Source organism: Chenopodium quinoa, unplaced genomic scaffold (genome assembly GCF_001683475.1).
Source record: "Chenopodium quinoa cultivar QQ74 unplaced genomic scaffold, ASM168347v1, whole genome shotgun sequence".
NCBI classification, from domain to species: Eukaryota; Viridiplantae; Streptophyta; class Magnoliopsida; order Caryophyllales; family Amaranthaceae; genus Chenopodium; species Chenopodium quinoa.
Window position 1 is genome coordinate 2,551,347 of NW_018743920.1, and position 61,960 is coordinate 2,613,306.

Sequence of the window (61,960 nt, forward strand, 5' to 3'; positions counted from 1 at the left end):
TATATATTTTATTAATATTCACTTTTTACAATTTTACAATGTCAAAAATTAAAGACATTATTAATTGTAAAATAATGTATTAACAAGCATGATAAAAGAAAGTTCAATAAAAACAAGGTAGTAATTTTTTTTGCCCAAATAAGGGACTCATGCATAATGAAAAGTCGTTGACTAAAACCCTTCATTACAAATTTGCTATGGGATTAACATTTTTTTATACTTTTATCAACTCGAAAAGCTTGTACAGTAGTCAGTGGCGGATCCAGAATTTCCGAGATAGTGTGTCACCATCAATTATTGATCATTTGTGAAAGTACAGTTTTTTTTTTCCATGTCTTGTTCATAATTAATTTCAATCCAGAAATTATATATATATATATATATATATATATATATTTCACCAAATTGATTTCAATCCAAAAATAGGACACAAAAATTCATACCACAACCAAATACAGTACTTAAGAATTCAATTTTACAAGTCGAAAATACTACAAATAACATGTTATAAACAAATGGTACAATAAAATTATTATATTGAATTAACTTTATGATTTTTTAGTTAATTGATAAGCTTTATGGGGAAATATTAAAATTGGTTGTACAAATATAAGATATAAAAAGGGAAAAAAATTATATAAAAAAAGTGAGATAACTTAAGAGACCAGTTATTAAATATAACTGGTCTCTTTAATGAAAAAAGAAAGTAGCGCAAAAAAATTGCGAAATGCAATAGCAGCATCAAAGAGACCTATCTTAATAAGTGGTCTCTTTGATATTGTTTGTTGTTACCAATAGCAGCATCAAAGAGACCACCTATCTATAATAAGGGGTCTCTTTGATATTTTTTTTTAAAAAAAAATACTGTGTCACCGGACCCACTATGACTAAAGGTGGGTCCGCCCCTGACAGTAGTCCGGTTTTTACACCCAATTGTAGTTTAGGAGTTTGATGTGCATGTGCTAGTGCTTTGAGTTCAACTGAGTTGTGAAGTTGACAGGTTAAAAAGACTAAACTCTGAAATATCTGAGCTTTGTTTGTGGCACCATCATTTAATTCCCCCCCAAATTTACACAACTCTATAACCAGAAATTATATTTTCCTGTTCAAAAATGCAATTCTCCTGCTAAACACTTCTTTCTCTCTCTAACTTAAGGTACTACATCTCCCCCTTATTTTCTTTCATCTTTGTAGTTTTTTTTTTTCTTATTTAATTTGGTTAATTTCTGTTTGAATTGTGCTTTTTTTTTTTTTTTTTTTTTTTATATATGTTTTTTGCTTATCTGTTATTAATGTTTTAGTTGTAAACCATTTCAAAAAAAAAAAAAAAAAAAAAATTCTGCTCACAATTTGACTAGAAGGGTGAGAATGTGAGATACATGATTCTAGGAGTGTGAGAGTTGAAAGAAAAGAGAAAATTTTGGACGGTTTTTTTTTTTTTTTTTTGGAGTAAAATTCTTGTTAATAACTTTTCCATCTTCAGGGAAATTCTGTTGCATTTTTTTTTTCTGAACCAAACACTGTTTTAAGGGTTCTGGCCTTCGTTTTAGTTCTGAAAACTCTGTAATTTGATCCTTTTTATTTTTAATTTATAAACTTGCATTTTGGGTATGTTAGTAGAATGAACTATGTTTGTAGGAATTGTAGGTTCTTTTGATTCTTAATTATAAATTTGATGGTTTTATAAATTTACTCGACCGATTCATGGTTTGGGTGCATTAGATCCTAGTTTGTAAACTTCTACTCTCCTTTCTTCAATTGTATCTATGCATATATGTTATTATGGCTTGTATATTTAAGTATGAGACGAAACAAGAAATTATTTATTGAGGGTGCTATGTTATTTTAATGACCATTGAATGTGTCCTTATTGAGTTATGTTGGGTATATTATGAAAATATGTAGGGTGACTTGAAATTGTATCGACGATTATAGAGGGGTAGATGATTTTGGGTGCACTTGAGTCTTTATAATGTAGATGGTTGAGGTATATGGGTAGTTTTTTCACAACTTATTTGAATATTATATATGCTTGCCTAACCACATCCGTTTAAGAATGATTAAGATATAGATTTCGATGCTCATGCCATTTATTGAAATTATAGTTATTTTTGTTGGTTTTATGATTTCAGTATTCTCATTTTTCTCTAGGAGTTGAGGGTTCAATTTGAAAATGTGATCCCGACAGTTTACTGTTGGGGTTGGGAAGCTTAGTTTAATTTTGGATGTTATTTCGACTTAGTTGTTAGTCTTATTCAGATTAGTCAGATGTAAGGACCTAACCGATGCAATAGCCAATAAGCATGCCTAGAACATTATGCCACTCTTTGAATGTACTAATTTTCAATTGCTTCTGGTCATGGCATTGTTCATATGCTGGAATTAAACCTTTTGCCATATTCTCCATGCATTTATAACATTGGCTACTTTTAGTTTTTGCTTTTGCCAAGTGACAACTTAAAGGCTTAAAGCCATTTCTCATGCTTTAGAATGTCAAAGGTCACAGAACAGGAAAAAAATCTTACCTTGTCATGCTGAAAATAACTGTAGTAATTGTATCTTTAATCTTAATGTGATTACCATGCACTTTATTGGATAGTATCTGAAGAATATTATCTGCAATATAAAATTTCTGAGATTGGCCTTTCTTCTTTTTCATAACCTTTCTACATAGATGTAATCATCTTCAATAAAGTTATATTGCTGATTGACAGCATATTTACATATTATTACTTGCTAATGGGCGACAATGTCTTTTCCAGTTAGGTCTTTGCAAATGTGCCAAATGGCTCGAGAGGTTGAGTCTTGTGATGAGTGCTTCATGAACTGTTTGCTGATCCATCAAGGACGGAATGATCGTTCTCCAATGATTCCCTCGTTTTTTTAAAGTCATGTATGGCAAGAAGTTTTCTGAAGAAATGGTGTGTTTTCAGAGACCCATATTGCCCTACTTCTGATTGAATTTTTTTCTGTAGCAAAATCGAAACTATTCCCCATGGATTTCAGTTGTTTAATGAGCTATTGTATAGACAACTGCTCTTTTTAATAGTCTATTTGTTTTGCAGTTTGTACCTCCCAAATTTAGCAGAATTATTTTTTCATCAGTAGGAAAAAAGGCATGTCTCGAGGATTTAACTGGCCAGAAATGGGAAGTGGTCCTGTCTGATGTACAAGGTTCTGTTGCCTTCCAAGAGGGATGGCGTAAGTTTTCTCTGGATCATGGCCTTGTTCTAGGTGATTTTGTGGTATTTCGTTATGTCCCACAGGATCACATTTTATCGTTGAAATTTATGGCAAAAGTGGATACGAAAAATCATTTCCTAGTGTAAAGAGCTATCAGAACAAGAGACCAAAAACTACCGGGGATTCTCCTTCTGATCCATCGTATAAGGAACGAGAACCATCACAAAAAAATAACTGTTTCAATACCTATGCTGTTCCTCGATCAAACACTTACATGGATGACATCAGTTGGAGTCAGGATGATGTGAATAATCTAAATGATTCTCCTGTGATGGAAGAAAATGTTCAAAGACAGGTAAATGTCATTGAAAAGCCCCAGCTGGTTCCAGATGTAGATATTTTAGTGGAGCCATGCTTCTTGAATGACAGAGAAACAAATACTGCTAAAGAGGCTAATAGAGAACATCTATTTGATCTGTCTGCCTTCGAGTCGCCCGGCATGAATCCAAGTTCTTCTAGGAAAGGTGATGATGACAATCGTTTTGATCTGTCCATCTCCAACATGACCAGTAAGAAATTAGACGCCAGAGAAGACCTTGGAGAACATCTATCTGATCAGCCTCCTTTCCAGTCATTTAACATAGAACCTAGTTTCTCCATGAATGGTAATAGAGACGATATATCTAACCCGTCTACCTCCAAGATGATAGACAAAAAAGTAGATGATCATAAGGGTAACCTTCAAGGGAACACGTGTTCTCAAGTGTCAGGTGCGTTTGATGAAGCTCGAACCCGGAGTACCTCAATTGATACGAAGAAGTTCCCTTTAACTCAAGGAAAGACTGCGGTACCTTCAAGTGAGTGACCTTGGACTTTATTTGGCGATTTGCATTTCTGAATTTTCCTCAATTTGTTTCTTTTGTCTCTGTCAGATAATGATGAAGCAAACTTGTCAAGTTCTAAACACAGTCCAGTTCCCAGTGTTTCTCCAATTCTGCCTTCAAATTTGATGCCACCCCCAAACTTATTTGGTAAAAAACAGACTTGTGAGCCTTCAACCACATCTGGTTTTAGTCAGTCACCAGGTTCTAATTCTGTTTGTGGCAGGGAAGGTAAATGTAGGCTATGTGGCCATGTTGTGTTACCCTGGTGTGACATGTATTTAACATTGAACATCTTTTGAAATACTAGTTAATTGACTTTTTTTTTTCCTGATCAGGAGGGACGGTGAGAGTAGTTAAGCAAGAACCAAGAGAGTTTAAGCAAGACCTTTCTGCTAATTTGTTGGCAGGTACCTCATTTGTTGCTAGCTTGTCTTTCAATAGGGAGGCCAAGAGTAACTTTAGTGGTCTTGGTGTGAACAATCCAATGGAAGATGATGTTGAGGTTTGTAAAGATGTGAAGGCAGAACCGGTTGATTTCTGCGATTCTCTATCCGTACCTGCCGGCAGGATTATATGCTCCGTACCACCAGACAATGAATCTTTCCTTGTATGTTGGATATTCTGATAACCTTTGTCTCAATTACCATTGCTTCAGATTATGGATGTTATTTGAACTATTGTTATTGCTGCTATCTTACATTGTCACTATTGATCCTTTGAGAGAGGATTAGCCAAACACTAGTGGCAGCCTTATACGGTTACACCTTAAGATTGTTTGCACCTTGCTTTGAATAGGGCATTACCATAATATGATAAAAACATGAATTTTGGACAATAGTTTATTTTAGACTAATCAGCTCTAGATTATAAGATGAGTTGTAGACTATAGTATTAGATTAGGACGCAGAGCTAAGTAACATTTTCAAATGGCTGCATTTTGGAATTGTGATGTTCCTCAAACCTTTTAGAGTGACTGCTGTAGTCTAGACTGAGTTAGTCCTGAATAACTGTTGCACAGCCCAGCTTGACAGGCCTGTTTTGGACAGCTGCTACTGGCATGTCACTTTTGTCTTAGCCCTGATCATCTCGGGTTTTATCAAACTTTTCTAGCTCTAAATTTTTCCTGAGCTGGTGATCCAGGCTGAAATGAGCAGGCTATATTTTATACCATGGTGGTCAGTCTATGTTAAGCACTATTCTGATTAAATTCTTTTTTGTGCAAGTTCTTGTTATTTTAGCTTCGGATGGAACTTTTGTTATTGGCGCCCCTCTACATTTGGTAATAATTTCTTTCAGCAAAGCAAACTTTGGTGTAGTCTTACATGTCCAATTAGAAGAATGCAAGTGCTGATTCTTCCTTTATTTTTTTCATTTGTCCTGACCAATTTCACCTCTGGTATCCCCTGCAATGCAGTACACTGAGCCGTTCTTATTGTTCTGTTGCAGGAGTTGCCTGAGGCATTACCTATAAAGTGGAGGCAAAGATTAGATAAGAAACACAAGCTGATTTCTCTTAAAGATCCTGCTGGCAGAGATTGGCCTGTGTTATACCATAAGAGAAACAACCTCTTTGTTCTGGCTAGTGGATGGAAGGAATTCAGAAAGGCCAACAAGATTTGTACCGGTGATGAGTGTGCTTTTGTAGCTGAAAAGATCGACAAAGGTGCATTCCAACTCCTAATTCTCAATCGCATTCGCTGTCCATAGGAGCATCAGTTACCCAAGAATTAAACTCTGAACCTGATTTGTCGGTTTATTCAGATTACAAGGTACTCTTGCTGTTGTATATGGTTTTTGTAGAAAGCTACTGGTTTTCTTTTTGAGCTAATGGTGTTTCCCGGCTAAATGCTAGTACATCGCTGTAGTTGAAAATCTGGGTTTACTTTTGTGAATGAAATAGTGTTTATATTCATCACCTTATTTGTGTATCGAATATTAAAGGTATTCGCGGATCTGGAAATGAACTGCAAATAGCAATCAGCATCGGTCTATTATAAGTAAGGAAAAGACTGTTAAATGACATATTCGCTTACTGCTGATTGATTCTGGGATAGATTCGTTTGTGGTCAGATTCTTCTTCAGCGTAAGCATGTGTGTAGGTTCATCAAAGATTTAACAAAAACCTATAAACCATTCTACACGAGCTCGGAGCTCTGATTGGACTTGTTAGTGCAAAAACATCTCACTTCATTTATAACTTAAACAAGAGTACAAATGCAGTTCAAACAAAATTAAGGACGAGTACAAACTATGGATTGCAAAGTTAAAAGATTTGTTAAGGGATTTCACTCGTATTATCAGCTCCAATTGCATCACTTTCAATTTCTTTCTTCTTTCTGGGCTTCAGGACTGATTTAACCAACCAAGCAATCCATTCATGAAAGTGAAGAACAACATAAACTCCCAATCCTCCAATTATACCATTGGGTATAGAATTAGTAAATGGCATGAGAATTATTGTTATAAAAGCCGGTATTGCCTCTTTAAAGTTGCCCCATTCTATGTCTTTTGCCACCCTCATCATGATCACCCCAATCATAACCAAAGAAGGGCCTATTGCCCATGGAGGCACATTAATTAACAATGGCGCGAAAAATAAGGCCAAGAAGAAAAATATACCTATGATCACCGCTGTTAGCCCTGTGCGTCCACCTTCCTTCATACCCGTCGATGACTCTGTGTATGTTGCCACTGGAGGGACACCAAGAGCAGAGCCCACGACTGTCACTGATGCATCGATCAAGTAAGCTATGTATTCGTTCTCGAACGATCCTTTATCGTTTATGAACCCTCCTATTTCAGCTAAGGTGTACAATGTCCCAGTGGTTGCAAGAATGTCAATGTATAGCAAAGTGAAAAGTGACACCCAAGTTGTTCCTTTGGAAAAATCAGTTAAACTGATTTTACCAGCTATTTTTTTGATTTTGTGGAAATCTACCACTTTTTTGAAATATTTGTATCTTGCTTCACCATCAACTGTTTTAGGGAAGTATGTAACTGAGGTGCCCCTAAACCATGAGATTGTAGTCACAAATAAAATTCCATATATCATACTGCCTTTAATCTCATGGGCTTGTCCATAGCTCATAATCAAAAAGCCCACTATGCCCAACCACAAAGTTAGGCTTTTTAGCGAGAGTAGTCGAACGATTGAACTTGGGTCAGGCCCAATAAGGCCCACACCTTGTTGGGATTGTAGCCCAATAAAAGCCATGAACAACCCCATCCCAACGGCACAAGCAAGGCCGACCGAAGGTGGGATTAGTCTACCTAGCTTGGCCCGAAGCCCGGTTGCTGATATCGCGATGAAGAATAAGGCCTCCACTATCCACAAGCCCAATGCATTTGAATATGACATGGGCCCACTTCCATGGATACCCACCAAGTTGTAGGCCATGTACATGGTTTGACCGGTTCCCGGGGCTAGCCCAAAGGGAAGGTTGGCTAAAAGGCCCATAGCAAAGCAGCCCATCATTCCAGCCAATGAAATGGCTACAATCAAATCACTCTTGACCACTGAAATGCAGTTGTCATACTCCATGTTGGGCTCCTCTGGGCTTGGGCTCGGGCTCGGTGTTGGGCACGTACCACCGGTGTCGCTAAGGAGGGTGGAGACGACGGTGATAACGTAAGCCATGGCAAGGAAAGTGGTGGTAGCAGCCCTAAACTCCCTTGTGAAACAACTCTTCTTCTCATCTAATTTGAAGTATTTGCCCACTCTACTACTTGAGATGTTGTCATTCAAGCCCTTTTCAATGTTGTTCCATGCTTTTGATGATCTAACACAAAGTTCTATAACCATCTCCATATATACTAAATAATCTATTGTTAAATTTTGGTGATGGAACTTTATAATGTTTAAGGACTTTTAATTTGAATGGAAATGAGCATTTTTATTTTTGATGATGAATGAGTTGGAGCATCTAAGCTATCTTATCAAAGATAGCCTCTAGTGAGTTAATTATAAGTTAGAGATGATTTGTTACCATAATAAGAATAACGTATTTGGTTTTATATCTTAATGCATGAGAAAGAAATTAATAGGATTATGGGTAGATTTTTTTTTTTGTGAAACTATCTTGCATTATAATACAGCTTGCGCATTGAGAAACTGGCAGAAAACATCACCTTTTTTCCTTTCAAAGAGGAAGCACTTTTGGACTATTCTAGCTGTGAACTTTCTTACAAAGTGTAACTAAGATTACATTGATAATTAATCAATATAATCACGACAAAATTGAGTCCTCTGAATCTGAATTAGCCCAATGCAAAAGATGAACCAGTTAGAAACACCAAAAAAAAAAAAAAAAAAATCAATCTAGGATTTATAGCTTAACTATATAAAATACATTTTTTTTGGTCCTGTGTACTACTTTTTTCATGTCACTAAAATGATATAAAAATTCGTCCTTAACAGACTTACACATGTTTTGGTTGTTTGGAGGAATGAAGAGTAATGGAGTAATTCTAAATTGTATATTCACATTGGATTTTTGCGTTTTTAGTAAAAGATGGCCTATGATGAGTTTTATTTGTCAAATTGTACATCTAAGAAATTCATTTGTTTATTTATGCAACATAATTTTAGTGCGGTCTATTATGTGCATTTGAATACGTGATTTTTTTAGTTTCATATTTAAAATAAATATATGATTATATCCGTTCAAATGTGATTAATAATATAAGATTCCACAAAAGAATGAGCAAGTGTTATTTGTATGTATTAGCACAAAATTCAAATCCAAAATCACAAGCTTTATTTTGCACATGAAGAATCAAGGGATGACGATTTTACCATATCAATATTATACTTGTATTTACCATATCCAACACAATTGTTCTTAATTAATGTATATTGTTCCTCTACATTTTCCTTGGCATTATTCACAATATACTCTTACCCAAATCATAAAGTTAAATTTTTAGATAAAGATAGAATGAAACAAAAAATCAAAATTATGCAATTTATTTCTTACCAATTCAAAGTTGATGCTTTACACGAAAGAAATTTGGAGCATTAGTGTAAAATGTTAATGTCACCAAGAAGAGTTGCTTTATGAATCGTGATGGATGAGTTAACTTATACGAGCAACTTATCATATTAAGTAAGTTCTCAACTAACAATCAAATTAAAAATCCAACTTCCTGTCAAAGTGTGAAGCTGCCATAATTTTGGCCGTTTTTTCATTCTTTAAGGGTGCGAACTTATGGTGAATTTATGACATCGCATGTGTGCACAAATGTATATATGTTGGTGTAAGCTCTTAAATTGCTAAAATACATTATGTACACATTACGTATAGATTATTACACCTTGTCTACACAAATTATATGCACTAAATGATCGTATTGTCTTATTTTTCTACGCTTTCATGTACTCAATTACATGAGTTCAGGTGTATGGTATAATATATTGCAATTGGTATATGAATTAATTGTGTTTAACAAAAGCTTGAAGAAGTGAGAACTTTGGAGTTTGGACTCAAATTGTGTTTCTAATTTGACTTGTATTTATTAAAAACGTTGCATTTCAATTTCTCAAGAATTGTTGTATTTTCTTTTTTTCTTAATAAATAGGTACCTATGCGCCTGACTTATTTTATCCTATCTCAAAATGATCATTATTTCAATTTATCAATAGTTCTTACGAACCTTAGTCAGTTACTCCCCTTCTCAAATATAATACAATATTACAATTGAACTTGGGTGGTGGCTTGTGAGCATAGGAGGCAGAACTCCTTATCAATATTTATTTTGTGCACTAATAATTTTATTATTGTACATTGTCCAACTTTAGGTCTAGTAGGTTTGATGTGATCCCCATAAAATTATGAATTGATCCCTTTTTTTTTTCTTAAATAGAAATTATGAAATGATCTTCTTAATCAAGTGGAAAAAATGTGTAAAACCACAATCCAAATAAATGGCCAAACTTAGATTTTATATTTATATCCATAATGCATGCACAAGAACCCTTGAAAGATTACAAAACCTATATATGTCTGATATTTTACTCACTACATGGATGTGAAGCTCTCATTGAACCTTGTGCATACATGTACTACATTCTCACTAATTAAGCTAATTTAATACACTACAAATTAACCTTCTAAACATGCTTATAACTTCAACATCAAACTTCATTATCAGGCACAGCAACCGCGATTACTTGATTTTCTTCCCTAATCACGGTCCTTCTCATCTTAATCAACCACTTGATCATCGTTACACCATAATCATACAAACTTAGCGCGACATAAAATCCAATTCCTCCAATTATCCCATTGGATATGGAGTAAGTTAAGGGCATAAGTATTATGGTAATAAAGGCTGGCATTGCTTCTTTCATGTTACTCCAATCAATCTCTTTTACCACTTTCATCATCAAAACTCCAACTACTATTAGTCCTGGCCCTATAGCCCATGGTGGTACACTAGTCATTAGTGGGGTAAAAAACAATGACAATAGAAAGTAAAGTCCAATTATTACCGCAGTTAATCCTGTTCGGCCTCCTTCTTGGATCCCGGCTGTTGATTCGATGAACGTGGCGATAGGGGAAACGCCTAGGGCAGACCCTACTATGGTGGAACTTGCATCAACCATGTACGCGGCATATTCACCTTCAAAACTACCTTTATCGTCTATAAAATTACCAACTTCGGCCATAGTGTATAATGTACCTGTTGTAGCTAACACATCTACGTATAATAATGTTATCAAAGCTACCCAAACATGACTAGTATTAAAATGCGCAAAACTAATTGCACCTGCTGTGGATTTTATCATATGAAAATCCACCACTTTTTTGAAATAACCATAGCTTTCATCACCAATTGTTGTGTACGGAAAATATGTAACGCTTGTACCTCTAAACCATGATATAAATGTAACAAAAAGTATACCATATATCATGCTACCTTTGATGTTCTTCATAAGCCCATATGATATTATCAAGAGGCCCACTATGCCCAACCATAAAGTTGGGCTTTGCATCGTCCCTTCAACACACTGGCCCGTAGTTGGGTCGGTGATCCGACAACCCGTGAGGGTCAGTAATGTGGACGAATCAGGGCCCACTAGGCCCAATCCAAGATGAGATTGTAGCCCAGTGAATGCAATAAAAAGCCCAATCCCTCCAGCACAAGCGAGCCGGACCGGTGTAGGAATCAACCGAGCTAACTTGGCCCGAAGCCCGAGCATGGCGATAAGAAGGAAAGCGGCTCCTTCAACAAGCACCACAGCAAGGGCAGTCTCGTACGACATGGGCCCACTCCCATGAAAGCCCACCAAGTTGTAAGCCAAGTAAGCATTGGACCCCATCCCAGGGGCCAACCCAAACGGGAGATTAGCAAACAAGCCCATAGCAACGGACCCCACAAAGGATGATAACGCGGTACCCACAACAAGGTCTTTCTTGAGCTGAGCTAAACAGTTCTCGTACCCCGGGTTAGGCTTTAGGACACATTCAGCCCCACCCGAGGGCGAGCAATCAGCGGCCGAACATCGGCCGCCAGAATCAGCAATAACACTAGCATTTATAGTAATAATGTACAACATGGTTAAGAAAGTGGTAGTGGCAGCACGTAACTCCTTTGTAAAACTACTTTTTCTAGCATCTAACTTGAAAAACCTACCAATTACACTGTTTAAAACAGCTTCATTGATAAATTTCTCAAACTCCTCCCATTTTTTGTTTAATTTTGCACAAAACCCATGTCCTACGCATAAATCTCTCCCCATTTTTTTTTTGCTTAAATTGATTTTCTACACATAAAATTGAACACTTTATGTAGTGTTTGTTACATGAAATGTGTGAAGGAAGGACGTTAAAGTTGGACGTGCTAATTTATAGAACAATGAAGGTTGAGTAGAAAAGGAGGGAGGATAGTGGGGGGCAAGTTTGTCCACTTTTGGGTTGTGGAATTGTGGAAAGGGTGGGAGATTATATTAATAGCGTATTAGGTTCATGTTTAAATAAAATGCTTAATAAATTGGTGTTTAAAAAGAATAACATACTACTCCGTATAATATAAAATAAAGTGTTTTGGTTTGTACTTTGTTATTGAGCCTAACAACAACGATTTAAATAAAAGTACATATTTCAAAATAATATTCTCTACATCCGTATTTAGTTGACACACTTTGCGTAATTGATGATGAATTGATGATTTTTATTTTAGTATGTATTCCCTTCATTCCTACTTGTTTGCCCTATTCTATTTTCGAAGTCAAATTTTAGAAACTTTGGCTATAAATTCGAAATTCTTATTAGTCTATAAGAAATAATAGTTACGTGGAATCTTGTTAAATTTATTTCATTATTTCAATGTCTACATTAAGAATATTTAGTTTTTATAATTTTTACGTGTATATGATGTGCTTTAAAAGCTGTGAAAAGTCAAATAGGACAAACAGACAAGGACAAAGGGGGTAATGCATAACTTTTTTGTAATTATGTATAGTCGATAGTGTGCCCAGATGAAAGAAATAATAAGATTTTTTTTTAAAAAAAATAGAGACGATTTCATAAGAAAATTATGTTTACTAAATAAGATGAGACGAAATGTTAAGTTGAAAATTCATGTCATGTCAAAGTATGTGTCATTCATGAGACTATGAGAGTGTTTCCACTCAGTTTACTATCTCAAACAACATCCAACACTATTTAACGCTCATTAAGAAGACCTCGTTCTATTTATTTGGAGAGGTGAACACTTTAGTTGACATCATCCATGATGGTAGTATGGTAGCTAACAAATCATCAACATTAAAAAAAAAAAAAAAATCCATGATCAAATCAAGATCTCCATAAATTCCGTTTATATAATTATAATCCATCATCAATATCTGATTCCCTTCTTCAAAAATCCCAAAAAAAATTGATCCAACTAAATAATTTGGATATTCTCTGGTGAACTAGTTTAAAGTTAGGGATTTGTTACAATAATTAATAATATAAAAAATTCTAGTGGAGGTTTTTAAAAACTTTAATCCCCCGTTTTAAGGGGTAGGGATAGGTAAACACTTACAAATGCATGATGTATTTAAGATGAATTTTAATTTGTGAAAGTCAAGTTAGAAAAATTATAGTTAAGCTAATTTTAGCTAAATTTATTTTTTTTTATTTATTTTTATCAAGTTGCATTTAGCTAAATTTAATGCTAGACATGCATGATTGATAATGTATAAAAAGAAAATCATAATGATTTGTTTTTGTTGGTCAATATTTAATGCAATATATATTTATTTAAAAAAAAAAAATTGCCTCCAATATATAAGGAACTTTGATAATGGAGTATAATAAATTAAACAATATTTCTTGAACATATTTGAATTATAACTTTGAGATATTGGTATGGTTCTCTTAGTACAAACAATCCAAAAAGAATAGGAGAACAATATCGATAGACAAACTAAAATAATTAAATGATGTTTATTAGGCTTTCAAGATATTTATCAAAAATGTAAAATAAAAAATGTTGAACTCTTTAATTCAATAACTCATGTAAACATAGCAATGTGATATTGAAAGTAACAACCCGCCTACTTAGTTTTAAATTATATGGAATACTACGTTTTTGTCTATATATAATATATTGACAAACTTTTAAAAAAATGTTGATTTGCCTAACTCTTTCAATGGAATAATTATTAATCAGTAAAATAGCCATTAAAAAAAATTTAATTTTTTTTTGATTGACTATATATAATAATATGGACGGAGTACTACGTACTATAATAGCTCCCTACCACCGATATATTGGTCTACCACTTAAACTCTACTCTATGGTCGTAATCATGCAAGGTTTTATGCTTAATTCTTCATCCATACCGGAATAAACTATTAATCATCAAATAATGGAATAACGTAATACATTTGTACACAAAAAGGTAAGAAAAAATAACAATATTCATATTGTCCCAATCACCTTAACATTACATATACTTCGGAATACAAACATTTTCATTCAAAGACTTTTTATTATAGTCAAATTTTTTTTACTCTCCTAGTCGTGAAATCGTTCTCATATCAATGCTGAGTATTATTTCAAAGATTTGTTGATTTTAATTTCTAAGAAGATTATACTTCGTAAATTTTATGTAACTACTTTCATTTATTTGATCTAAGAGGAAGCGATAGAAAGACTTGTGAGATATTTTGATGACAGATGAGTTTAAAATTATTTTGTTGGTGTAAAAACAAAGTACGATATTAAAGACAAACTTTTATCATAGCCTCATAAGTTTAGATATCATCACAAGAATTATTTAATACCTATAGATGTTGTAAATTGTGATTATAGAATAACAATGTATATTAAGAGGGCAATGATGGGTCTTACACAAATAAACGCTCCAACATCATACATGTTATTGTTAGGGGATAATTATTGGATCTTCTTGCATATCTAAATTGGGGGCCGGAAAATTATTCCATTTTGATGAAAGACAATGGAATTTTCAATTTCAGTGTCATTATTAGATTTTCCTTCAATATAAATATGGATTAGAATCTTTCGAAATACAAGTTGATTACATTAGCCTACCATTTTAAATTGAATACTCCATATAATATTAGTACTAATGTACTATGATAATGCAATTATAATTACTTCCTTTGTTTATTAGTGCTTGTTTGATTGCAAGGAGAGAGACGTGAAACTTTAATTTCTAGGAATTGAATATTAGTGATTCTAAAAATTGAATATTAGAGATGTTCGGTTGACATGAAATATATGAAAAGAGGAAAGTGGAATTTCTTTGAAAAGTTGTAATCTCTTAGGATATGGAAAATTGCTTATCCACCCTTCCATTTATATTACGATTCCTACCTATAAGTAATTTTCTCACTCCAATAGTAAGCTAACTGCTTAATTAAAAATAAAAATAAAAAAAAAAATCCAACATATTTCTTGTTCTTTTTATTGATTTATGTAACATGTATACTTACTAAGAACAGTTTTTATAATAACACGAGAAGTATAGATTGGGAGTTGACCAATAAGAACTTAAATCAGCCGGTAACAGAGTTGTTCTTGCTTAACCAAGAGCATAACAACATTTGTTGGAAAACTATTTCCTCAAGTTGAACCCCAATTGAATCAAGAACTTTTATTAGTTCTCGTTCTTATCAAGATTCCACTTTCAAATTCTGGCCATCTTGTTATTTTTTAGTTCCAACTTCCAAGTAACGCATGCATTTGCCTGATACTAGACTTGTAAAGGGCTGCGCTCTATTTTTTTACTTGATCAACTTCAACCCCTTTAATCCTTTTTAGCATTACTTTAAATATTTCTGTACTCAGCTTTCTTTTATATTCTTCTATACTTAGGTTATTTTATACATATATTCTTCTAAACTTAGCTTATTTTTATGCAAATAGTGGACTACTCTTATAATTCAGATAAAAGCAAGCAGCTCTAATCATCATCTAAATTAATGTGGCATGCGCAAGACAAGGAAAAGTTTATTGGTTGCTTAAAAAGTTTAGAGTATATCCTTTTAAGGAATTTTTAGATGAGAAAGTTGATTAAAGAAATTTAGAGCAAAACTCTAACAGCTAATCAGATATAACTTTCAACTGAAAAAGATGGTTTAGAGCAGAAGTTTGGCCTTGGAATATTGTGTTATAGAGAATCTAAGGGCTCATCTTTTGAGTTTTAGAATTTGGTTTTGGGTTTTGGCATCATTACACCATTCCTTCCTATACTATGTTATTAATTTGTTAGGGCATGGCTAATTTATCGGAGCTTAATAAAATCATATAGATAAAGGGTGTGTTCAAATTAATAGTTTTAACTAGTCAAAAGATTCAACAACGTTGTTAAAGTTTGAAAGAAGTGTTGGATAAAGTAGCGGTTGACAATAATTATGTTATACTACTATTATCATTAAAAACAATTTGTAGAATAAGAGCTTGTTTTGCGCCGTTGAATTATTAATAAAACTACATTGACGAGTGACAACCAACTTGTTACAAAATTCAGCTACTAAATGTGAAAAAAAAAAAAAGAACATTAAAGGACAAAAATGTGTTAGATTGGCTTAACATGTACTCCATAGAATATTCAACATGTAAAACTTAGATCAAATCCAAACTTTATTTGAAATTAGGTAAGTTAGAATTCGATTTGACCTAACTATTCATCATAAGTTAATAGGCTAAAGATTTAAAATAACCTGATCCAATTAGAATATGCACTCTAATGGCATAATCGGTGAAATCGGCACTTGATTTAGATGTGTCAAACACGTCATTTGGTTCGAGTTAATTCGTGCTTTTTCCTTGTAAATGATAATTATAACCATTTAATCATATTTTGCACATTATAATATACTTAATTTTCACATGAACTTTTTTTCACTATGCAGTATGCAGGATCAAATTAGATCCATCTAATTATGCATGTTTTGAAACATGTTTATGTCGGTATTAAACTATTAACTAATCCAAATAAACTAGATCTTCAAACTTTTTCTAGTAGAAGCATATATGCTCAAATTAGACTTTCATCACAAAATCATTACCATTTTGTAAAGGTAGTGGGCTCTTTATGTTACTTAATTATGGGGACAAAAGTTGAAAAATTTATCAAAAAGAAACATTGTAACAAATAGTCCACTAATTTTGAGCCAACTTTTTTGTATTTCAAAGTTCCAAAAAAACATTCATCTTGTCTTAGTAGATTTCAAAGAAAAACATCATTAAAACAAAGTAAACTTAGTGATGTGTCTAGATTCAGTTCCACCTGATGTCTAAATATGTTGAACTTGAGGGGAGAAATTTATAAAATTTATGACGACCACATGTATTTAATGGGGGAAGTAATCATATTATATTATCATGTCATGTTGATTCAGATTTTGTGTCTGAACCAGAATTAGTGGTAGTTTACCAAACAAAAAACACAAGAAAAGGATGCCTCTTTTTCTCTCATGAATAATGGGGTTGTGAAGCTACAGGGTATAGATGTCCCCCACACAGAACACTCGGGATCGAACCTCGGGTGCTAAGGGGTGGCCATAGCCTGCGACCGCGAAGGGGAAGGGTTGGACAGGCTAATGTGTGAGGTCATGCTGACTTGTGTAAGTAAAACCAAATAGTATCAAGGATTTGTACAAATGAGTTGAATTTGGCAATGTCTGTTATCATATAGCTTGTACGATCATGAATTGAATGCAAGACTTAAAACTGCTGACACCCGCCATTCTCAGGCCAAGACTACAAGGTTTGCTCAGAAAAACACAGATCACCTTGTGTAAAATAACACAGATCACATTTAAGTGGATTAAATATACCAAAAAAAATACAATGTTTGCATGATTACATATGTATATGTGACCAAGAATGAAGGAATTCACTAGCTAGTAGATCCTAAGATACAAACCTTGGTTCTGATCATAATGACACACTAAAGCGGTAAATGATTTAGAGTGATTTTTAACATGGACAAACCAAGTAAAAGGGATGAGTCAAAAATTTGCTTCAGGACAACTCAGCTGAGAGAGAAACTTAATCCTGCTCGCATAATTCATTACTTCTTAGCCCAAAAGAGGTGCAACACCAAGCATTATCTTTGTGAGGAAGATTGCTTGTTTTTCTTGTTGCCTCCTCTTTTAGAACTTAATGCAGCCGCTTCCTGCTCTTCTGCCTTTTGTTCCTCCTCTAACACAGCCAGCTACAGAAAGCAAATAAAGTGATTATTACGGCAATACAAAGGTTGAGTATATGAGTATTTTGTCAGCTCTAGAATAAATAAGAGCAACATAAGTCTAAAGTACCTCATCCAAAAGTGGTTTGAGCTCTCTATATCGAGCTTCAGCAAAATCAAAACCATCTTTCCTTAGCTCCTGAAAGACGAACAAAGGACCAAGTTATGTCAGATAAATCCCGTGCATTTTACAACAAATGGACTAAGTCAGATGATTTAGAGTCGTAGACTTGTTTGATTTGGACTAGGCAGAAATGATTTTTTAACGCTTGCATGTTACAAAATCATAATAGATCCTGAAGTAATAATATGGCACTTGCAATAGGTGCAGCCATCCATTAGCCAACACAAGGCATTTGGTGATGGGACAAGGAGAAGGAGATCATGATCACTTGATTCCAAATATAATGTCACTTTAGGCTTGAGGCATGAATTATACGAGTAGAAAACACATAATTTGTTTTAACATTGTGGAATAGCAAGAGAAGAGATTATTTGGCAAAGCGGAGAGATAGTTAAGGGCAGTAAGTATAAATCCCAAATCTAGGAGAAAGATTGACAATTTTCATGAGTAGAAGCTGAATGATAGGAGATAAGAAGACCAGATGCTAAGAAGGCACTGGCAGCACCCTTAAGGCCTTAACTCAAGAAAAATTAAATATAGGCTTCCAGTTCAGTTGTTCAATATGTGATCCATTCGGTTCATAGGTGTCTACAATATCCGAGGTCAATCTTTGACTGTAAATTTGCCTATAAGTATACTGATACAACCAAAAACATATTTTAGCAGATGAACTTCTAATAATAAATTTAACGTATAAGATTTATACATATTCATATTATTTTGAGCAGAAAAAAAAAAGAAATAAATAGATAAAATAAAATAAAATCAGAGACTCAAGGTTCAACGTCGAAAATACTAGTTGGGTGTCTTCTATAACAAAATGGAGTAGCATCTAAATTACTTAATTAGAAAGGTAATATTTATGCAATTCTGTAGGGGACCCCTTACATGAAACATCCAAGTGTCCAAAATATTGCAAATCCCTTTTATTTACTCCCTTAATTTCCCATCAGACATTAAAAATCAAATCCCAATAAAGCAATACTTTGTATAACTTTTCAGTTCTAAATCCAATTACTTACCATTAACTTCATAATGTGTGCAAAATTTGACAAGTCAACTATTTTTGACTTGAGGGAGAACTAAGTTGTATAATTCTTTACCTCATATGATTACCAATCATTTTCAAGATTTCCTTTAGGTAAAATAATTCTGGGAAAATAATAAACCCTTTTATTACCATTTTAATATTTTATTAAGGCCCCATTCTCTTCACCTTATTCAAAAAATATTCAGAACATAACTTAAGTTCATCAAATATAATTTATGTTTAGTTAAAAAAAATTAAGTTCGGCAATAATTATATAATTTCAGTTTACCAAAATTGAGTTGAAGAGAATATATGAACATTTTGGCAAATCTTAAATATCGAAGCATAAAAGAAGCAAGTAAAAACTAGCACCATAGACACTGATAGAAGACAATAATGAACCACAAATTAGAGGGAAGTCATAGCTTAAGAAAAAGGCAAAAGAATGAGGGGAAAAAGAAAGTAGCTCACCTTGCCAGTGTGTTGAGTGTGTTCATATGCTGCCATTTGCCAGTACATATTTGTGCGCTTATAAAAGTCCTTCAATGATTCACCAGGCTTCACAAAAGATAAAGAAAGGTAAATGAGTGCAAGAAAGAATATATCAAAAATCAAGCCAGCCAAACAACAGAAACTACAGCAGTATAGCTTATAAATCAAGGTCTAACAAGATTTTCAATAGGACTAATGCCAGCATGTAGGTGAGATTTGCATGCCATTTTCACAGAAAGTAACATGGTATAATTGTAATAATTTATTATAAGTTAGTGAAGGGTGCAAAAAACTGTAAGTACCACAGGTGTCCTCATTGAATCAGAAAGGCCAAGACTAGCTCTGATTTGCTCTATTCTTGCTCGTTTTTCCTTCCTCCGGAGACTCTTTCCAGCCCCTTTTATTAGAGCAACTGCCTCTCCTACTTGACTTGATTTTCCATCAGCATTCGCAGCCTTCAAAAAAAAAAAAACAGTGAACTTTTTTGCTTTGTCCACAAGGCCCACAAGCCCCCACGCCTTAGGCATGGTGGCAGGGGTGTTAAATGTCGGAGTGTTAGCTGCACAATTGCAAGTTTGCAACACAAGCCATACCCTTAAAATTGCAAAGAAGCTATTATGTTTTAAGATCCTTGCTTGAAAAGGTGGACATTTGATAGAGCCATTTCACAGCAGAGAATAACCAGACAGCTACTCATGCGCCTAACTCTAGTGGTAGATTGTGGTACATGAACTACCATATTTTCCAACAATACCAGAACCAGATTTAATTAAACTGGAAAAGATTTACTTATTTCCAAGCTAATTTTGACATACATATCCCTCCAAGGAAAAAAAATCAAAAGAAAGAGGTCAGAACTATCTATCAATTGTGGTGGATCTAAAGGCATTTTTATCTCAATATAGTACAGAAGCATTAAAATATCAATATCCACAACCTTTTCTCATAAATAATTCAACTCAAACACCAGAATATGAGAATAGTACCAACATAGAACATGAGCTAACTACAGAGAGATAGAGAAGGGACAATTAATCAGCTTTCAGCTCAACCTAGAACACGTGAATAACAAACACAAGCAATAACAAAAAAGCAGAAACAAGGGAGCCAGTAAATAAGATTATGTTCAAATGTAAACAAGAGTAGAGAAGCACCTCCATTTCTACATCATCATCGTCATCATCATCAGTGTCTTCATAACTGCTTTCACCATCTTCACTATCATCATCTCCATCATCATCATCTTCTTCATCTTCATCCTCTGAAGCTTCAACCCATTCAGATTCAGAAGCCTGATATCCAATAAAATGAACAAAATTAAATTATTGCCAGTAGTATACGCAGACATATTTTCATGGAGTCAAAACTTCTCAATAGTGACTGTAATGCATAAATCCTATTTCTCACGAAACCAATAACATTCATGATATTAGTAATTACAAGTAAAAGTAGAATAGGTCAGGAAACTGAGGGTCATTAAAAGAAATCTACATTTAAAGATGCAGCGACTTTTCAAGGCACAACTCACAAGCTGAACAAGATCACGTGACTTTTACTATGCAAACTGCCAAGGTGAGCATTATATATTCTGAAAAAAAAGAAAGGCCAAAACTTACAGGTATTATGCACTTCCATTCATCTAGTTTGCTTAGATTAAGTGTGTATAGGTCATCAAGTGTAATTTCACGATCTTTGATCTCCATCATGCCTCCATACAAGTATAAAGTATCTCTTCCAACAGCCATGCACGCATTGATGCGTCCACAAGGCTTGACAATCTGTAGATGTGTACCACATTACAACACAGAACTACAAAAACAACCATAAGGCTTAATAGCCAAGCATTTTGAATTACAAACCTCTGGTAAGGCAATATTTAGTGATTCCTTGCTGGAGCCAGGTTCACAAGACCCTCGATCATCTTTTGAACCCAGTTTACTGCTGCTGCCAATATTGTCCGTCTCAAGAGACATATCACCAATGCTCTCCTCCAAATCATTTCCTACTTTTTGGTCATCCATAACTGTATCAACTCCATTTTCTTCACCAAGATCTTTATCTGATGAATTAACCTTATTTTCTGGTAAAACTTTATTATTTTTTTCATCAGTAATCTTTTTCAACTGCAAAACCATATAAAAAGAAGCTGCAATCAGAGACGACATCAGTAGAATTGGCTCCCACCAGCCCAAGAGAATATACTAGCGTTCCCACTAACAACAAGAAAGAATTCAAGGAAAAAAAGCTAGCAGAATCACAGACAGTTATTCCTCCACCTTATGCAGATACACCGGGGGTATTTGGCAAAGGGCTACTGAAGAGCTCGTAAGTTGTGGGGTAAGCAGTTTGACCAATCTAAAAAGCTCTCAATAGGTATCTGGTAAAAAGCTATTTGGAGAAGCTAAAATTATGATTGGTTCAATAAGCTCTTTTACAAGAAGCTCAAATTTGAGGCTTATTGAAACAAATTGATAGTAGCCAGCTAAAAGAGATCAATATAGTCAATTGACCTAACCTACTTTTAAAATTTCGAACAGCTATCAACTTATAGCATACAGCTGACTTTACCAAACAACTACCAATGAATCAACTATTTTCTATTGCAATATAGTCAAACCAGATACTAAAATAAACTCTTAAAATCAAGTTCAACTGTTAGCTCTTTGCCAAAAACAGCATCCGAATATTCTACCTTAGCCAGAATCCTATGCAGAAGAGCCAAAATAATGTCAATTGGGACGTTTAAGTTCGCTGTTCTTACACTTTTCTAATCACGGGTCTAGAGAAATAACTTCACTGCAATTGCAGGTTAAGGCCATGACCTAACCAACCCTTAATGTTTCCTTCATTTGTCATATTATTCAAGAAAATGAAGAAAAGATTTTCACTCCCCTAACTATCAAATTATTGGAAGATCAAACACATCTAAATGCCCAAATCAAGGCTTTAGAAGTAAATACCTTTTCTTTGCTGGACTTCTCCTTCCGGAGCTCCAGTGGGTACCTAATAGAAAGAGGAGATGGGTTAGTTCCAGCAAGTAGAACTTGTCAAAACATTCTTTAGCTCTTGAAGAGAATAGATCAGCTGATCAGTACCACAGCAATGTTTAGTAACTTAGTTTACCTAATCTGATTTGTTCTTATCTGACAAAACTTTGACCTTATATGTACACTAATCCTTAAAGGGTGGGGGGTGGGCAATATCAATGAGATGTTAGATTATGAAGTTTTCATAACATTTTTATTTAAATATAATCAAAGATGTTTAGCAACAAACAAACACAAAAAAGAAGGTATGGTATAATATGATCATTTCTAAAATAAGAAAACATTTGCTTAAATAAGTTGAACTCACAATACAATCAATGGACTTTTCATATTTCGAACTCCATCTTATACATTGTTTTATAAGTTCTAGTCATAAACTTCCCAATCAAATTCGTCATAACATTCATAATGATCAACTTTACGAAGGTCCCATTGTATTCCGGAAGCTCGTAGCATAGGGCCCGATAAACCCCAATTTTTCGCGTTCCTGAAGGCACCCCTCTCTTTCAAGAGGATTCGCGGCTTTCCGATACCTCCCAAGGAAAATCCCGAATTGTATCATCCCAAATTGACGGGTTAGTGTGCCCCCCAAGTGAGGGCATTTCTGCTTCACTCTGCTCTAAGGGTATAGCAGCCGGCATTCGAAACAAGTTTCTCACAAGTCGTATCTTATCCTACTGATAAAACAAGTTATGATCTGATAGTCCTCAAGGGAATAAGGGATCTTTGTGCTTAGCTTTAAGGTCCTATTGAATCACCATGGGACATGGGTTCATGGTTTTGGTATGAATCCTTGATAAGCTATTCACAGGATCTTAAAAGAGACGATTCCTTCAACAAATTAAACAAGGGAAAAAATTACATTATTTACATAAGTAATTACAAAGCAAAGAAAGGAGGGTATTATAAACATAGTGGTCAAGGAGTGACGGTGCCCCATAATAATAATAATTAAAAAATAAATAAATAAAAAATAAAAATTAAAAAATAAAAAACCCTATGACATCCCTAGAGTAGCTTCATATGGGATTTCCATCATGTCAGGAGTCAGGACTCAGGAGGTCGTAACTTGATAGAGCAGAAAGATATAATTTTATATAGATATTAGTTTGCAAATGTAAATTGAAGCCAATGGCATAAATTGTCATTTTTGTGCACTTATTTCGCCATAATGATATTAATTTACTAGAACTATCCAAAATAAACCTATGACGATATTTACCAGCGGTGATTGTCCAATTGAAAACCATATAGCTCATTGAGAAATAGACTCATCATCACATCACCTGTTTAAATAAACAAAGCAGGTCAGCAAAAGAACATTGTAGTCATAAAAGGCATAATAGAAACTAGGAAAATTCCAAACAAATAAACAAATAGAGTACAACAAACGAGTTTCAACTGCAAAGCTTGGAAATTATAGAGTTACAGATATCATAACCACTACTGTAACTTAAGGTTTTGATGTGATCTAATTTTAATTAGAATGATTAATAAGCTTCGGAAAAAGGGTGAAGGGGACGTGACCTATATCTTTACCAATATTACCTCTTCAACTTTGCACAATTACTTGTAATAGTTTAGAAAATGAAAAGAGCAGTGCAAACAAATTATCTCTTATGAAAAAGTAATTAATAAACTAACCACCAGCTTCCATGTCTACCACTCCTCCAAAAAGTACAGCTCTTTTCTTGTGCACACACATAGAAAATCCAGCGCGAGGTCCTGGAGGCATCCCACTTTTCTTTACCTGATCAAAGGAGACAAAGATACAAAATTTGTAGAGAGCACAAGACTAAGAAATGAAATTCTGGCTAAAACGATAGACAGCTATGGGCAACACAAATCATACAAATAACAATTCAAATAATAGCTCTAGCCAAAAGAAGTCAGCCACACATAAAGAGTTTAACAGTACATGCTTATACAGGTATTAGGAGATGAAAAGAATGAAAAATATTCCAAGACAGCAAATCAAACAGCAGATTTCAAGATATACTGCTCAAAACTGTTATTAGACATTAATGTCGACCTATATAATATCCCCAAGATGAGATTTAATTGATATCTAATGGAGCTGAAAACTATCATTTCATACCACCTTCAGTATTTCCAATCCACAAGAAATTTTGTAGGACCCATTCATTGCTATGCATGCTCCTATTTTTATTCAGTATATACACACATTGGAGGGAATGACAAAAGCCAGAGGGAGAACAAAAATTGGAGAACACCTACTTTTGATCTGTTCCAAGTTTGTTGGGTCAAAAACTGGATCTTAGCATCAATCTAAAACTAAGACTGGTCAATGTACTATAAAAGTGTGCAGCAACTTTGATATCTCGGATTAAGAAATAAAGTTAGAAGTAAATTTTGATGCTAATTGCAGTTTAACAGTGATTGTGACTGTACTTATCTAAGATGCAACAAGTATAGCATCAATATGCTATACAGTATATAGCAATATATAAAATGTAAAACAATGGTCACCATAACAAATTTTAAAGTTGATAAATGGGAAAAGAATTAACATTCTGGTGTGCTCAAACCTTGTTCCATTCCCAAGTTCTCGGGTCCAAAGACCACATATCAGAGTGGACTACTCCCTTCTCAGAGCTGCTGTTTTTAACCGATGAAAGTTCTTTGAAATAACCTCCATACAAAAATATCTGCAGTGTCATAGCAGTGAAGTTATGAACAACAGTTGAGCAGGAGTTCAATAAAACTCAAATGGAGTCAAATCTTGACACTTGATAGTAATATCAAGTGAACAGCATAAAATTATATAATTCAGTTAGCATAGCCAATCTTCCCAAACCACAAGCATTACAGAATGGCCAGAAAAAAAAAAAAAAAAAAAAAAAAAAAAAAAAAAAAAAAAAAAAATATCTTAAACAAGATTTCTACTTCCCCTTCAATCAACCAAGTACCTTGGTGCCTCATTAGAACATAATTCCTGAGACTAAGCTCGATTCTCCTTCCAATAACCTAGCTAACTCAACAAAATATCAGCAGCACCAAAATGGAGAACTAAATAGTCATTAGAATGGCTATTTCTTTCTAATGGGATAGCTTTATAATGCCAACAAGCAATAATTAAATATTGACTCTACACTGAGTTATAAACAAAGGCCTTCAGTTGTATGAATCACCAAACACCGGCCGCTCTGACACAGTCTTTCTAAAATCCATCTCTCAATTGTCAAGTGCAAATCTGTTAAGATTCTGAATATAGAAGGTTGCAGAAAAAGACTGGCTCGATGTCATTTGGGGTAGAATAACCTTGACATGAAGCACCTTATTTTGTTTGCCCATTTTCTTCAAGTCCAAACCCTCCAGCTTAAAAAAATGATTATAGTTCCATATGCTATCAATGAATCTGATAAGAGCATTCATTGAATTAAGCTGGAAGACGTATTTCATTCATCATACCATAACTGAAACTCCAGAAAAATGTTTTGGAAAGTTGTTCTCATCTCGCAAACAAAAGCCAAAATGATAGTAGTATTCAGGACTTTTAGTTCCCACAAGACTGTCAAACTTTAATCTAAAAGCAAGATGTGGTAATAATAATAACCTTGCAACATAGACCATGATTTGCACCATGTACACAGCACAACAACATAATAAAGAGAAATAGGAAACTAGGGGCTGCATGTGTAACAGCATACAACAGAGTAAGTGATCTAAATCCAGAATAAATAAAAAAATCATTAATCTAACCTCATCTTGATAAACAGCAAGCTGAAAACCACTCCTTGGACTGGGCCACATGCACCCAGGCCGAGACTTTATTTCTTGCCACTGCAATTCAAAACAACATGTGAATTTTTGAAGCAAGGCAATGATAGAAATATTATACCAAATGAGTTGATAAGTGTGCACCTTGAACTGATCCAGGTCAAATACATGCAAATCATTAAGGTACCTGAAAAGATAATTATGAAAGGGTCTCATCATAATATATATTTGCTGATCTGGCAACATGTTAAACACGAACACTGAAATACTCAATTGTAAGCCATAAGCAATGAGAATGAAGCCCCCAACTGTTGCATGCTAATCCACAGTTGTCAATCTCTAACAGTACTATTGTATCTATGATGAGTCAAATCCAGGAGACTACCAATATTTTATAGATGGAACAGTAAATCAAATTATGTGAATAATGGCAAATTGAATTACAAGGAGTTTAAAATTTTTAAATGGAGAAGACACCTCCAAAAGATCCTATCATTCCTCTCAAGCTAAATAACCAACGAAACAGAGAAAATAGCCTTATGCCATCCGAAGTTTTGAGTGTGATATACCTTAACAATATAAAAAAGAACAGTATATTGAATCTTGATACAGCTTCAACATAACTTAATACGTCATCAAATTGAAACATTAAAAAAACAAAGAACTAGAACAAAAGATTGAAAAACAAACCTTACTTCTCTAAGGGTGTCATAAAATCCACCAAACACTATGATCTTGTGCTTGTACAGAACCTGCAAGACATTACTGATAAGCCAGATGATAGCCAGATCTACAAAATTCAAGAGTAACTTATGCAAATAGACCAGATGAAAGCAAACGGATTCACAACAAAACAAGCTACTGGTACAGATCCCGCTTTATAAACTGCAGAAAAGAATTAAATAAATTGAGCTGCACATAAAACAACATCCCATAGTGGATCCTACGTCAGCATGATTTAAGGAGGTCCAGGGATAAGATCAACATTCGAGGATATACTGAATGTACTATAACAAGATAGAAAAGATTTGGTAGACCAGCTAAAAGGTATTGACTGAAACCTCACTACCTCAATTCTCATTTTCATGCTAGCTGTCCGTCTGTCCAATTTAGTGAGAAAACAACCTAGCTCCACTTGACCAAAGTAAAGAGTGGTAACAAAAACAATACTCTGTACTCTATGCATAACATAAATAAATGAACACAATATATTACATTCTACAAAAACTAGCAAATAAACATTACAAAATCAAGAGTTGAAGACATAAGTTTTGAGAATAAGGAAACAAAGTTCCATAGCATGATTAGACAGTAACCAAAACCAAAGAGATATTCTCTCACATTGACTGAAATGCTTCAAATCCTCCATATGTTTAACATAATTAGTGTAAGCGACGGCTATGTTCAACAAGTCATTGTATCTCTCAACAGTTTACAGCATCAGGAGTCACATTCTCTATAAATGCTTACAGGTCTACCATCAATAGATAATCTATCCTGACATCCAATAAAATCTCCACAAGGAAGACATTGAAACTGGATGCAAAAGAAAACCACACCGCTGCAACTTCCATCTAAAAAGGAAATAATTCATCACCTTCACTGCTTGGCAGGAATCTTGCACTAGCTAATAGGCCTAATACTGAAGAAAAAAAAAAGTATATGCTAAGCTTACCATTCGATGGCCAGACCGTGGACTTGGAGCTCCCTTGTAATTTAATTGCTCCCATTGATTTGTCTTAAGGTCTAAGACCCAAAAATCCTGTTATGTAAATCAGTAATCTCTCCATTAGCAATGAAGTAGTACAGATTATACAGTGTAAATAAAAAGCAAGTTATTCAACTCTTCTACATGATATCAGCATCTTTCAACACCCACACTCAATCCACCTCCCCCCCCCCCCCCCACCCCCCAAAGAAATATATATATATATATATATATGCAGGTTTCACCTTGTAATGATGAAATCTCTCCTGATTTGGAGATGTGAATTCGCCACCTGTATCAGTCATTAAACAAGCCATTAAGAAAATGTTTCTAGGTGAAATATAATTCAAAAAGAGCAAAGGTTTATCAAAATTCTTTGAATCAATATCTGTTTGTACCAAATATATAGAGGTAATTCTTCCAAGCAACAGCTTGATGTGCACTACGAGGTGGGGGGCTGTTAGGGCTCGATACTAATTTCCAATCTTGCTTTTCAACATCAAAACGATAAAGATCACCATAGACATATGTCTGCACTCACCACATAATACATCCAAATGTCACCCAAAGAAGTCAAAAAATAATAGCAAAATAGTGATTGTCTTAGAAATGTCACACAGCTTAACCTTATTGCCATTGTAGAATTCACCACCATATAGGATCAACTCCGTCTCTTTTAATGGATTTATATTCAACTACATAACATCAAATACAACTCAGTCAAAAATCTACCAAAGCATCAAAGCAACCTCAAAAATAAACAACAAGTCCACAATGCAAGAGAAATACCGAGCCATTAGACCGAGCTGACGGCGCAGGCACATTTTCCTCAACAAGAACTTCCTTCTTCTTAGCTTCCTCCTTCTGAATACTTAGCTACATAAACACACACAAATCCCATATTAGCCTATCATGTCAAAATAAAATTCAGTTCTATAAAAACAGGATACCAAGTACCCTTCACTATAAAACATCCACATAAACCCCACCTCCGTTCCGATTAAATAGTCACGTTGATAGCGTAATTTAGACTAACAATGCCACAACTAAATTCAAACAAACAAGTAACACAAATTTCACATTAACCAAATCAAAAAAGGGAAAATACCCATCATCATAAACCCCCCAAAAACCCCAAATTAAGAATATAAACACCAAAAATTATGATTCATTGATTAAAAAACTAAATACCCAGATAATCAAAGTTACAATATATGATAAAAAGAGGGCATTTTGGAAGAGAAGGAAAGAGAAAGAACCAAAATGGCGTCAATGTCATCTTCAGGAGAGAGCTTCTTAGACTCACGGCGGGCTTTTTTCTCCTCAGCTTTGGCAGTTTTTTTCTCAGTTTTTTCCTTGCCTTTTCCTGGCTTCTTTTGCTTCTTCCCCATTGTTAAAGCCAAACAAGAGTTGTTTAGCCAAACTCAATTCAGTATCTTTGCAATTTGCTAGACGGCGGCTCTGTTCTTCTGATTAATAAACACAACTGAAAATGTACTGTACTCTTTAACCAAAAAGTCTTTGATGAATCAGTAGTCGATGCACAGTAAAAACTAAGATCAATTTTTGTTTGTTTAACTAATGATGAAGTAACACAAAGTTTCATCGGTGGCCGGCTATATTGTGTGACCAAGGTTACTAAATTAAGGGGTTACTTGGTCAGGAGCTACTTAATTAGTTAGGGATTACTCATTCAGGGTTTACTTGGTCGATTAAGGGTTACTCGATTAGGGGTTACTCAGTCAATCAGGAAGTTACTCGGTTTACTTGGTTGGTTAGGGGTTACTTGATAGGTCACGGGTTACCCAATCAGTGTTTTGGTGTACGTCAGTCGGCCACACAATGTCGTCAGCCACACAGAAAATGCGTTGATGAAGTAATTGGGAGTTGATACTAGTTTTATCATTTTATAAATCACGGCCTTACGAATTCATGATATTATCTTTGATCAATTATTCGATACTTCAACATGTTTCTAAGACTCTCAAAAAATAAAAGATAATCCGTATTTTTTTTTTAAGAAAAGAAATAAAAGATTATTTATTGAATAATCTTCCAATAATCTAAAAGTTTAATTAGGGTTTGTTTGGCATCAATTTTTTTATTTTTTTTAAGCAATAAACCAAAATCAGGAAACAAGAAAAAAGTGTTTTCACTTTTCAGCTGTCAGTTTTCAAATTTTCATGATTTTAATAAGTTTGACTAACTTTTAGTTCATTATATGACATATGATATGAATTTGAAAAACAAAAAAACACAGCGATACCAAACAAACCCTAAAAAAATTATTTCTCCAAGATTTGAAATTGATCAACCTCTCCTCCCACCAAACATGTTTAATCAATTAAAATCAATATCGATCACAAAATCCTTTAACAAATACTTCATCTACTTTCTAATTGCATTATTTAGAGCTTCACGTTGTCAATACAAAACTTTGACTATTAATATCTTTAATTTATTTTTAATTAAAAAAATACGGGGTATAAAAATTTACTGAGCAATCATAGATGTAGTCTGTCTCTAATTTCTCCAAGCATAAATTTTCGATATTCGACCAGCCAACACATCATGGACAGTAAAACAGCAACTTAACCCAAAGACCAAAACCTAAACCAAGTGAACCAAGCGACATCTGATTAAGTGGATTGCTAAATATCGCCCGCAAATGTCCACATAAAGCCCACAAATCTATATTGAATTTACCTTATTGCCCTAAACCTTAAAAAAAAAATCTAACCCATACCCACACTCTAATCACCCGAAAATACGGCAATGTCGAGGCGGCAACAGCGGCGGAGGGAAGGACGGCTCATGGTGGCAAGGTTTTTTTAAAAAAAAAAAACAAGAAGTGGTGGGCGCCTGGCCAGGACGCCCAACCCCTGGTGATGGCGTCTGCTCCGGCCGCCGGAACCAGGGGGCTGGCGTCTGGCCTGGACGCCCAGCCACGGTGGTGGTGCCTCTGGAAAACGCCACCACCAGGGGCCGAAGCAGACGCCACCACCAGGGGTTGGGCGTCCTGGCCAGGCGCCCCACCACTTCTGTTTTTTTTTTTTGTCTAATATTTTTTTTTTTGGAAAATCAGAATTCTTTTGTTAATGTTTAATATTAAACATAATTTTATTAACACATATTTAAAACATAATTTTAGATTAAAACAAATTTTTTTTTTTTGAACTTATTAACACATATTTAAAACATAATTTCAGATTAAAATATTTTTTTTTTTTGAACTTATTAACACATATTTAATTTCAAATTTATTAAAGTTAAAAAACTACAAAAAAAAAAAAAACTTTAAATAAAATTTAAAAAAAAATTACAAAATGTTTAAATAAAATTTAAAAAAAGTTTAAATAAAATTACAAAAAAAAAAGAAAAATAAATAAATAAAAAAATAACAAATTACAGGCGCCACTGCCACGGTTGCGGCGTCCCGGCCAGACGCCACCCCTACTTTTCGTAATTTTTTCCCCGGATTATCTCGCTTTCCGACGACGATGACGGCTCTCCGGTGTCCCTCGGCGATCCACTCCAGCTCCACATTCTTCGTGAGAGTGAATTACGGTTTCGGTAAAAATTAGAAAAGGGGCAAAAGAGTCAAAGTAAAAATAATTGTGGGCTTTATGAAGAGATTTGTGGGCGATGTTTAACAAATCCCTAATTAATTGTCCTTTGCCCGAACTCATTAATACTCCCTTCGTCCCTTTATTTTTGTCCCATTGCCATTTTTTGGGTCAAATTTTGAAAACTTTGACCATAATTTACAATTAATCTATAAACGATAATATAGCCTTGAGTGGTCTTGTTAGATTCGTCTCATTGTATTTTTTATTAATATCACGTTTTTATAAATTTCACGTGTATGGACTTAAAGATATAGACGTTTTAAGACGCGTCTTGGAGACCGTGTATAGTCAAATCTAATATATATATAAATAAAGTAGGCATTTTTCGAGAGCATTCGGCGCGCCACATAAGCAAAGGTATTATTTCGACCAATTAAAAATTAGATTTATATTTTATTTTAGGATTAATAAATTCACTCGCCACCTAAGAAAAAGTGACGAATAAGATTTAAGAATTTCGCCACGTAGTTAAAACAACGAATAGTGATTTGTTAAGATTTAATTTATTTAAAAAACTAAAAATTGTTTTAAAAAAATCATCTGTAGATATAGGATATATATATATCTAAGATAAATCTTGATAGTGTTTATGATAAGAAATAAAAATTATTCCTTAATGATAAATAAATTAAAATTTGTGATGCATACCATTATAAATTGACGCATCCTACAACACCAACAAAATTTCATATCAATACAAAACCAAATCAAGCGAATTTTGTGTCAGTTTTAGTCATCAATGGCTAAGTAATTCTTAGCTTAATTTTTAAAATCCATGTTTAAATGTATATTTGTGATTATTGCTTACATTGTGTTTAATTGGAATACTTAACGATTATATGTTTATGTTTTGTTTACTAAATTTTGTTTTTACACGCAGATCTGATTTAATCAGAGAATTAGATTCGAGCAAAAATGATTGAAAAATCAAAGTACGAGTTTCTCGCTGGATGGTCCTATTGGATGAGAAGGTATTATATCTTTATAAATTATTTACATTTATTAAAAAAAATTATAAACCTTTGTAGTTCATATTAATTAAATTTATGATTAGAACAAATTTTTTGTGATTTAGGTAGCTTAATCAAGTCATTAAATTAACTTAATTTTGATTATGTTCATACCTCAATTAAAGCCACCATTGTACAATTCGTTCAAAATTAATTGAAAGAAAAGCTTACTCAATTAAATACTTTTCATTCGTTACAAATAAGAACCAACATTGCACGCATTGTCAGTGACAACAAAATAATGATTCATTTTTCTAAAATACTATTGTTCGGCGATTAGGGACGATGAAAAAATTCCAATGCATAGATTTGATTTTGTACAATTACAATTTTTAGATCAATTTCACAACAATTTTTCACTTCCTGGTAAATATATTGATTTATTTTATAAGACTATAACGGTTAATTTTATATAATTTTTTTTTTGCTAACATGTTTTATTTATCCAGTTTTATTAGATGGAAGAGATATGGCGTGAACGAAGTAGGTGATTTTATTGAAATAGAAGGTAAATAGTATACATGTTTTTATTATTTTTTATTATTTCTATTTTTTTAAAAAAAAAACTAATAATGATTTAGGATTTAAATTATTCAAAAAATTAAAAAATAAATTATCTATTCATATTAAAGATTTTAACTTAATATGTAATCGATAAAATATCATATTTACAATTATTTTTTTAGATAAATAGGTTATAATCCACGAATTAAATTATTTTAATGAAAAAAAAAACATAAAGTAAAAATATAGGAAAAGATAAATTTATTAATTCAATACTACGAGTATAAGAATCCAAAAAAAATATACTAAAAATATTTAAATGATAAAATCTTATAATAACATTTGAAATCTATCATATAAGATAAATTTTCATAGTATTTATGATAAGAATACAAATTGTTCGTTAATTATAATTAAATTAAAATTTGTGATACCTACCATTATAAATTGACACATCATACGACACAAACAAAATTTTTCATCAATAAAAAACCCCATCAAGCGAATTTTGTGTTAGTTTTTGGTCATCAATGGTCGGGTAATTTTTAGCTTAATTTTTAAAATCCTATGTTTAAATTAGTATTTCTAATTATTACTTACATTTGTATTAATTTAGGATACTCAACGATTATATATTTATGTTTTATTTACTAAATGTTTTTTTACATGCAGATCTAACACATCATACGACACAAATAAAATTTCGTATCCCAATACAATACCCCATCAAGCGAATTTTGTGTTAGTAATTTTGTGTTAGTTTTAGGTCATCAATGTGCTATAAATTTTTAAAATCTTATTAGTTACATTGTATTTATTTAGGATACTTAACAATTATTTGTTTATGTAACGGCATATGATTAGATGTTGTATACTTAATATATGAGTGGCTTTGGTTATTTTTAGAGATGATGAAAAAATTCCAATGCATAGATTTGATTTTATATCGCAACTATTTTTCATTTATTGGTAAATATATTGATTTATTTTATATAAATGTAAAGATTTAATTTACATCATTTCATTTTGGCTAACATTTTTATCCATTGATGTAGGAGGTTGGTTGTGGACGAGGTTGGTGATTTTATCGAAATAAAAGATATGGTAAAATAATGAATAATGATTTAGGATTTAAATTATTAAAAATTTATCATTTCACATTAAAAGATTTTATATAACGGAAAAAAATATCATATTTACAATTTATTTATATTTAATAAATTCATTATAAATTATAGTAAAAAAAAATAAACTTTTGTTGCCTGAAATTATTAAATACAATAAATCAAATAATTAAAAATAGATGAAAAAAAATATTAAACTTTATAATCGACCAATTAAAAATTAGATTTTTATTTTATTTTGGAATTAAAAAATTTGTTTGCCACCTAAACAAAAGTGACGAATGAGATTTAAGAATTTTGCCACGTAAGTAAAAACAACGAATATTGATTTATTAGGATTTAATTTATTTAAAAAACTAAAAATTATCTTTTAAAAGAATCATATTTAGATATATGATTTATATACCTACTATTATAAGATAAATTTTGATAGTGTTTATGATAAGAAATAAAACTTAAACCTTAATTATAATTAAATTAAAATTTGTGATATTTACTATTATAAATTGACGCATCATATGTCACCAACAAAATTTTGTATCAATACGAAACCAAAACCAAGCAAGTTTTGTTTCATTAATTTTGTCTCAGTTTTATTAGGTCATCAATGGCTGGGTAATTCTTAGCCTAAATTTTAAAACCCATATTTAAATGTATATTTGTGATTATTGCTTAAATTGTGTTATTTGGGATACTTAATGATTATATGCTTATGTTTTGTTTACCGAATTTTATTTTTACATGCAGATCTAATTTAATCAGAGAATTACATACGAGCAAAAATCTTTGTAATATCAAAGTATGAGTTTCTCGCCTTATGATCCTGTTGGATAAAGAGGTATTATATCTTTATAAATCGTTTACATTTGTTAAATCTTTTAATGAACCTTTTAGTTTTTATCAATTAATTTTATGATTAAAACAAATTTTTTGTGATTTAGGTAGCTTAATTAAGTCATAAAATTAACTTAATTTTTTATTTTAAACTACAGGGTGATTACGTTCCCTCAATTAAAGTCAACTTTGTTCTACAATTTTTTTCAAAATTGATTATTATAATTTTATTTTTATTTTTGATTTTGATTTTGTTCACGAATAATGATTTAGGATTTAAATTATTTTAAAAATAAAAAATTATTATCTTTTCACATTAAAGATTTTATGCTAATATGTAATCAATGAAATATCATATTTACATTTTTTTAAAGATATCATATTATTGTCATATAACCAACAACAACAAATAAAATACAAAACAACAATAAATTAAGTGGCATTATAAATTACATAAAAAAAATATATACTTTTGTAATTGGCAATATCATTTTAATTAAATTATTATTTGTTTTTTTTTTTGTCTGAAATTATTAAATTGTAAAATAAATCAAATAATTATTAAAAAAAAAACAAAAAAACTTAGAGTATATAGGAAAATATCTTTTCTTGAGATATAGGAAAATATCTTTTCTTGAGATATATGTATGACAATTCGTGCATCGCACGGTATTATTTTAACCAATTAAAAGTTAGATTTGTATTTTATTTTAGAATTAAAAAATTCACTCGCCGCATAAGCAAAAGTGACAATGAAATTTAAAATTTTTGCCACGTAGGTAAAAACGACGAATATGATTTATATTTAAATTAGTTTAAAACTAAAAATTATCTTTTTTAAAGGATGATCTTTTGATATTAGGATTTAAATTTAAAAAAACTATAAATTGTACAATTATTATATACAAACACTTTAAAATTAAATATTTGAAAAAGGAAAATATATGTTCATTTTGTTTTTAAGAAAACGTTCAATCAATTTTTTTTTTTTTTTAAAAATTTAAAAGAAATATAAATTAATAATTAACTAATATTCTTCAATTTTTTTCAAAAGAATTCAATATTCTTCAAAAAAAATAAATAACAATAACATTCAGTCTTTATCAATATTCTTCAAAAAAAAAAAACAATAATGTTCAATTTTTATTTTATCTAACAACCCATTTCATGATTAGATAAAATTTTTATAAGAGATTTATTTGCTACTCCAAAAATATATAAGATAGGATGATATTGAAGATTTGTATACATCCTCTCAAAAATATAATTTTCATTTTTTTTCAATTGTAAATAGACAATATATATATACTATACAAAAAGCACAAACATGTGAATATTATTTATCTACACTTTTTCATGGTGTGAATTTTTTTCAGGTCTAATTCCTTGATTAACAAAAAATATTGGAAATAATGTAAGTATATCAAGGCTTTCTGATGGTAAACAAAATAAATTGATTTTTATTCATTATTTTATAAGATGTATGTTTTGTTTTATTTTACCTAATCTAATTATGTTACTTATCATATTAAATTTTGTTAAACAACTTAATTGTAACTTAATATTAATTATTCTGTATTTGAAGGGATTATGTCCATGCGCCAATTGAAAGAAATTATTGGAAAAGTAAGGGTCTGTTCTCTTCGGCTTATTTTCAGTTCAGTTCATAATTTCCTTCTCTCATAAAATATTCAGTTCAATTCAGTTTCAATCAGTTCAGTTCACCTCATCAGAACAAACCCTAAGTCAACTATAATGCTACAATAGTAGGGAAAAAAAATTAAAGATTGTAAGAGATGTCTCTGATAATTTTTATTTTTTGTGTATTATAGTTTCTGGTAGAATATCTATATTTTTATTGTAAAAATCATTGTTGTAGTGTATACATATAACTCTATTATTAAGACATATGATAATGAAATTTCATTATAAAGATTTAATTTTTTTCAATTAGATTTATTTTAGTAATGCAACACTCTTGGTAGTATATATATATATATATTTCATTTAACTATTTAAAAATTTATAAAGTCATATCTTTTACTATTACTCCCATAACTCTATAGTTTTGGCCTGGGTTTACTTTATTAATTTTTCATTGTATAAAGTTGATACGGAGTAAAAGAATAATGGTGGTCTAAGTTATTGTTTGTGAAAGAAAAATAGTAATTCTATAACTATATATGTATAGTGGAACAACGTGTTTTCGTTATACAAACGAATCATAGGTTAAAAAATTACGAACAAGATTATGATTTTATTCTAATATCTATCATACTTATAATTTTCATATAACTAATATTAGTAAATTAAGGTCGCATTATAAGTTGCATAAAAATAAAACAAATTACCCGTTTTCTAACAAGAAAAATAATAAAAAAATTATAGGGTTAAATTAAGAAAAAAATCTTTTTCATGAGATTTATATATAAAAAACCGTGCATCGCACGGGCTTCCATCTTGTGGGGCAATAAAATAGGGACAGAGGGAATACATTAGTAGTACGGAGTTCAACGTCTTCAACCTGTTTATACTGTTGTTGAAAAGGGTCTCTTCTTTCTTGCACGCAGTATTATTAATTCCGGAAGAGAGAGAAATTTAGCGACGGTAACAATGAAGAGCAACAATACAATTGGATTTCTTTGGGTTTTACCTTTTTTTATGCTAACAATTTCAGCAAATTTCGGAATTTCTGCTGCTCAACCTCTGCATCACCAAGATCAGGTTTTTCCTTTTCTTTGTTTGAATCCCTTTTTTTAATTTGTAATTCAATTTCATAATTCAATGTTTTTGTTATTAATTTTGGGAAAGTAGTTCTTTTAGCTTATTGGGTATTTTGATTTCTTGAGAAATTGATGCAATTTGCTTAAACAATGCATAATTAAGAAATTTATGCTCTATGCTTGAAATTGATCAAAGATTATTTGAAGGAAACTTTTTAATTTGGGGATGTCCCCAAATTTTCTATTTTTAAAAAAGTAATTTCTTGAATTGGTGTGTTATTGATGCCATTATTTTCATTTTATCATCAGGGGTTGAACGAAAATGCTGAATCTAGGTAAAATTTTATGATTTTCGAGATTTACAACTGCGAAAGTTTATCATATGAGATAATTTTTGTCTATTTTGTATGGCAACAACTATAATATGATAATTGTTTTTTTTATTAAAGTTCATTCCTTTATTGCTTGAATGTTCAGAGATTTAAAAAAAGAACATGAACACATCTATGAGGTACACTGCTCTAGGGAAAGAAGTAGGGCGGCATGGGAAACTGTCGATAAGGTACCGTCTTGGAATGTATCATTGTAATTTGATTTAATTTGCTTGTGTACTCCGTAGTTAGAATCTTTGGGTTATAATATTCAGAAACTTATACTCCGTATATGACAGTATTTGATGCATTTTGTGGAGCGGGAAAGATACAAAATTCCGAGGAGTTGTAGACTCCATCCAGACAATGATCTCTTTAGAGATCAGGAGCAGCATAAGATTAAAATGGATGTGAATGAATGGCAATGTGGATATTGTAAGAAAAGCTTCTTGTCGGAAGAATTCCTTGATCGGCATTTTGACAGCAGACATTACAATCTCCTCAATTTTGTAAGCTGAACTCTTTTCAGTCCCTCGCAATTTATGTTGATCCTTGTGCTGTGATAACTGAGAACTATATAGATCCCTCTTTGACTTGGAGTAATTGTAGTTACTACCTTTAATCGGAAAGGGTGGCCCTTCAAGATATGGTTGAACTTTGATAAAGTATTCATACTAGTTTACATATGTCCTGGTTTTGTGACTGGATATTTATGAGTAGACATGGTGCTTGAACGGGAATGAGTCTAATTAGGGTAGTATCATGACAAGAAAGCCTAGAAAGGTATTTAGCTACTTTTTGGGGAGGCACATATCCTTCCGGACAGCCTAAGAAATGCAATGGTTATGCTTACCTTATCCCTTTGTAAATGACTCATACCTCATGTAAGCATCTCATAACTCGTTCCTTCTACAACCACCAACCATTTTTTGCAAGAGTAGGCCACACTGCCACAGTCCATCTTATATATTGAAAGATGAAGGTTTGCTTTAGGTTTACCGTATTGCTAGTCTTTAAAGCTTTAACTTATTTTTTGAATTTTATTCTAATTAAGTAATCACTATATTAAATTTTTATTCTATTTAATGTCAACTGTAAAGAGGGCTTATGCATTACATTCTACATTTTTACCACAGACTGGAAGCAAGTGCTTGGCAGATTTATGTGGTGCATTGCATTGTGATCATGTTCTGAATACAAAATCACCTAAAGCAAAGTGCAATCATGCAGCAGCTGCAAGGAATCGCCACTTGTGTGAGGTTACTTTTTTAGATGTTTGAGGTTCAGAATGTGTTTGATTAGCAATCACCAAGGGAAGAGGGAGGGAAGGAGAAGAGGAGGGAAGATGTGGGTTTGCAATTTTCCTCTGATTCCTCCACGTTGGAATGATTTGGTTTTTAACAAGGGGAAAGAAATTTGATCAATCCGATTGATATCCAACAAAATAAAATGGACTCCTTACTCTCCCTCCCATCTTCCTCCTTCCAAATTCCTTCTTCCAAGCACATTGTTAATAATTTTTCATTGGCTGCCTTTGTTTTAATTATTGGAATGTTACATGCAGAGTCTAGCTGATGCCTGCTTTCCTGTTACTCATGGACCATCTGCAAGCCGTCTTCATGGTACTTTCGTCATAAGTTTCTTAAATAGATAAATTTTTTGTTCTTTTTACTTCTTTTTTTTTTTTTTCCTTTTCTCCGCTCTCCTAATAATTATTGAGAGGGGAGGGGCAAAGTAGGATTGTGAAAAGGGGGTGTGTGGCTATGCATTGGCTGTTACACTAGCAATTATGTTGAGCCAAAGAGATTTAATTTACTCATCGTATCTTGTTTCATTGTCTGGGATTTCTTACTCTTGAAATTTGTCATTTTTCCTGGCAGAGCTGTTTTTGCAACAATTCTGCTATGCTCACACGTGCTCTGGAGGAAAAAAACCATTCTCAAGAGGAGGAAGGGTAAGATCTGTTCTTATGTTATTAGTTTATATCTCAAATAACTTACAAAATTCTCTCCTTGTACAACTAGGAAGCCTAAGCTTCTGTATGCTTTCTTTATCTTGTTCCCTCTCGGCCCTTTCCCTCTGGTATTGCAGGAGAAGCTTGTGAGCATGCTGATATGGTTTTAATGAGTTTTTAATCTGACATATTTCTTGGAAAATCTGAATTATGTAACTTATGAGGACTTGAGGTTATGGTTGCTGCTAAGTATAACCAATATATGGTTCACTTGGCTACAGATGAAATAAAAGACTTGTAAACAATGTTTTACAGTACATAGTATTTGTTATCGAGTTTTGTTATAATAGAGTATCAATTTCTCATTATTACTGAGAACTAATCTGTAATCTGACTGATTGTTTTAATTTTCTAATATGATTTTCTGTTTTGCATCTGTACAGAAGGAAACAAGTCTACTGTATTTTGCCGCCTCAATATTGATTATAATGTTACTTCCTCTTTTCTATGTTTTGGTGTGTTTGCACCAGAGGTATTTGAGAAATTTATCCAAGCACGTTGTTTCCTCTTCTGCACTACTATTATACAGAACATTGATTATAATTTCCTGTATTTCAGTGAAATTCGAAAGGATACCCAGGAGCTTAAGCGAATCTCAAGACTTGGTCGCAAAGCAAAACCTATTTGATCAGTAAAAAATGTTAGAACCAGCCTAATCAACTTATATCTTTCACCCTTTTATCAGTATGCATGTTCTAAGTTTTGTTGGTAAAACTCATATGTTCCATTTTGCTTTGCTGAATCTAGGATAATGGCGACAGCAATTTTGTTTCTTATACAACACACTGGTCCATGATTATGGATTTTGAAGCTGGTACAACACCATACTTGTTGCTTCTCTTCCTTGAGAAACTGAATCTGTTACAGGGTGGCTAATTGAGTAAAAGAGATTGATGGTCGCCTAAGAATTGCTGGAGGTGCACAGATAGCTCACTTTTTGAGGGACTCATTCAAGCAGATCAGCTTATTGCTCGGCATCATCTATAATCTATATCATCCAGCAAGTCCCGGCAAATATGTTGCTTCAAATGTTTCATGGTACATAAAATACTACTCTGTAGCATTTTCTTTGTCTTTGGTAGCTTCTGAATCCATTCAAGGCAGCAGTGACCATTTTGTTGTATTTTATTCTTGGATTAAACTGTAAATTGTCCATTTATCTTAACTATATGGTGCATAAGTAAATTCAAGCAAATAGCATTAAGATTTGTATCACATATTTGTGCTGAATATAGACATACAGTTGATGTATCGGGCACCACCTTTGAAAAATTCCGTCATCATATTTTACTTTATCAAATCGTCTCAGATGGCTCTAATTGATTGACCTAGGCTCTTAAAACCCCAGAAAGAGAGTCAAGTGCCGATCCCAGACCTGTACTTTAAGAGCACCTCACTTGTAATTCTAGGAAGATTGTTGCTAAACCTGAAAGTCATGTACAACTGTACGATAGAATTATCTATAATAAGTTTTACGAATGTGGAAGGGTAAAATGATATGTTCCTCTGGACTAAAACTGGGAGTGTCAAGGGAAGAATCGGAAATGTGTTTCTGTGATGAGTTTATACGTCCTTCTGGGTGCACTGGGTGATTGGTACTTGCAAGGAAGCTCCATATCCCATCTTTTACTCTAGTAGTTTCAGTGCAAACTGCACACGAAGACTGTTTGCAACCTCCTTGTAACTGTTTTAGCTTACCATAAGCAGTAAAGAGAGGATAAGGGCTTCAGGGTAAGTTGGTAACTGATAATGGTACAAAATTTTCAGATGCTCCTATTAGTTTGAATTTTGAAGTCTGATTTGACATGTAAAAAGCAAAATAAAGAATGCACATTTCATTCATGGGGCAACAACCCCAAAAGCAATTGATATGAATTCATTGGAAAGAAGAAAACCCTCTGGATCACTTAGTCTGATGAATGAAACTCTTTCTTCTAACTTGTCTACACCAACAAACAAGGAGCTAACTTCAGATGCCGGTATAAGCTTCCTTTCTTCATCTAAGCAGAGGACATGTCCACTTTCTACGTAAGGTTTATAGGCTTGGCAGAGAGAAAGGGCAAGTGAGGCACCAAGATCTTGTGTAAAGGACTTGATATCTAAACCTCTCGAAGTTCTGAGAGATAGCATCACAATATCCGCAGCTCTATCTTTAGGATCCACATTACCACTCTCTTGATCACTTGCCAATCCATTTTCCAAGTTTGCCACATAAGTTGCATAGTCTCTCATCCTCCTCGGTCTTGAAAATCGCAAACCATTGAGGTAACTCGCAGATCCAAGACCAAAGCCATAAAATGAAGTGTTCTTCCAATAAGTGAGATTGTGCTGACACTTGAACCCACTCTTTGAATAACTGCTAATTTCATAATGTTCATATCCCGCGCTTGTAAGTGCTTCTGAAGCCATTTTGTAAAACTCTGCGGATTGAGATTCTGATGGCAATGGCAACTCTCCTGGTGTATACCTGTACAAAATCATTGCAGCCTCATTCATCATATTAGACATTTCATTTCACTAAAAGGCATACACATACACTAGCTAGACGAGTGTTAAAAGGAGTAAAAACACTTACAATACTCCAAATTTAGTATCTTTCTCAACTTGCAAATCGTACACGGATACATGGGTTGGCTTAGCATCAATTGTGAGCTGCAAACTCTCACTCCACATGTCTGTGGTTTGGTGAGGGAGGGAAGAAATCAAGTCCATACTCCAATTTCCAACTCGACATGACTCTACAATCTCGATTGCCTCGTAAACCTCCTTAAGACCATGAGCTCTCCCACAAGCCTTGAGCAACTCCTCTTGAAATGCTTGCACACCAAGAGACACTCTATTCACACCCAACCCCAAGAAGTCCCTTAGCTTATCAGCATTGAAAGTACCAGGATCCATTTCCATGCTTATCTCAGCATTCAAACACACCCCAAATTTTGACTTCAGTGTATCAAGCACCAAAGCAACAAGCCTTGGTGGGACCAAAGAAGGGGTACCCCCACCAAAAAACACAGTTTTAAGAGGTGGGTATTGATCAAAATCCAATCTTGTAGCCTTAATTTCCCTGCATATCAACTCTATGTAATCGATGATTCGAGGGTCATCATCGTGGGATTGGTTCATGGATGATCCTAGAGCAACGATAGGAAAATCACAGTAATGGCAACGTTTCCTACAGAAAGGAAGGTGGATGTAAGCTGAGGTTGGAGGGAGTTGATACAGAGGAGTTGGATTCGTTTGGGCATTTTGTCGAACAGTTGATGTGCATTGAGTATGAACATTTCTTACTGTTAAAGAGAAATTGGGACCTTTGAATTTCAAATGAAAGGAAGATATAAATGGCGAAAGAGCTATCCTGAGCATGATTCTGACTATTTTGTTTAATCCAGACAATTTTTAGAGGGAGAAGCAATGGTCTCAACTGTCAAGGTAGTAATTTTGGAAGCTGATGTAACGATACAAATTAACGGTCTGTTCGTGAGATGAAGCCCCAATTTCTGTAATGGGTTTTTCTAAGCTATATCCCTAAGTTAGTCGAGTTTCTAAGGTGTACCCATGCTTTTTCAAGTTTCTAAGCCGTACCCTTCAACTACTTATCAATACTAAAATGTACCCTTATCAGTTGTTTAAAAGTTAATTGAGAGTGTGATTTCGTGGCTTCAGTTTTCGTTATTAGGGTTGCGGTGGCTAAGATTTCTTTCTCCTATCATTTCCTTACCTTTTATCATCTTTTTATTAAAGTTATAGTTAAATTTAGGTGACGTGGAAGTCCCAAGGAGGGTACCATTCATTAATGGTAGTGAGTTAAGGGGCATAACTTAGAAACTTGAAAAAGTATGGGTACATCTTAGAAACTCGACTACCTTAGGGGCATAGCTTAGAAAAACCCTTCTATAATTTAAGTTAGAATGTTAGATTTCCGTGAGAAAAAAAAAGTTAGAATGTTAGATGTTATCATTTCGTTAAGGTGTTGATCTAGAGACAAAAATTGATGGTTCGTTACAATTAGTCTAAAAAAAGTACGAGTAACATATTGTTATATAAAATATAAAAATTATAAGGTGATCAAAGTTATTTTGATCACCATAAACCATCTTATATGTGTTTTTATTTTTTTTTAATTTCTAAAAGCATCATCATAGAGCCTTTTAGCCTTTTTTGTTTTTTTATTCCTATAAAAGCATCACGAGGAAAGGAGAGAGAAAATGGAAAAGGAGAGTTGTTTCATTACCATTGTTTTTGTTCTTATGAGCATCACTATTGAGGAGGAAATGTATCCTTTTAGCCATTCTTTTTTATTGCTAAAAGGATTTTATGTTGAGTATGCTAAACATGAACACTTATAAGGATACATACATCCTTTCTCATTTTCTCTTTTCTTTCCTCCATATATTTTTAAAAATTAATGACCTTTGCTTAATATTACCGTTATGAATATTTAATTACTTAAAATATGCTATCAAATTAAATCTTGACACTTGTCAAGAAAGTTACCATTAGATTCCCTTCAAATGCGCTTTCTTTTTAAATTTTAAAACCCACCAAAATGTTAGAAAGTTCCACAAAAGCCAAAACACTTTTTTCTCTTTAACATCACAAGGATCCTTTTACCAAATGGAAAAGGAGAGCTAAAAGAAGGTGAATCATCCTCTCCAATGGAAAAGAATGGCTAAAAGGAGACTCATTTTATAGAGAATAAAATTTTATGACCGTTGGTCTTTTGTTTTTTTTTAAAAATTATTTATCGTTTGAAAGTTATAATCATTATAAATTTTACAACCACATAAAAATACACGACCACTCATATCTTGACAAGTGGCATAATAATGCCTTTACTTTTGCTCTTTAACGCTACTTTCCTTTTGCTTTTTTATAAAAAAAAAATCTAATATTGTGTCAGCAATGGTACAAGGGCCTAAGAAACAAATCATTTCCATCGAAAGGAAAAACTTAAAAAAAATGATCCTTTTAGTATTTTAAGCATCCATAAGGATCCTTTTACCATGGTAAAAGAAGGGCGAGGGCTTATAGGATGACATTCCTCATTGATGCTAATGCTCTTGACCATGGTGCAACATATGTTCTCCATTAGTTTCTCATTTATGAGGTTCAAAATTAAAAGGCCAAATTAGAAAATAACACCTGTTAAAGACCTTGATTTTGATAATAACACCTGTTGAAAAAAAAAAGTTTTATTATAACACCTCCAAAAATCCCAAAATTTTGGTTTCACCACCCACTAACGGACTTTTGGATGGAAACCGTTAGTGGGGCCCGCCATGTACACGTGTCAGCTGTTTATTGGTTTAAAAAAAAAAGAAAACTAAAAAAAAAAAAAAAATTAACCTAACCCCCTAACCCAGCCAGCCCCACCACCGGCACCACCTGCCCCAGCCAAGCCAGCCGCCAAAACCCTCCTAACACCCAACCAGCCCCAGAAACCTCCTCCCCTAACACCGACAACCCCTTCCCTAACGCCGGCACTGCCCGATATCCCCTCCCCTAACACCAGCACCGCCCTAAACCCCTTCCCCTAACACCGCAACCCCCAAACCTCCTCCCCTAACCCTTCACCAAACACCACAACCACCCACGAAACCCATCCCCCTTTGCTTTGCTTCCCCTTAAGCAATTACATTTCATAAATGTATTCAATTGATGAACAACCACCTGATTCGAACAAATTGAAGGGTATCGACGGAGAGAACGAAGCCCGGAGACAGAGGAAAAAGAAAGCGATGGTCGAAGAGAGAAAACGGGGCTGCGAAGGTGCGTGAGGGAGGTGTTGGCGGATTTGTGGGCTAAGGAATGGGGTTGGCTGATTTCCGATGGCGAGTGAGGGAAGTGGTCGTGGCTCGGTTGTCAAATGGTGTTTGGACTGGTGGGGTTTCGTTTCTGGTGGTGGCTAGGTCGAATGGTGTCCGATTGTGGTAGCTGGGTTTCGTTTTCGGCGGCTGGCTTGGCTAGGGCAGGTGGTGCCGGTGGTGGGGCTGGCTGGGTTAGGGTGTTAGGTTAATTTTATTTTGTTTTAAATATTTTTTTTAAACCAATAAACAGCTGACACGTGTACATGGCGGGCCCCACTAACGGTTTCCATCCAAAAGTCTGTTAGTGGGTGGTGAAACCAAAATTTTGGGATTTTTGGAGGTGTTATAATAAAACTTTTTTTTCAACAGGTGTTATTATCAAAATCAGGGTGTTTAGCAGGTGTTATTTTCTAATTTGGCCAAATTAAAAATACACATTTATATTTTAGGATTTGTGTTTGCTATAGGGATGCTATTGATACACGAATACATAATTTGAAATACTACCTCCGGTTTTTTTTATGTGCAACTTTGAGCCATATTGCGGTTCACGAAGCAAAAGATTGAAGGGTAAAGTTTAAGAAAGTATAATGGTAATTAATATATTATAGGAGTATGTAATTAAGGTGGAGAGAGAATGATAATTAATCAAACCACCCACTTCCACCACCAAAACCAGCCACCACCACCGCCTCCTTCACCAACACCGCCGGCTTCACCACCACTACCACCCCCACGAAACCACCACCACAACCAACCCACGAAACCACCACCATCCTCACGTCTTTCCCTCCTTTTTCCGGCAGCCCCCTCCCTAACCAAAAAACCTAGAAATCTAACATTCCCCTCCACCACCAGCCCCGACCACCTCCAACCCAGACCCACCACCAGACCACCCCATCACCCAAACCCACCATGAAAGCTCGATTAACCTCTTCATCATCATCATTCTCACTACCTCCATTATCACCATTACCCCTCAATTTAACCTCTGATTTCGATTTCAACACCTCTTTCTCTCTCCTAAATGCCATTCTCATTTCCCCCAAAAACCGAAAATCCACCATTAGCAACAATGTCTGTCTCCCCCAATTCCTCTCAACCTCCGTTTCCATGGAACTCAAGCTCCAAAACCTAACACCCAATTCTGAAATTCCGCAAAAACCCACCTCAAATTCTGCCTTAAAAGACTTTTCTATCTTGGAACGCGCGTCTATCGGAGCGGGTGCCAGAGGATCTGCCGGAGCTTTTACTTATGTTGCCTTTACCCGCTTGAAACTGTGAAGACGAAGCTTCAAACAAAAGGGGCTAGTCAAATTTACGCAAATTCCCTTGACGCCATTGTTAAGACCTTCCAATCGAAAGGTATTTTAGGGTTATCAAATTCCAGAAATACAAAATCAAATCCTAGAAAATCTGGTGAAGGGTGAAAGAGATGAAGAGGGTGAAGGTGAAAGAGATGAAGAGGGTGAATGGGTGGTGGGTAGATGAGTAAATGGGTGGGTAAAATTAGGTTAATATTTTAGATTAGACAAAAAAGTTATTGTGATTAAAATAATATAAGGGTAACATTAAGAAAATTTGAATTTTTAAGTAAGGGCAAATTTGTAATTTTCTGGGTTTTTGTTTACTAAAAATAGAAAAAAAATAGAAAGTTGCACATAATTGTAAGCGGACTAAAATGACAAAAGTTGCACATAAAAAAACCCGGAGGTAGTATATGAATATGAGGTTCAAACTATACCAACCTTTAGTTTCTATTCATGGGGTTCAAACTTTAAAATACAAGAATTCATATTTTAGGATTTGATAACCAATTTTTCGTGGATACTAACACTTACAGATCTTAAGCCAAAAGTTTAGGAGACCAAAGTTTGATCTCCCAATTTTTGTTAAAAAATCTAACATTACTTGACCACCATGCCATAAATTTCCATATGTATTTATAAGTTATGACTAATAAGCCAGGAAAAGCTAAGTAAACTTATCTTGTTTGAACTTATTACTAGTATTTCTTTTTTGTACTTACCTGTACAATTCAACAAGCTTCAATCGCTTCATAAGTATAATTTTTTTTTTTTTTTAATAAAAAAAACAAAAAAAAAAAAAAAAGCTCTAATCTGCACACAGCATACCTGCTGAATATTTCATATATGCTGGTATGCACAATTCACTATTAAATCAAAATACTCACTTTTTATTTCATTTTACTGGTACATCAAAATCAGCAAAGACACTATTATAAAATGGCTAGATGCAATTGACAGCCAACTAAGTGATACGCAACTATCAAAATTCACAGTATACATATGATTAATTAGTCTCATCTACATCTAAGGCGCTGTTGTACAACAAAATCTTCATTCTTATATGGATGCCCATTACACAAGATATTTTACCATATAAGGTCCCTCGAGTTCATAGCCTAATTTCCTATAGTAATGCCGGGTTCCAACACCAGAGATAACAGCTATCTTTGTTGACCTATGCTCCCTACGAGCAATATGCTCTGCCTCTTCCATTAGCAGCGTACCATAACCCTAAAGATTAAACAACTGGTGAGCAATCGATAAAAACAAAGAAATTGAAATACTGATAACCCCCTTCCCGGAATCCAAGCTCTCAGGCTCAGCAGGAGTAACAGTGTACTTAGTTTGATTACCTGATGTTGTAGCTTATCTGCTTCCCGTCCATGGACAGGGACTGCAGTTCCATAAACATGAAGTTCACGAACAATTGAACACTTCCCCGTGAGTTCAGGACAAGTGACATTCCTACCACATCTTCTAAGTCGTAGGAGGCCTACAAGAATGTCCTGTAGAGGAAAATTTCAAATGATTACTAATCCAAAACAGAAACCATAATCAATAGATTTAGAGTAAGACAATAGCAACTTAACAAGTACTTCGTAAAACTACAAAGCAACTCGGATATTTCCATTGGCCAAACATATTTCCAGGGAGCCACTTATCAGTATAAAGAAAGTCGGCAATGAAAATTGATTGCAAGTGCTTCATCAGAGCTATGAATTTCAAGACAAGATTCTTACAGTAATAAAATACATCAAAACATGTGTGATACATAATTAATCATTCTTCAAAGTTACTAGGAAAGCAAATTCCAACCAACAGTACGATCAATAGCTATGCTTTGAACACATCAATCAAACATTCAATACCTGTCGTGTATCCTCATAAGAGAGGAAGGTTTCCCAGCCCTCATTAGCTGTATAATCACGACGAACGAGCACCACTTCTTCTGGTCTTATCTTGTGGTGAATGTCCTAACATACCACCGAAACCAATAAATAAATAAATAAATAAATAAAATAAAATAAAATTAATTACTTTAACATCTAATCTGCATATCTGATTCGATATGGTAGTACTAAACAAGCCAACATACCTGAATCCCTGCTTCTCTTGTTCGCACATCACGGCATTTCAGTCCTAGATCATCCATTCGAGCTAAAGCCAATTCACGAAGATTGCCTTTCTCAACACCAGAAGTAACCAAAGGCATAGGTATATCACGCTGAACTCGATAAACACGAGTCCAAGGAGGCACCATAGATAAAATCCTAGCTATAATATCCACAAGTTGTTCAGGTGGGTAATTTTTATACCTGCATACATATGTAAGAAAATTAATGATCTGTTCAGGAAAAAAAAAATATAGTATCAGATATAGTAGTGGAGGAAAGGAATGGATTTTAGCCCATTCCATTCCTTCATGAGAATTATTGGTTCATTTCTTTAAAAACTTGATTCCCCTCTCTCCAAACAATCACCACTTGCCTTCATCTCTCCCTCCTCACAACTCAAAAACCACACTTCCTGCATTTTTACTCTCCTTGATGCCCTCCTGCAAGCCACCACCATCCTCTACTGCTGAAGCCACCGCTGTTGCCACAAAGAGCCGACAGTCACTGATTCCATCTCCTCTCATATCATAATTGATGTGTTCTTAATCATATACGCATCAAATTCAGCATCACCCACACAAATTTGGCAATGAAAATATACTAATAAATAATTGATTAATTAGCCAATTACTGTGGATTTAGGTCATGCATGATTGCTATTTATCATAGGTATTCCATTTTTTCTTTTTCATATCATTTCCAATCCCCCTGTCCAGGTTTCCTCATGTGATTCTCTAATTCAAGTTTTCTTGTCTGTTTACTAAAGCTATTGATTGAGGAATGGTCTAGAGGAGAGAGAAGATAGATATCAGATCAGAAGTGGTGGTAGTTCTGTGATGACAGCCACAGATGGTTGTCCTGTTGGTGATGTGGTAGCATTAGCACCAGTATGGAAGATAAGGTAACCTGCATGGGTTTGCTTAATGACCCTTGAATATTGGAATTTGAAATCTTGGGAATTAATCAGGCATCAAAAAATAATTGAAATTATAAGAATATAAATGACATATTGGTTAGGGAGTCTATCATTCCATTCTGTTACTACTCTTTAAAGAGTGAACCGAAAGCCTTGGTATCTTGATGGATGAAGCAACTTTGTGCAAACCTACTGCTACATCCTCAAGAATGAAATTTGTTTCATGACCCTCAATAATTCAAGAATCTAATTCAGATTCATAAGCAGAGTCCTTCGAGATAAGGAGATCATAGAGACAGACTAAAGGAATCAGGGAAGTTCATCTCTTGATGCCTGATAAAATATATATATAAAAATAAAAAAAATAAAAAAAAAAACTCCAATACTACCTATTACTTAAGGAGTTGCAGTACATTATTAATAACACCCTTTCTACCCCAAATCAAATGCTCTGGCCGAAAAATATAATAAATCCATGGCTTTCTTTTTACCACCATATGCCTGCTTATACACAATATCTTTATGATCCAGTTGGAATATGACAAAAGAGGCATATTGGAGGAAATACCTGCCAGTTTTCCAGAGCTCATAGAGCCCAGTTCCACGAATAACAAGAGTAGGATATATTTTAAGTCCATCAGCTCTGAAGGCAGGACTCTCAAAAAATTCCTTGAAGCTTTCCATATCCCTCTCAACCCCCACATTTGGAAGATCCGGCATCATATGAGCAACAATCTGACAAAAAGTATGTAGATAAGCTGAGCAACCAACACATAGCAAAAAACTTTAGAAAGCTTAGGCCAATTATAACTATTAACATTCAAATTCCAACATAGATAAATCATCTTGGAACAGAGCCAATTCTCGATGTCACAACTCACAAGTCACAACTACGAATGCATGAGTTTTACAAGCAAAATCAACACAGTTTATGTCTGGACATTCTAGTGTATAAGATCTTTGAGAATTAATTCTCTGTTATCAATAGGAAATAAAAAATTCAAAATATCTTTATTAGTAACAATTGAGTATACAGCACTAAATGTACCTTGAAACCAGCATCCTTTGCCAAACAAAAGCAATCAGCTACGGCAGCTACAGTATGACCTCTATTTGAGTCCCGTGCAACATCCTCGTACGTGCTTTGAACTCCAATCTCCAAACGTGTGCAGCCATAAGATAGCATCTGTCGCAAATGAGGGCCAAGGCAATAGTCTGGTCTCCTGAGGTTTGATCAAGGCATATAGACATCTTGAGGTTGCAAATGATGCAAATAAGGATCAAGGTAAAACATAAAGTATCCTTAAGAACTAGTCAGAAAATGAGTTCCGCCCATGACAAAATTGGAGGAAAGTGGAACAATGAAGCAGACAGAAAGCAAGGAACATTAAATCACCAGCTAAAAAAGGGTCATATCCCATCAGCTCAGAAAACAGAACACAAAATTCTGACAACTAAGTAAAAATGATTGCTTACGTCTCAATAGTCATTCCAATACATTTTACTGCACTGTGTTCAGAGTAGGCAACAGCTTCTTCAACATTTGCAGATGTATGCCCAGATAAGGCATCATGCAGGTTCCTTGTGAAATAATCACGATAGTCTGCTGGCAGTGACATAAAAGTACCACCCATCAAGATGAACTCAACCTTATCAACACTGTGACCTAATCGCTTGAGCTGATCAATCCTGCTTCTGGCCTGGACATAAGGGTTGTATCTGGAACCACAGATAAAATTGATGAAATACCTCTCAGTAAAACAATATTGAAGTAATGTACACTGTCATAAGTTACACAGCATCATTTTGAGAAAATAAGTATTCATATATTAAACAACAGTAAACTGAAATCTTCAGATACTATCAGCACAGTGACATTGACATGCTAGAGCCAGAAAATCAACACCCTGAATCTCAACAATAAAAGAATTCATCTCATGAATTACTTCAACTCTCCTAATCACACTAGTGAAAACTTTTAAAAGACAGTTACAAGTATGTCCAATATGTAAGCATGTCCACTGAACTTAATAGCCATTATGCTCTCATAACTTTACATCGCAACATAAAAAATAAAAAATCAAAAATCAAAATTTGATCAGCAAAGAAGCATCATTGCTAGGGCATATGCAAGTTTAACCAAGAGAGATAGATCAAAGCCCCAGAAATTGTATTGATCAGCTGCTACTCTTTTCTTAGGTCTAGCAATTTCATCAAATCAGAAACCAGATCATTTCCTATTGCCTCTTGACTTTTGGTCAGGCAACTATATATCAAATATTGTTAGAATCACGATAACAGCTGCAGGCATGCATATCCATGGCTGTCCCAGCTTAATATCAATATCATATAAGCTCAATAAACTTTCCATTGCGTTCGTGATGGTAATGCTGCCAATATTTGATATCCTGCTCCTGATTGGGTTCTAAATTCTAAGACAGACATTTAGAGCTTAGTGACATTAACACCCATGATTCATACCTTAACCCTCATTCCTAGTAACAGCAAATAGGGAAAATACAAGTTTATCATACACAGGGGCGGACCCACCTTTAGTCATAGTGGGTCCGGTGACACAGTATTTTTTTTTAAAATAAAATATCAAAGAGACCCCTTATTATAGATAGGCGGTCTCTTTGATGCTGCTATTGGTAACAACAAACAACATCAAAGAGACCTCTTATTAAGGTAGGCGATCTCTTTAATGCTGCTATTGCTACTTAAATATTAAAGAGACCTGTTATTTATATAAGAGGTCTCTTTGATGCTGCTATTGCATTTCGCAATTTTTTTGCGCTACTTTTTTTTCATTAAAGAGACCAGTTATATTTAATAACTGGTCTCTTAAGTTATCTCACTTTTTTTTGTATAATTTTTTAATAATTTTTTTTCCCTTTTTATATCTTATATTTGTACAACCGATTTTAATATTTCCCCATAAAGCTTATCAATTAACTAAAAAATCATAAAGTTAATTCAATATAATAATTTTATTGTACCATTTGTTTATAACATGTTATTTGTAGTATTTTCGACTTGTAAAATTGAATTCTTAAGTACTGTATTTGGTTGTGGTATGTATTTTTGTGTCCTATTTTTGGATTGAAATCAATTTGGTGAAATATATATGTATATATATATATATATATATAATTTTTGGATTGAAATTAATTATGAACAAGACATGGAAAAAAAAATTGTACTCTCACAAATGATCAATGATGGTGACACACTATCTTGGAAATCTTGGATCCGCCACTGTACATACCATATCTATTTCCAAAACACATCAAATGCCAATAATTTCACTATCATTCAATCAATCAAACGAATTATCTCCCCATTATAACAACTCAAACCCCATAAACCCCCTAAAAAACAAGAAAGAAACCACTTTTTCAAACAACCAAATTCAACAACAAAAAACCAAATTCAATCATAAAATTAATCAAACAATTCATACCTCGCTCGAATAGCTCGCATACTAGTGGGTTCATACCCAGTATAACTCTGAGTACTATACTCAAAATCAGAATCAGGGCCACCAGGGCAATACACACATATATTCCCAGTAGTAGCAATATGCGGACACCTATGAGGCTTTGACATCACCGCAACAACCGCAATACCCGAGGCGGTTCGCACGGGCTTAGCCCGAAGCTTCGGGAGGAGAGCCTCGCGGTCCGAATCCGGCAAGGCCGCGATCATTTCCACCAGTTTAGGAGCACGGGCAAGGCCGTACTTACGGCACGCAGCGGATTTGATGAAGTTGAGGTCTACGGTTTCGCCTTTTCTTGAAAGGTCTACCATTTGAGAGACGATTTCGGCGATTGCTTTGACACGGGCTTCTTCTTCGGTTAGGCCGTGTGAGACTACGCCGCCACGGCCTGGTCGTGGGAGTTTGCGGGATTGAGAGGGTGCTGCTGTAGCTGCCGCCATTGGAGAGAGAATGAGAGAAAATGGAGTTGAGTTCAGAGGGAAGAGGGGTTTTCTGTTTGCTTTAGATGGAGATTTTTGGTGTTCAGAGAAAATGGAGTTGAGTTTAGAGGGAAGAGGGTTATCGGTGTTCAGAGAGTGGCATAGACTGTAACGAAAATCGATATCAAAATCTCCTGAATTGAGAAGAGAGAGCTCTAAAAAGGACTTTCACTTTGATTTACACAAAATTTGGGCACTACAAGATAGATTGAGAAGTAATAATTAGATAAACATGGGTTGAGACTCAAGGCGTCATATGATATGGTGAACTTTTAAGAAAATTATGTACACTAATAATTATAGTGTAATACATAATAAAAAGGATAATTGGTTTTGTCTTTTATAAAATTAAAGGATCTAAGATACATAAATTGATTGAACTTAACACATAAACTGAAAAATAATGGGTCCGATCTTTGAGAGCTAAGTGGTATTAGTAGTCGAAAAATTTCATGGACTAGAGATGGGTCAATTTTATAGGTGATGGACCCGAGATGACTCAAATTGAAGAATGATTCCACGCAATATTGTGTAGATTTGACATTTGATAATCTAATATATTCCCTCTACATTCTGCATCACATCTTCCACTCGGCTTCAGGTTGATGGAGATGGAGATGGGGTGAGAAAGTTTTGGACTTTCACAACATTCGATAGTTGATGCAGCTAGACAAACTAGATGGGGATACGATGTGCATTTTATTGGCTTGTTTGCGTGTTTGCGAATGCGAATCGGTTTAGGGTGTTTTATGGAGTCAATGAATCACTAACAACATTTGAGGAATATCTCGGTTACATCTTTTAAAGTGGATGAAAACCTCTAAAAGTTGGTTTCATGTTTAAAACCTTTATTATTGTTTTCGAGATTTGATGCATAGTATGAGAGTCACGTGATACAAAATGTATGTTTTCACTAACAAGAATAACAACTACTACAATAATTAGTTTTGCCGGGCAAATTCTTGATCACTACATATTTGTTCGTCACATGATTCACATAAGTTCACCTTTATATCTATCTCAATTACATCTCCAATTGTTCAATAATGCATTCTTTTTTATTCATTAGGTGGAGTAGAGAGGCAAGTCCCAAGGGAAAAAAGAACTACATCAAGCTTAAAAAAGGAAGTTGTAAAAAAAAAAAAAAACAAGAAGAAGAAAGAAAAAAAAAAGGAAGACAAGACTAAAATGGAAGCAAAAGAACCAAAAGTAAAGCTATGGTGTCTAAGTATCCAAGCTATCCTTCAACTAGTTTCGGTTGAATACTGAAACATTGTTATGTACACTCGAGTGCACAGTGCACCTTGGACTATGTTTTCCTTCATTTGGATAATTATTGTTCATTTAATCATCAAATGAAGAGCAAAAACTAACCTTGAGTTAATTGGGTGCACCGTGCACCCGGATGCATATAAAAGATTTCATGAATGTTCTTAGGAGCTACCTCAAAAAGAACCAATTTCTAATCCAAATTCACCCCTTAGAGCACGCACAATGGTGGGCATTATTTTTGCTCATGGGCATTTTGGTGGGCAAGCATGTGAAAAATTGGGTTACAATAGTGGGCTAAGTATTAGTTGCACATGTGCAAGTGTTAAAATGCCCAAGACTTGGGCAGAAATTGGGTTGAACAGTGAGATGGTGGGCCCCACATATTGTTGATTTAAATAAAAAAAAATCGGTGGAGGCAGCATCAAAACGGTGCGTTTAATGTTGCACCGAAGAAGAAGCGAGATCAAAACGGTGCGTTTTGACCTGGGCTTTCTGGAAAAAAAAAACAGTGAACTGACGCACATCAGTCAATGGACGAATGCTGGAGCGCCACGTGGCAGGTGCAGGAAGCTGTCCAATAGGAAAATTGTAATTGTTGCCAACGGTAATAATGTTTATAATGTAATTTCTGAAATAAATATTTATTAAAAATAAATAAAAAATTACTAACGGTCATAAAATTTAATTCTCTATAAATAGACATGCATTTTGGTATAATTTCAGAAATACCATAAATTCTCCAAATTCTTTATTTTTCTACATATTCCGAAATTAGAAGAAGATTTTTGCTGTATTTCACCGATTTTCAGGTAATTATTAATTATTATTTTTTTTGCAAAATTCAGTTTTTTATTAAAATTAGTATATATGTGATTTTTTTGCAAATTAAAAAATGTAGTTCATGTAATGTAATTGCAATTATATACTCCCTCCGCCCGGAGTTATCTGCAACAAAGGACTGAAATGCGGACTCCTAGGCAAAACTTCTTAAGCAAGATTAATGAAAAGTAAGAAGAGAGAGAAGGGATAATTAAACCAAATTAAAATAAAACACACAATTAAACATTGGAGACCAACCACCCCGCGAACAACCGCACCACCCCACGAACCACTGCACCACCCCACGAACCACCAACACCCACCCCACGAACCACCGCACCACCCCACGAACCACCGCACCACCCCACGAACCACCGAAACCCACCACCGCACAAACCAAACCACCGAAATCGCCACCCCACGAACCCCCAACACCCAACCCCGGCCCACTTACACAACCCCCACGAAACCACCAAAACTACCGCCAAAACCCACCACCCCACAAACCAAACCACCGAAACCGCCAATCCACGAACCTCCAACACCCAACCCCACTTACGCAACCCCCACGAAACCACCACCAAAACCCACCACCCCACAAACCAAACCACTGATTTCCAGATCTGGAATCGAAATCCACCACACCAAAACCCACGAGTTTAGCAACAACAGTGGCGACGGAAAGGGGTAGGGGATGGTCGGAGAATTGCGCGACGATTTACGGTCTGGGATGGTCGGAGTTTAGCAACAACAGGGGCGACGAAGGTGGTACTTCATTTTTGGGCTCGTCTGGGCTGGTGTTATGGGCGACGAAGGTGGTGCTGGTGCTCTGGACTCGTGGTGGTAGGGGCGGTGAAGGTGGCTGTGGTAAGGTGGTAATTACTTTAGTTGGTAATTGAGTGTAATTAAAAGAATGTAAACAAAGTTAAAAATTTTAAGTAAGGGTAAATGTGACATTTTACTACTAAAGATTTACCAAAAAAGGAAATAAAAAAAATTGTTGCAGATAATAACGAGCACTTATTTTTAGTAAATGTTGCAGATAATAGCGGGCGGAGGGAGTATATAATTGTATTTAGAAAGTTGTTGCTATTTTGTTCATACATTAATAATTTGAAGTTAATTTAATCTGAATTTATTTGCTAATTTTTTGGAAATTGGGTTGTTGTTTTGTATATGTGAAGTAATTTGTTATGCTAAATTATATTTATATGTTATTTTTGTATAGGTAGTTAATTTCGTTACATTATATTATGTATTATATGTTTTATTTTTATATATTGTTGAACGTGAATGTTGTATATTTAATAAATTAAGTGGTATTGGATTATATTTTTTGATTTGTTGTCATTTTAGTTTGTTGTTTAAATGTAGTTAAAATTTTTGCAAGTTGTATATTAGTAAATTAAGTGTTGTGAAAGTTAGGTTATGTACAAATGTTAAAAAAATGGCTAAAATAATGTTATAAATGTCATGTCTTATTACAATCTTTTTAAACATATTTATCTTTTGTTTTGTGATGCAGAATCTTTTAATGGATCCGAACAACCCAAATTTCCGTCAACAATTTTCTGGTTTTAGTGATGATTTCCTAACTAATCTCGAGTTTCAATTGTTCGTGCAAAGAATGGGAAATACGTCTTTGCAACCACCTCCACAGCATCAGACACCCACTGAATTTCCCCTAGAACACTATGATAACGAAGAACATACACTTGAAACTGATCATGGTAGCAACACCCAATTCGATGACAGTTAAGAGGAAAACGTACCAGAGACGCCGTAGTATCCTCCACAAGTTCCCAGAATGCAATCCAACCAGGTTGCTACACGAGCGACTCGTGTTTGGTCTATTGTGGAAGATGAAGCTCTAATTGGGTTGTACTTGCAGATTAGCGAAGATGCTATTAAAGGTACAAACCAGAAACTGACCTATGGCGCAGTGTACACGCAGCATATTAAATGGCTCATGCGGAGAAGCCGCATACACTTCCGCCAAGACCTATGAAGAGTCTGTCGTCGCGCCGGAGAAGGTTGGCAGACACACTACAGTGGATATCTTGCTATGATGAAGCGGGTAGACCTCCGGAGGGAGGGAGTGGTTACAACGAAGCTGACCGTGTAAAAAGTGCATCGAAGCTTTTTCATCTGGCCACAGGTCACAATTTCAGTTTTCCTCACGCACTTGAAATGCTTAATAAAGATCCAAAGTGGAGGCCAAAGCTGAGATGGTCCTTGTCAAAGGAGGAAAGAAAAGTTGTTTGTGATGTTGAGGAGCAAGGTAGTGCTGGAAGTGGGAAGAGGTCGAGAGATGATGTAGGGGATGAAACCCCTACGGATGGTTTTTCATCTGGAGGAATACGACGACCCGATGGTGTGAAGAAAGGAAAGGTCAAGCGTAAAGGGAAAGCAGTGGCTACAGAAAGTGGTTCGTCTGACCTTGGCGAACGAATGAAGGAATTCAAAATCTCATGATAGCTCTTGCATCAGCTAGTAAAGAAGCTGAGTGGTTGAGGAATCTCATGATAGAGTTGCCTTTATTGCCAAAGTCAATGCCACCGGTGGCAATCCATTGTGATTCCAATTCGGCGTTGATAAAGGCTTATAGTCAAGTGTACAATGGTAAGTCTCGGCATATTTCACTAAGGCATAGCCTAGTGAAAGAGCTTATCAATGATGGGGTCATAAGTCTTGACTATGTTCCAACAAAGATGAATTTGGCGGATTGCTTTACAAAGGCAATGCCAAGACATTCCATCATATTTGCTATGAATGGAATGGGTTTATGTCCAAAAACACAAACTTGTGAAACCCAATCTAACGCTTGAAGAAACATCAAGTCTTAGATTCAATGTGGTTGAATCGCATTTTTTATGTTTGTTAGCAATATATAATGACCCATATTGCTATGGTACTTGTGATGTATGAGGTAGCGTCAATTAAAAGTTCTCAAAGGTTTAGAGTTGAGAAGCTCTAAATGTAAGTTTCTTGTCACAAGGGCACAATTACGTATATGAGAACCTACCTATATAAGTTCGAAGTTTAGCCGCTTCAAGAAGTCTAAAAGGACATATAGACTTTGATGAACTTATGAAAGATACGGACACATGGCTGTTTAAAAGTGTCAGGTGATGAATAATTCGATTTATCTTATGTGTACTTCACCTTCGAATGGTTGGATATATCCGTGTGATTCAATCCATATGGAAATCATAGGATATGATCATCGTTAAGTGTGTTGTACTAGGTGTTAATTCAATCCATAGGGACATTAACATTGATGCATAAGATGTGGCTAAATGATAGATTTGGAGAATGTATAAAGAAGACACTCTAAATGGGGGAGGATTGTTGATAATTTAGAGTGTCGGAGGAGCGCTCGCTCTTCAGAATCGCGCTCGCGCCAGCTAGGCGCGACCCGCGACAAAACCGCGCATAAACCGCGATGAGTTTCTGGAAATTCTGGAAAAGTTTGGAGGCGCGCCCGCGCCTCCGGTTGGCGCGCCCGCGTCATGGCACGGCGCGACCCGCGCCTAAACCGCGCTAAAATCGCGTCAACTTTCTGGAAATTCAGAAAGTTGAGATTCCACAAGAGGAGCGCCCGCTCCTACTATAGGAGCGCCCGCTCCTACTATAGGAGCGCCCGCTCCTCCTGGTGGAGCGCCCGCGCCTCTTCGCTCGCGCCCGCGCTTCTTGCTGTTTTGCGGTTTTATACGACGGTTGATTCTATTTTATATAGAGGAGTTTCTTTCGAAACAGATACACAGAACATTATTATCTTCATCTTCTCCCCAAGAATTCTCCACTTTTCTTTAAATTTTCTTGCAAACTATTTTGAGGAAAACCTCTTGATTTTAGCCTTCGTTGTGAATCATCCATCGGTTTTCGATTCTTTGTGCTAAGAACGGAAAGTGCTGTCAATTGTATCTCAAAGGGAATTTCCGGATCAACCCAAGCACCGTGTGGGGGAAATTAATTCCTTTAGGAAAGTATTCATACGCCTTTGACAGTGTATCAAGATCATAGTCTCAAGGGACATTGCAATTCTCATGTTCATGCTTGGTTGATTGGCTTGGAGTTAAGGCAAGTGTAATTAAACTTCACATTAGTGTTGTCATTAGAAATTTCTGTAATTTCTTAGTGATATTAATACTTGATTGTAACACATTGGTTGTGTTTGTTTGTATTACATTATATTGTTAGTGTAATCACTTTACTTAGGTTTTGTCCCACACAATTTATTAAGTGTTTTCTAGTCTTGAATTCACTGTAAACCTAACAAAGACTACAATAATTAACTCAAAGCATTGCCCAAGCGTCCAGGCTTAAAGTCCGAAAGAACTACGAGTCAATAATAGAGGTGTCTTAGGTTTAAGCATGTTATTGTAGTTGGTCTACGTTTGTATTACTCAAGTTTTTAATTATGCTATTGTAGTTGGTCTATGTTTGTATTAGTTAAGTTTTTAATTATGCGCAATGTAGTCTTTTATTTTTAACTTGTATTAGTGGTGTGTTTAATTTCAATGTCAGATGTAAACTTGTATTCTGATTTTCCAATATTGAATGACAAGTTGTTTAACAAGTTGATTTCAATTGTCATTGTTACCGACATAATTGCATTCACTTTTTTCATTGCGTAGTCACTTTTTTCTGAATTCACTTTGTTAGAATGCTTTAACTTTTGGTCATTGATACCGACATAATTGCACTCTGAAAAGTGATTTAGTCGAACATATTTGGTTACAATACGGGCCAACTAATTAGGGAAAAATTAGCATGACTTAAATAAGGCCCAACTACTATGGCCTACCTACTTTTCGTACGCAGTCGTGATATTTTTTTAATTGTTTTGTTTATTTTATTCCCTAAGTTTAATTACGCATGACGTTTCAAATGTAATCGGTTTCTAAGTACTGTACCGCTTTTTAAAATAAATAAAACATTTACGAAATTTTTAGCGTTTTGTTACAATTATTTCATCTAATGTACATAATTTAACGACATATTTTACCGTTAAAAACGACACAAATAAAAAAAATAAGTTACACAAATTTAGACTAGTTTTTATTTATTTGGAGTAATATTGTTAAAATATAAATGAAATTAATAAATATAGAAGTGTTTTGTATGAGAGAGAAAGTAATGGTGGGGTATTGAAAAAGTAAGAGAGAGAGTGGTGGGAAAGCACTATTTTTGCTCACCGTTGGGAGAGAAATTGTGAAAAAAAAATTTCCCATGGGCAAAACTGATTTGTTGAGAGAGAAAGTGGGTAGAGAGATATTAGGCAAGCATTATTTTTGCCCACCATTGGAAGTGGTCTTAGTTGGTTAACCAATTCGCCACTTGGTTCTTCCCTATAACAATGGCTAATAGCAATCCCCATTCTTTACTGAAATTAAGATTTTTGCATTTTTTTATTGATGTACATCCACCGTTACTATTAAAAAATTTCATACTAAATAGATAAAAAATTAAAATAAAATAAAGTTTTTATGAATGTTACTTATCACATGACATTTTTTTAAAAAAATTGTCACCCACTCATGACTCACCTTAAATTTTAAGACTAGGAACTTGATTTTCAATTCATTAGAAGACTGTTGATAATTTAG

At 34.3% G+C, this 61,960-nt stretch overlaps 7 protein-coding genes across 7 annotated transcripts; 2 read left to right on the top strand and 5 right to left on the bottom strand.

Annotated features, from left to right (window-relative positions):
* The first annotated feature begins 765 nt into the window (after window positions 1-765).
* Window positions 766-6,019, top strand: LOC110687890. Its single transcript, XM_021864532.1, has 6 exons — window positions 766-1,156; window positions 2,763-2,921; window positions 3,066-4,040; window positions 4,116-4,295; window positions 4,403-4,674; window positions 5,514-6,019. The coding sequence occupies exons 3-6, from the start codon at window positions 3,458-3,460 to the stop codon at window positions 5,772-5,774; spliced, it is 1,296 nt and encodes a 431-aa protein (XP_021720224.1). The 5' UTR covers window positions 766-1,156; window positions 2,763-2,921; window positions 3,066-3,457; the 3' UTR covers window positions 5,775-6,019.
* Window positions 6,020-6,258: 239 nt separating this feature from the next.
* On the bottom strand, window positions 6,259-8,374 carry LOC110687599 (adenine/guanine permease AZG2-like). Its single transcript, XM_021864238.1, has one exon. It carries the CDS (start codon window positions 7,873-7,875, stop codon window positions 6,343-6,345), a length of 1,533 nt encoding a protein of 510 aa, XP_021719930.1. The 5' UTR covers window positions 7,876-8,374; the 3' UTR covers window positions 6,259-6,342.
* Window positions 8,375-9,970: 1,596 nt separating this feature from the next.
* On the bottom strand, window positions 9,971-12,052 carry LOC110687891 (adenine/guanine permease AZG2-like). Its single transcript, XM_021864533.1, has one exon. The coding sequence runs from the start codon at window positions 11,806-11,808 to the stop codon at window positions 10,201-10,203; it is 1,608 nt and encodes a 535-aa protein (XP_021720225.1). The 5' UTR covers window positions 11,809-12,052; the 3' UTR covers window positions 9,971-10,200.
* A 5,291-nt stretch (window positions 12,053-17,343) lies between these two features.
* Window positions 17,344-29,466, bottom strand: LOC110687892 (kelch domain-containing protein 4-like). Its single transcript, XM_021864535.1, has 20 exons — window positions 29,183-29,466; window positions 28,713-28,799; window positions 28,550-28,618; window positions 28,322-28,454; window positions 28,169-28,215; window positions 27,891-27,977; window positions 26,906-26,967; window positions 26,360-26,402; window positions 26,198-26,278; window positions 25,024-25,143; window positions 24,119-24,224; window positions 23,697-23,760; window positions 22,388-22,430; window positions 21,287-21,550; window positions 21,044-21,205; window positions 20,582-20,719; window positions 19,730-19,882; window positions 19,407-19,493; window positions 17,852-17,920; window positions 17,344-17,748 (listed from the first exon to the last, which is right to left on the bottom strand). Exons 1-20 carry the CDS (start codon window positions 29,312-29,314, stop codon window positions 17,641-17,643), a joined length of 2,055 nt encoding a protein of 684 aa, XP_021720227.1. The 5' UTR covers window positions 29,315-29,466; the 3' UTR covers window positions 17,344-17,640.
* Window positions 29,467-37,550: 8,084 nt separating this feature from the next.
* On the top strand, window positions 37,551-41,415 carry LOC110687893. Its single transcript, XM_021864536.1, has 10 exons — window positions 37,551-37,748; window positions 38,057-38,082; window positions 38,225-38,309; window positions 38,418-38,627; window positions 39,255-39,377; window positions 39,683-39,740; window positions 39,999-40,072; window positions 40,516-40,604; window positions 40,691-40,772; window positions 40,880-41,415. Exons 1-9 carry the CDS (start codon window positions 37,638-37,640, stop codon window positions 40,758-40,760), a joined length of 846 nt encoding a protein of 281 aa, XP_021720228.1. The 5' UTR covers window positions 37,551-37,637; the 3' UTR covers window positions 40,761-40,772; window positions 40,880-41,415.
* A 450-nt stretch (window positions 41,416-41,865) lies between these two features.
* Window positions 41,866-43,697, bottom strand: LOC110687600 (oxygen-independent coproporphyrinogen-III oxidase-like protein sll1917). Its single transcript, XM_021864240.1, has 2 exons — window positions 42,708-43,697; window positions 41,866-42,599 (listed from the first exon to the last, which is right to left on the bottom strand). Exons 1-2 carry the CDS (start codon window positions 43,493-43,495, stop codon window positions 41,972-41,974), a joined length of 1,416 nt encoding a protein of 471 aa, XP_021719932.1. The 5' UTR covers window positions 43,496-43,697; the 3' UTR covers window positions 41,866-41,971.
* Window positions 43,698-48,186: 4,489 nt separating this feature from the next.
* LOC110687894 (elongator complex protein 3-like) lies at window positions 48,187-54,537 on the bottom strand. The gene is made up of 8 exons (XM_021864537.1): window positions 53,743-54,537; window positions 51,756-51,998; window positions 51,328-51,502; window positions 50,848-51,014; window positions 49,345-49,564; window positions 49,118-49,222; window positions 48,602-48,754; window positions 48,187-48,479 (listed from the first exon to the last, which is right to left on the bottom strand). The coding sequence occupies exons 1-8, from the start codon at window positions 54,216-54,218 to the stop codon at window positions 48,321-48,323; spliced, it is 1,698 nt and encodes a 565-aa protein (XP_021720229.1). The 5' UTR covers window positions 54,219-54,537; the 3' UTR covers window positions 48,187-48,320.
* Window positions 54,538-61,960: the final 7,423 nt, after the last annotated feature.

What these genes read in the sequence shown, in the direction of transcription:
- LOC110687892 (XM_021864535.1), bottom strand. Translation starts at nt 29,314, where the DNA reads ATGGGGAAGAAGCAAAAGAAGCCAGGAAAAGGCAAGGAAAAAACTGAG. An exon ending in GACACCCTTAGAGAAGTAAG is followed by an intron (nt 26,403 to 26,905) that starts GTTTGTTTTTCA and finishes TTATCTTTTCAG; the next exon opens with GTACCTTAATGATTTGCATG. An exon ending in TCAAACCACTTTTGGATGAG is followed by an intron (nt 17,749 to 17,851) that starts GTACTTTAGACT and finishes TGCTTTCTGTAG; the next exon opens with CTGGCTGTGTTAGAGGAGGA.
- LOC110687600 (XM_021864240.1), bottom strand. Translation starts at nt 43,495, where the DNA reads ATGCTCAGGATAGCTCTTTCGCCATTTATATCTTCCTTTCATTTGAAA. An exon ending in GATACTAAATTTGGAGTATT is followed by an intron (nt 42,600 to 42,707) that starts GTAAGTGTTTTT and finishes GATTTTGTACAG; the next exon opens with GTATACACCAGGAGAGTTGC.
- LOC110687599 (XM_021864238.1), bottom strand. Translation starts at nt 7,875, where the DNA reads ATGGAGATGGTTATAGAACTTTGTGTTAGATCATCAAAAGCATGGAAC.
- LOC110687891 (XM_021864533.1), bottom strand. Translation starts at nt 11,808, where the DNA reads ATGGGGAGAGATTTATGCGTAGGACATGGGTTTTGTGCAAAATTAAAC.
- LOC110687893 (XM_021864536.1), top strand. Translation starts at nt 37,638, where the DNA reads ATGAAGAGCAACAATACAATTGGATTTCTTTGGGTTTTACCTTTTTTT. An exon ending in ATTACAATCTCCTCAATTTT is followed by an intron (nt 38,628 to 39,254) that starts GTAAGCTGAACT and finishes TTTTTACCACAG; the next exon opens with ACTGGAAGCAAGTGCTTGGC. An exon ending in ATCTGCAAGCCGTCTTCATG is followed by an intron (nt 39,741 to 39,998) that starts GTACTTTCGTCA and finishes TTTTCCTGGCAG; the next exon opens with AGCTGTTTTTGCAACAATTC.
- LOC110687890 (XM_021864532.1), top strand. Translation starts at nt 3,458, where the DNA reads ATGGATGACATCAGTTGGAGTCAGGATGATGTGAATAATCTAAATGAT. An exon ending in TTCTGTTTGTGGCAGGGAAG is followed by an intron (nt 4,296 to 4,402) that starts GTAAATGTAGGC and finishes TTTCCTGATCAG; the next exon opens with GAGGGACGGTGAGAGTAGTT. An exon ending in CAGACAATGAATCTTTCCTT is followed by an intron (nt 4,675 to 5,513) that starts GTATGTTGGATA and finishes GTTCTGTTGCAG; the next exon opens with GAGTTGCCTGAGGCATTACC.
- LOC110687894 (XM_021864537.1), bottom strand. Translation starts at nt 54,218, where the DNA reads ATGGCGGCAGCTACAGCAGCACCCTCTCAATCCCGCAAACTCCCACGA. An exon ending in CAAAGGATGCTGGTTTCAAG is followed by an intron (nt 51,015 to 51,327) that starts GTACATTTAGTG and finishes ACTTTTTGTCAG; the next exon opens with ATTGTTGCTCATATGATGCC. An exon ending in CAGATAAGCTACAACATCAG is followed by an intron (nt 48,480 to 48,601) that starts GTAATCAAACTA and finishes TTTAATCTTTAG; the next exon opens with GGTTATGGTACGCTGCTAAT.